Here is a 70,818-nt window from a genome sequence, read left to right as displayed (position 1 = left end):
CTTGGTTATTTTAAAAGGGCAACATTAAGTAAAGTGGTCAAAAAGCATTTTAGCAAAGGCAACATTTAGTGTCTTGCAGATGTATTTGCTCAATGATTCAATTTAGAGAGAATGAACTTGGTATCAAGTGTCATCCGAGTGTGTGACATATGACACATAATGTATATATACCCTATGTTTGTAATGGCTAAAAAGTTAAGGTAATATCCTGTATTATGATTCCTATTTAGTAAGTACTCCGGAAAAGGTTGGTGGATAGATTAAGGCATTGCTATTCACATTTAGAATTCTATGTGAGGTCTTCTTGCAAGTCAGGTGCTTAGTAGAGGAAAGTATACCATTATATCGGAAAATAGAATAAAGATGGTAGTTGAATCCATTGTTACTCGCCACTCTTTTCTGAATATTGGTTTCATATGGACTAGAAACCTTATTCTAGAAAACGTGATTATTTCGACTATCAATCAAAATTTGGAAGTATGATGGATTGGCTCAGTTTTTCATTTCCATTTAGTGACTTTGGTTCTCTTCAGGGCAATCCTTATTGACTTGGATTGTACTTCTCTCAAGGTCAGACTTAGCTCACCTTGCATTAGAATGAGATAATCAGTAATGTTACAAATAAACGAAGTCGAGTGGACAAGAATTCATCTAATCAGTGGGTTAAGTTTTGAACCACATATCTGAGAATAGTTTGGTAAAAGAAGAATACTAGATTCACTTGATTTTACTGATTCTAGTAATGGTACGGGGTACATTAAAGGAAAATATACATAGATTAATCAGTTTAGGGTGTCACCGTGAGTATCGGTCCATTAAAGGTCATTCACAATGACATCTTGGATCTTTTTGATCTGACAGTTGATGGCGGAAGGTGTTACTCTTTTTGATAAATTTTTTAGCCATAGCTACGTGTGTGTCTCTCTAATCAGAGATAGTTGGCCCTGTCTTTGTTTGTGATCTATAAGGTAAGAGTCAAGAACTAACATGACTTAAAAGATCAAAACAATGAGGATCAATTATACAACTCTTTGTTGCCTAAGATTGTGGGTTAAAGCTTTAAAACACCTGTGCATGTTGTGATCCAAGTAATGCTGTATCTAAGACCCCTTAAGATTTATGGGTCATAAGGAAACTGAAATTGGGAAACATGCAACTTTGGGTTGTTTGTATGAGGCAAAAGTTTATAACCCGCAAATAAAAGGATTGAGCCCTATGACCACAAGTTGCAACTTCATAGATTATCTTAAAGTATTTAAGGGTTTTAGGTTCTGTTGGTTGACCCATAGTACGTATATTGTAGGGATAAAATGTGCCACACATTATACATGTTTTGGTGGTGACGACTACTGAACAATCATTAATATGGTCACATTAAGTGAGAATGTCAACTTTTGCTGATGACTATATGTCTTTTTGAGTGGGTGAGAAATGACTAAGTAATTTCATTTCTTTCAGTCAAGCACTAATGAGCAATCAAGAAACTCAATGGCTCGAAGCCATGAAAGAAGAGTTTCTTTCAATGAAACCTTGTCGAAGACTTAAGAGTCAAGCCATTTGGCTGTATATGGGTCTTTACGACTAGGAGAGACTCCATAGGTGGAATTAAGAGATACAAAGAAAATTTGATTGCCAAGGCTTCACTCGGAAAGAAACAATAAGAGTACTTTCTCTCATGTTTTAAGAAATATTCTTTTGGAATGGTCATGAAGTTTGTAACTCGTTGTGATCTAGAATTACAATAAATGATTGTAAAAGTGACTTTCTTAAAAGGTGACCCATTTGAGGTTATCTATAACCTGAAGGTTTTGAGGCTAAGGAAAGAGGCACATAGTCTGTAGACTTAGAGATTCTGCTTAAGGTTTAGAGCAGACTTCTTGACAATAGCACATAAAGTTTTATTTAGTACTCTATATTAGATTGTAAGGAATTGTCACAGAATAATGGATATATCTTAAAGTCAGTGGGAGTAATATTATCTTCCTCGTGTTATGTGTTGATGTTATACTACTTGCTAGTAGTACTTGGCCATGTTCAGTGATATTCATACAAAAGAATTCAGGTGAAGCATCCTGCATGATAGGAGTTTAGGTTCACCTAGTTGGGACCGAGGATTCCTGAGATTGCAGAAAGCCTATATTGGTATAGTCCTTTAAGTATTGATCATGGATAAATTACTCCATTTGTAGTGTTCCTATAGTTAAGGGTGATATATTCAGTCAATTCCAAGGTCCTAGGATCGATTCATTATAGGAGCAGATAAAGAGGTTCCCTAATAGTTCCGCAATTGGGGGTCTATTGAATGTTTAAATCTGCACCTATCTGTGTATGACCTATATGGTGAGCAAATTTAGAAAGTACCAATGTTATTTATGTATGGATCATTGAAAATTTGCCAAAATATTATACATTGTCTGTAAGGGACTAAAGGTTTAATGCTCACATAAAGTAAATGAGATAACCATAGTGTGATTGGTTAATCTAATTCCGACTGTTGTCGGAACACCTAGAGTTCTGCTCTAATATATTTTGCAGAAAGTCCTAAATCGTGGAAGAATGTCAGATTGACACTCAGTTGTTTCCACCATGGGTACGGAGTTTATTGTGTACTTCAAGCCTTGTACTATGCCTTGAAGTCGAGGAATTTTGTCTCAGGATTTTATCTTGTTGATAGTCGACAAGTTACTGAGAATGTATTGTGATAATTCCGCTGTGGTTTTACAATTCCAAGAACGACAAATCAAGTAATGGGGTCAATGTATTGACATATTGTCGTGAGGAAGTTCAAAATCAGTGTGTATCTGAAGATTACATAAGCACCGCACTTATGTTGGCGGATCCTTTGACTGAGGGCTTGTCACCAAAGCTCTTCAGAGAGCATGTAGCGCGCAGAAGGTTGGTTGACACTTTTGATAGCCTGTGACAGTGGGAGTCTGCATTAGGTATTGAGATACACTGTTGTGATCACATTTTATTTTATGATTCTGATATATATTATTTTCTACCGCTTCATTTTGTGCACATTACGTAAATGGATTGTGAGTAAGAGGTAGAATGTCTGTAGACTGTTTTGGACCATATTTGCATCTTATGCATGTATGCATTTACATTCATGTTGGTAAGTATTACTAATGATATAATCGTGGGGTAGGCTATTGGGTAGAGTTTGTGACCCAATGGTTACATTGTTTATTGTTAGTAGTTTTTGCTTAACGGAATATTTTATTTATTACTTAACTGACTTAAAGGTATGATTCTTATGTATGGAACAAAGATCTTGCTGGCCAAGTGGGAGAATGTTAGGATTTAATCCTAACGGTGGATGTAGCCTAAGCAAGATCAACGGCTGAGATCATTTTAGTTAGTTAAGTGTTTAAAGAATAAGATGTATCCCTTTATTGTGAAAGGGTATATTTGGAACGGGTGTAAACAAAGAGACGTTTGAGAGAAGGGTCAACGTGATCAGGAGTTGCATCCCTTCCCTCAAACGTCTATAAGAGAAGTCTTCGGTCCCTGCTTGTACACAACCAATCTTTTCCATTCTCTGTGAATCCAAGTCTAAGAGAAGAAAAAAACTGTCCCCATCACTGTCTGTTGTGGAACAAGGAGATATACCGGAGTGGAACCATTTCAAGAGACAACAAGACAATATCCATGGCTTCTAGTATGTTCTTTTACTATTTCAATTTCAATCCATATTGTTAACTGTGATTTTCTCAAAGTTGGACCGCCAAAGATCCATTGCCCATGTTCCTTTTATGATAAACACTCACACATCTCTCCACCAACTCTCTTTTGACCCTATCTATTACAGTTTTACAAACTTAATAGTGGGAAACGTGTGTGGGCCAAAAGGGTGTGAATTCCTATTTCTTCTCCGTTGAAGAACCCACGAACTTGTAACTCGAAAAATAGGTTTTTGTCTAAACACTTTTGTGAGAGTAATTGTGGGATCCTTGTCTGAGAGAGAGAGAGAGAGAGAACAGTTTTTCTCTTAAAGGGGTGGGTTCTTCTTTTGTAAAGGGTTGTTCTTGGGTTGTTTTCTATTTGAGAGGGTGAGTGTGTACTCTGTAATTTTCTCTCTGATTAGTGAAGAAGAAGTCTACGTTGCAGCCCCATGGACTAGGCATATTGCCGAATCACGTAAAATCCCGGTGTGTTCTTGTCTGTGGCTTTATTTCTGCTTTTACTTTCTATTTGTGTTATCGATCTTGTGGCCGCTGCGTTCTCTATCACTAATAAACAAAAAAAAATTCCAATTCTTTTATTTAAAAAACCTTACCTAAAACCAACTAATCCCAAAAAAAAGTCAAAAAAGAGAAATCTGACATCTAAATCCATTGGCAACTAGTTAAAATCCTAGCTAGGGTTTCTAATAAACAAAACAAATACCAATTCCTATATAAAAAAACCTGAACTAAACCCAAATAACCTCAAAAAATACCTAAAACAAGAAAAATTCACCATCTAAATCCACTGGAAACTAGTTAAAATCCTAGCTAGGGTTTCTAATAAACAAAACAAAAACACCAATCAAACAAAAGTAACCACAACAAGAGATTACAGATATTAAAAAAAAAACCACCATGAGAGTTACAAAAAAAAACAGAAAAACAAGAAACGACAAGCTAAAAACCCTAATCTCCACGAAAAATCATGAGCTTGATTACTTACCAGAAAGCCTTCTTTTTCACTCAAAACTTTCTATAAACCAAAATCAAACGGACTGAAGAAGCAGAGACCGAAAGCTTAACATAGAAGAGAAGCAAAGAAGAGTTTTGGGTTTTTTATTTAGAAACTGATATCATATTTAGTAGTCCTATGGGCAACCTAAATATTCCTGCTCAATCATTAGTGGGTCCCCATAATGTTCAACCCCCACTAGATAATAATATTGGGCCAGAGATCCAACATATTTTAAGATAGACGGTCCTGATCAATCATCTGTGGGGCCAACAAGTTTAATGGTAGGCGTCCAGGTGTCAATCCCACTAAAAATCAAAGTAAAATCCCCAGGAGGAATGTGAATGGCGCTGACCCTCGACGTAGTGGGTCCCACTTTCTTTGATTCAAACCGTACAATTGATCGGATTCACAGCAAAGACTTATCAAGTGGATGGTTCAGATCTACAAAGAGTAGGGCCCACTGTGTCATTATGGCCCGGTTGTAGTGCAAGGATACTTGAAGGTGGGTCCCACCTTCCTTCAATTGATCTGAACCGTACATTTGTTTAGCTTTCCCTTTGGATCTCCGATATAAAGCCAATAAAATCCCAAAATCCAACAATTTTAATTCAAATAGGGATGGGTTTAAAGAAAAAAACCCAGCTCAATCTTGGGTAGGGACGGGTTAAAAGAAAATAACACCTCAAAACCATAACCCGACTGGATTCATATGAGCGTACTCTGACTTTCTTATATATCTCTTGAGTAATATTAATATCTCTTGAATAACATAGCAAATTATTTTACAATATATTGATACTATTGTTTTCGGGCGATGATATCCCTCCCCCCCCTTTTAATGTGATTTGACATTAAAAAGCATTGAAGTTGCCCACTGCTTACAGCTTACTCTTTGAATTCCGTTCCGTTTGGTTGCCAGGTTTTTTTTTTCCTGGGATTTATGTGGGTAAAGGTAAGAGACAAAAGAGAGGACAAGCATTAATTAGAGAAAAATATTATGATGAGTGGAGAGAGAGGGTAGAGAGAGAAAGAGAGACCACAATTTTCAAGATAAGATTTTGCTAATGTCACCAAGAAAAAGCTGATGTGACCACTAAATATTCTCCCACATAAATCCTAGGAAAAAAAAAAAAACCAGCAACCAAACGGAGCTGGCCTCTCTCTATGAAGCTTCTTCATTGGCTTACCGCTTGATCACAAGGAGTTTATTTTGAAGGAGAGCGAATGCGTACTGCAGGGGGGGGGATATCATCTCTCTTATTTTCATTAAGGTGATCATGTCAGTTATTTGAAAATATAATGTCCTCTTTAAATTTATACACTTGATGACATAAATTTAGAGATTTTTGGTGTGAAGATTTTTTTTCTACAATCTTGAAAATTAGTCAGTATCCTACGCTAAAAAAAATGAAAACCCGACCTGAGAATCTATATTGGGTAGGGTCGGGTTTACGAATCTCGGGTTTTCCAGTAAAAAAATTAGACCCGACCAGACCCAAGATAATTCTCAGGTAGGGGGTAGGGTTTTGGAAAACCTAGTTGCAACCCCCAGTTTGAACGACCCAAAAATATGTGAGCCCCACCCTATTTTGAGCCGCACGTGCACAAACGGCCGTCCACCATATAAATCAGTGTTCGGTTGAGATGAAACTTCTGAAATCAACAACAACCGTCAGATCTAGGTCACACAACATTTTCATTTCTCTCATTCTCTTCTCCCCATCTCGCTATAAAAACCCCTCCCCCTTAACTTCTGAGTCTTTACAAAACCTCAGTCTAGGGTTAGGGTTAGGGTTTTACACTCCATTATTCACCGATCTTGAAGCGCATAGGTTAAAGAGACGGTACGCTGCTGTCCGCCTTGACAAAGCTCAGCTTCGTCTTGGCCCTCGATCGAAAGAAAATAAAAAAAACCATTTCCATTTAGGGTTTTTTTAGGGTTTTTTTTTCTGTTTAGGGTTTGGTTTTTTTCTGTTCTTGAATAGAAATGGCGGTGAAAACATCCAAAGCAGAGAAGAAAATAGCTTACGATAAGAAGTTATGCCAGCTTCTTGATCAGTACAGTCAGGTTTTGATTGCGGCGGCCGATAATGTTGGATCGAATCAGCTTCAGGGAATTCGACAAGGACTTAGAGGGGATTCTGTTGTTTTGATGGGGAAGAACACGATGATGAAGAGATCTATTAGGTTACATGCTGAGAAGACTGGGAATAATGCGTATCTCAATCTCATTCCTTTGCTTGTTGTATGTTTAATGGCTTTTCTCTTTGATTTGTTTTGTTTTGATTGGTTCTTGAATCTTGATTGGTTTTATTTGAATTTTGTATATTTTGTTTATTTGATATTTTTGTTGTGAAAGGGAAATGTTGGATTGATTTTTACCAAGGGCGATCTGAAGGAAGTGAGCGAAGAGGTTGCGAAATATAAGGTATGTTTTAATTTTTTTTTTCTAAGGGTTGTTGTCTGGTTTTGATTTTGTTTATGTTTTGGGGGTTTGTGGTGTTGTTATTTTTTTCAAGGATTTTTATATTGGGATTTTTGCTGTCCCATCTTTAAATTTGCTTGGGGAAGATTTTTTATTTCTCATTAGAAGTGTATACCTGCTGCCCTTAATTGATAATGAATGTTGAATGCTGATAGATTTATAAACTCAATTGATAATGTGAGGGATTGGTAGATTTGTGTTTGTCATGGGTGAAAATTTTCTGTAGATTGTTCTCTTGCAGTGAATTTCATGTGATTAAATTTGCTTAGAAATTACAAACAAAAGCCCCTCCAGTCGAGTATAGCTGAAATTTAGATGAGGTCTTGGAGAGGATTAATAGTCTAGATGCCCTTTATGCATGTTTTGAGAGGAGCCAATGCTGTGGGGTGTTTTTTTTGAATGGCAAGCGGAGGCTTTGTTAGTAATAAAAAGAAGTAGAAAATCTTTCATCGGTCAATTCTGAATCATTGAATTTTTCTCATTTGCCTAGTAGCAAGTTCTTTGAAAGACCCCCATGTCAAAATTACATGTTTAAGTATCAAACTTCTTTCTTGTGAGTAGTTGTGTGGCTGGTTAATACTGTTTTTCTACCATTCAATAAATAAATAAATACTGTTTTTTTCTCAAGTGATAAATATATTGCATTTTCTGTGGGGTGTCTGTGATGTAGAGATAAACCAGTTCAACGCTTCTTCACCTTACTGTTTATATACATCACAATGATTTCCCAACATTAAATGACTGCACAATTCTTTTGTAATTTAAAGGCATACTGGCCCATGTTTCTTGTGTGTGTACAGTATGTTTCTATACTCACGCCTCTGAAGCATCCGAAAATAGTGTTAGAACCTATTTTTAGGGGCAGTCGGAGATTATAAACTTTGATCAAATACTTGAAAGGCTCCCAAGTTGACTTGACTAAATGAAAATCCAGTTCACGTTAAGGGAAAACTCGATTGAGTTCCTTACATAATACCAAGTTGACTTCCCTTCTACCCTATCGTCGATATTGAATTTTTACTTTTACATCTCTATGGAGGGTAAGGTCTAGAGTAATCTGTATGGCTGGAATGCTTGCATCTTGAATCCAATGACTCTTAGTGGCTGTTTCGATACACAAATTTTAGAAGCTTGGATTGCCTCAAAATCCTGGATCGGAGACGAGAGAAGGAGACCATCCCTCCTTTTCTGATTTCTCGCCCTTCTTTCTGTCAAGGGAGAGAGTAGGAGATTGTCCCATGTTTCCGGGTTTTAGAAATCTCAGAATTGGGGAGAGATTTCTAAAACCTGGATTTCTTACAATTCAGGATAATGGATTGTAAAATCCAGATTTTACACCGCTTTCAAACTAAAACCAGGATTCTAAAATCCACGTATCCAAACAGCCCCTTATAGTTCTGTGCCTTTGTTGGTTTTCAGCAGATATGTCATATGTCACTTAATAATTCTCTCTCAGCATTAGATTACTATTGTGAATTGTGATTGAGCTTAACCCATCAGTTTTGTTTTATATATTTTTTTGTACTTATGTGGACATCGAGATTTTATATCGTGAGTGGGTGTCGTGCATGCATTGTCAGGGACAGCTGGATCAAGAGGATTATTGACTTGTATACTCTTGATACTTGGATCAAATATCCAGGGCGGCTGCCCCTTATACTTGCATGCACGCCCGCTCACTGAATAATTTCTGATGGACATGATACAATGAATCTTGGTGCCTCATTAGTCTTTATCGATTTGTTGACTTTGTGCACAATTTCTTGGTTCATGAGTTTGGATGGGGAGTAATGGAAGTGTCCGCCCTTATTTAGGGGCCATGTGTTGCATATTTAAAGATCTAACCATCTTTTTGTATTGCATGTAATCAGGTTGGAGCTCCTGCTCGTGTTGGACTTGTTGCCCCGATTGATGTCATTGTTCCACCAGGCAACACGGGATTGGACCCTTCACAGACTTCCTTCTTTCAGGTTTTGTTTTCCTAAACGCCTACTATCTCCCCTTCCTTTCCCATTCCATTCTGTCCATTTCTAACACCCAAGTCTCTATATTCAGGTCCTTAATATCCCAACCAAAATTAACAAGGGAACTGTTGAAATCATCACCCCAGTAGAGCTCATTAGGAAAGGAGACAAAGTGGGATCCTCCGAAGCTGCCTTGCTTGCAAAGCTTGGCGTAAGGCCCTTCTCATATGGTCTTGTTGTCTTGTCTGTGTATGATAATGGCTCTGTCTTTAGCCCGGAAGTATTGGACCTCACAGAGGAAGATCTGATCACAAGGTTTGCAACCGGTGTGTCCCAGCTTACCGCAGTATCACTGGCCCTTTCCTACCCTACTCTGGCAGCAGCACCCCACATGTTCATCAATGCCTATAAGAATGTTGTGGCTGTTGCCCTTGCCACTGAGTACTCCTTCCCACAGGCCGAAAAAGTGAAAGAGTATTTGAAGGTCAGTCGAAATTCTTTCGAAAATGTTTTAATTGTGGGATGACTAGTTTTTTATTTGCTTTGGGTCGATTGTTTGGCAATGCAGGATCCAAGCAAGTTCGCTGTTGCTGCTGCTGCTGCTGCTCCAGTTGCAGCCGCAGGTGCATCCACTGCAGCTGCCGCCGCCCCTGTGGAGGAAGAGAAGAAAGAAGAACCTGCCGAAGAGTCGGATGACGATATGGGTTTCGGTTTGTTTGATTAGATTTTATTTGATCTTTAGGGTGGCATGCTAGACAATTTTGGGTTTTGCAATATTTTATTTACTTTATGTTGGATTTTCTCTGTTGATTGGGTGGATTTATGATCCCCAAACACTTGGTTGCCCGTTTTCTGTTTATTGCTTTTGTTATTTTCATCAGAATATTTCTCCAAGTATAACTGATTATGTTAAGATGATTTTTTCTTTACAAGAAACTATATGTACTCTACAATTATGACTCCCAAGACATGAGCTGGGCAAAAGTCCATCTAACCAGGACTCGTTGGGCCTTGAATTGTGTGAGATTTTAGAAGATACATTAAGGTATTGCAGGAACCAACCTTGAAAACTGGAGGTATTGGAATTGGGAAGAACCAATCGTCTCAGAAGGGGAATCATGATACATTTGGGTAAAGTAGCACAGAATATGCTAAAGCCTAGAGTTATGGAGCTAAAAGAAAATTTGCAGAGGGATCGTACTAGATTTTGGGATGATAGGGAAAAAAGGCTGTCAAAGATCGGGAAAAGGGGTCAAAATTTAGGCATGGAGAGGAATAAATGGGAGTTTATTCGACTCTCTTAGATATCCACATGAGAAAACTAACGGGGCAAGAACTATAACAAGAATGACAAAGTGGGGATAGTACTAGATTTTGGGATGATCTTTGTCCCGAACCCTATATACCGTAGCTACCATTAGATGAGCAAGAGTTTATGACTATCACGAGAGAAGGGGGGGTGGGTCTATATCTTGGAACATTAGGCTTAAACCTTAAGCAAAATGAAATAGTGACCTTTCAAACCTTCTTGGTAGCCTTGGTAACCTCTACCTGCCTCCGAAAATTTGGAAGCAAGAGGCTAAACTGTAGAGGATTCAGGCCTTCAAATAGAAGTGTATTATGCTAAGGAAGAAAGCCTTGATCACATTTTCGTTTACTGTGACTTTGATTGCTGAGTTCTGTACTTAAGTGAGATTCTTTGAACTTATGGGTATTTTAGGACTTTAAAAGAAGTGGTTCTCAAATGGAACATAAAACCTATTTAGAGCAGGGAAACACTTTGAAGGATGATGATGATGCTGTATGCTCTCGTTTTAAATCTTTGGAAGGAGAGGAAGGAAAAACAAACTTTTTACAACAAAATTAAGCTCCGGACGGCTTCCACCATTGGGGTGGATAAAATTGAATTTTGATGGAAGCTCACTGGGAAAACGAGAGTGCTGTTATGAGACCGTAATAGGAACATTTTCGGGCATGGCGGCGTTTGTGATTCGAACAAAGTGGAAGCCAGAGCATTATTAAGGGCCTAAAACCTCTTCATTTCTAATGCTATTTCGTGGGCTAAATCGCTGTTAACCGGGCCATGGAGGCTAGAGGAGACTTATCTTGGAGGTTCAAGATCGGTATCGTTCAGCTAAAGACTGAGTTAACATAGGCGAAACTGTATTTTCTGTATTGTTGAGTCCAGAACTGGTTCGGTTGAAAATTAAAGCGCTCTTTGTTTTGGATTTTGATTGTCCAATAATCAGTTTTGGGCTCTCGCAGTCGGTTCTCAAAATCCAAAATGTAATTTTGAGTCAAATAATCAGTTTTGGACTCTGGCCTACAATCGGTTCTCAAAATCCAAAACACACAGGCCTAAGAGGACTTGAATTTCCAAATTTTAAGTCCAACAACTTGTGTTTTCTGTATTGCGAATCCAACACTGAATGGGCCGAACATTAAGGGCCTCTTTGTTTTGGATTTTGAGATTCCAATAATTAGTTCGGGATTCACAATTGGTTCTCAAAATCCAAAACAAACATAGCCCAAATGTAAATGCAGGGGTTGAGCCTCTAGCTCATTGGTAAAAGGCTTTGTTCTTGACCACGAGCTCGGAGGTTCAACCCCAGTATAGCACCCCCTTTCGGAATGGTGTTTCCCACCTCAAAAGGTTCATCTAGTTAACCAGAATAAGGGCCTTCCAAAGAAGATATGTCTCTTTAGGTGTAAAAATATTAGAATTCAGAATGGGTCTTCTTGCTAGGTGCTGGGGGAGATAATTTAATTTAAAAAGAAGAAGGAAAGTGATACATTCACACCCCTTTTCTTCCCCAAACCACCCCACTCTAGTGTATTCATGACTACTCTCTTTATACTAAAGGGCGTGGGGTCCGGCAAATAAAATGGGCGAATATATCATTTCCCTAAAAAATGGTCTTTGGGCAAGCATAACAAATCAAAATGCTGGAAATCATGTACGCATTTGCATCTTAGGATTTGTCATGTTCCCACATTTCTGGTGTAAATTCAATGTTTAACAGCAAGTTAGGACTGTCCGATTGGCATTATTTTTTGGGCCACGGGAGATCTAACATATGGGGCCCAATAACAGAATAAGGTTAAGATCAATACAGAATAAGGTTAATGACTCATTGTCTTACAACGAGGGAGATTTTTCAGGCATGGCTCATCCAGTATGGGCCCCAACAGAAGAGCCAATCACTCGACAGTTTCAACTTCCACTTTACACAATAGTCACTACTTGTTCAATCTAATTTGGCAGTCTGTCCAATTCTCTACCATTCGTTTGTAGGAAAAATGTAGATGGAAAACATTGAAGATAGAAATCTCCATTGATGGTGTAATTTAAGGGGCATACAATACAGCAAAGCTCACCAGTTGCAACTGAAACTTAAGCACACTAATATAGAGAAGCTCAGCATGCAATGGCATACTAAATGGGAATTTGAAATGTAAATATCCAATTCCTGGCAATTCATGAAAGAGTAAATCATTGAAATGTACATTAAATGAAGCACCCTACAATTTAAATTTATGTATAACAGTGAAGACATTGTGCTAGAGAAAAACACAGCATCCATCTATGCCTTCAATCATAAATCACACATGATAAATAAGAAGAAAAGATAAATGAAGGTTTCTGATGCCTAACCAATTTTAAGAGATTTTATAACAGTTGGGTGTTCCTTCTCCTACGACATTAGCGTCTCCCTATATCTTCTTTCTTGCAGGATGAGCATATAAATTGCTGGCATTGGATGAATCTGCAGAAGTCATGAGCATTCTGGAGAATTATTTACGATACAGAGAAAGAACATGGCAAGCTAATAACATATTCTATGTGAAGGCTATGGAATAATCAACTTATACAGAGCAGTTTAATTGGATAAGGAATGAATTGGGAAGAAAAGCGATGCGCTGATGAGACTTTTTATGCAGGAGTCAGATGCATAGACCCTGTTCGTTTAAGATTCTGACAACTGATTGTCATTTCAATACGGGTTATGGGACTCAATATTATGTTTAATTTTGAGTCCAATAATCAGTATTGGAGTTACAATCGGTTCTCATAATCTAAAACAAACAGGGCTTTAGTTCTCTACCACAACAGATCATGGATTGTGCATCAATATAATCTCCCATAATCATGCACTTACCAATTTTTGATGTCCTCATCACTGTCCAAATCATGAACACTGCCATTGGTACGTGTTGAAGCAGAGACAGAGCCGTCATGGGCGCCCGTGTGTAGAAGTTGGGAGAAGCCTTGCCCAATTGACTTCCACAGTCGTGTAGGTAGAGATGATTGTAAACTTTCTGCATTTTCATCAGAAGGCTTCTCAATTGACCTTGCAGAGGCAGGGCTCAACCCTGAGAACCTTATTGCTCCAAGGATTCGCTCGGGAAGTTCCAACTCGGTCTGGCCCTCAATAAGAAATGCTAGATCAACTGTTAGTGTTGTAATGTAGCCAAATGCCACATGAACAATAGCATTGGCAACCATTGAAGACCCAATATCCACATCAACTTCTATGTAATTCTCTGTTATAAAGTACTTGCAAGAAATAGCTCGTCCAAGAATGCAGATGGCCTGCTCCCCAACGGCCTTTCTCACAAACCAAGGCCCCTTGACAATGTTGGATATCAATTTAAGCCTTGAATTCCGAAATGCATCATCACCCTTCAAAAACCGGTCCATGAGAGAACCCTCAGGTATAGGTTCAAGAGCTACATAATATGAAACAGCACTGTAGTTGTCCTTACTTGGAACTTGCAGATTGAAAGCCCAGACAAAAGGCTTATTACCCCTCGCCAATTCATCATCCAGAGCCTTCCTCACACGGCTGTTAGGGTGGTTTAAAACCTCACTAATTTTTGTAGCACCTTTGATCCAATCGAATCCAAGAGGCTTTAGAAGGTACTCACCTCCGGGAATTTTAACCCTGGTAGAAAAATAATCAGGGCCTCTAACCATAAACGTATCTGCAGGAGGGGAAGCCCAACCATTTAGACAGTTATCTGGTTCCAGAAGTGGAATAGGTCCTTTCGATTTCACTGTCTCTATCCACTCATGTTCATTCTCAACATCACAACCAGCCATATTTAAAAGAAGCAACCTGGAAACAACAAACTGATAACGTAACCAAAAAATAGAGAACTATGACTTGAAAGATCATGAAATATCCATAACATTTTTGCACCTTTCAAAACAATTTAAAATTATATCATCAAAGTGTGCAAATCAGATTGTTGGTTTTAGACTTTCAGTAACAACCGGTTGAGTTGAAGAAACCCATACTTCAACCCAACTTTTCTCTTCCCATTTCTCATATAAGGATGAAATGAAATAAATGTCATCTTTGAAATGATATAAAAAAATTGTCAATAAATGTCAATACTTAGCCAGATTCTACTTTTTCTTTTCCTAAAGCTTTTATTAAATATAGAAAAATTGAAAAGGAAAATAGTCAGAAGACCTTTACTTATAAAACATGGCCAAAGCAAATCCTAGTCGACTCGGTGTGATGCGGCTGAGTACTTAGTTGACACAGGTGAGTAATCTGATAACGTGACCAAGTACTTGGTTGACACAGTGAGTGCTCAAGAGAGTCAAAGGAGTTTCGATTGACTTTTGATGTAGTGCCAACATGGCAGCCATGTCAAGCCTAGGTGTTTTTGGTGGAGTTCCAAGGTGCATTCCTGCAGTAATGTTGCTGGCCCGTTTTTTAATCTCTTTTTTGGACCTCTAAATGCTAGAATTATGGAAAGTGGTAAACTACAAAGTTGTAGGTCTCTTTGAGATCTTTCCAACAAGTATTTGTGCTCGAAAATTGGGGAAGAGGGTAGAAAGTTATGGCAGTTTTTGTGGACTGTGTCTGTGGGTTCCCAAAACAGTCAAAGTTAGTGAGTTCCAATGCAATTAATGTTATGTTAGTCCCTAAGCTAGCTAGTGGAGGAGCTTGAACGAATTTACTTTGGTTTTCTTTTATTTAAAGAGTTAGAAACCATATTTTGAGGGGATTTTGGATGTTGATTAACTTAGTAATTGATGGAATATCAATTGGGTTGAGCTTTCCTCCCATTTTCTTCTTCTTTTTTAAGTTGTGTTCTTGATTTCTAATTTCTCTTCCTCTTCCCTCTTAAGCACCCGCATTAACTTTGTAGGACACAATGCAGACTGAGACAAGAACGCGGCCAAAAAAAAAAAGTCAACCTGGGCAAGTCAACGATGATGCGGGGAAGTTCTGAAACTATGATAATAATACTTTTCATTATATACGTGCATGAACCTTGGAAATGGTTTTCTTTCTACTAAAAGGATTCAACCATAATTAAACTACACTTGCTACTTTGAGATCATTAATCCGCAATTCAAATATGGAAAAGGTTAAAACAATCAATATCTTCCATTGAAGCTGAATGTGAAAAATATTTGTAACTGTGATTAGGCCTTGGTTATAACTCACTAATATTTAAATATCATTACCGAGTTCAAACTCAATTATTTTTTAATGGCGGAAATCTTAGTGCAGTTGATGAAGAGAAAATGCTCAACTGAGCTGGCCAAGGACACCATCATAAAGCACCAAAATGGATTCAAAGTCAAATTTTATGAATGCTAAACCAGTGCATGTTCGACTCAAGCAATCCTTTAATAAGTTCAATCTCAAATTCTTAATGTGTTATCAACTCTCTTGAGTCGAATGTGTAAAGATAGAATCAAAGACAATCCAAGTGTTGACCAAAGTACCAAACCTCCCTATAACATTAAAATTCCCCACCACCTGAAGACTTATAAGTTAAATCTCAATTCTCAATGATTTTCCATTGACCAAGACGAGTCGAACTAGGAAACTGGAAGACAGAATTCCAGACAAGTTCCCAGTGTCAACCAAAATTCCCTCTACCTTGAAAACCACCCACCAAATGAAATTAATAATCTCATTTGGGAGATCGAAGTAACACAACCGGTGGTTACTTCAAATAAAAAAGGAATACAAGTCGGTCAAGTGGCAATTTGGTTCCAATATAAAAGTTCAAGGAAACAGAAAAAGAAACCAATGCCCACAACTAAAAGACGAGAATTTCATATAATCTCAGTCAGGAATTGCAAGATGAGATATATGATCAGATCACTACAATAACATTCAACAATTCATCCAAAGTTCTAATCCTGACAAGTACAGCGAGATGTGATTGAAAATGAGGTGGACTACCTTCAGTTGCACCACAATCAGCTGTTCTTTTTTTTTCTTTTTTTTTTGGTGCGTGACTAACATGAGAGCAACATTATTTGCATAGGTCTTTGCAAATTCTACAAAGATAATAAATTAAACTCAGATTTGTGACAATTCTCTGAACCCAAATTTCAAATTAATCATCCTGACAAGATTTTCTTATTCGTTTCAGCTGTAAAATAATCCACGAATCATCCAGATTAAGCTTCTAAAACTCAAATACGAAAATATAGATAGGAATACTAATTAAAAGCACCCATATACCCAAAATCTGAAATCGAATTAAAACCCCTAAAAGTCATACCATAAATCCATAATAACCTGATGAAAACACTAAATATGCAAAAATGCATTTCATTTCATCTGCAATTAGCAGAAAGGAAAAGAACAGAAGGATAACGTTTTGCAAATTTCAGCCTAAAATAATGAAAAACAGCACCTGATTGACAAATTCCGATTCTGATATAAAACATTTTGATCTAAACCCAAATAACCCCCAAAAAAATTACCAAAAAGAGAAATCTAGCATCTAAATCCACTGGAAACTAGTCAAAATCCTTGCTAGGGTTTCTAATAAACAAAACAAATACCAATTCCTTTTTTAAAAAACCCAACTAATCCCAAAAAAGACCTCAAAAAAGAGAAATCTGTCATCTAAATCCACTGGCAACTAGTTAAAATCCTAGCTAGGGTTTCTAATAAACAAAACAAATACCAATTCCTATATAAAAAAACCTAACCTAAACCCAAATAACCTAAAAAAAAAACATAAAATAAGAAAAATTCACCATCTAAATCCACTGGAAACTAGTCAAAACCCTAGCTAGGGTTTCTCATAAACAAAACAAAAACACCAATCAAACAAACGTAACCACAACAAGAGATTACAGATATTTAAAAAAAAAAACACACACACACACACACACCATAAGAGATATTAAAAAAAAAAAACAGAAAAACAAGAAAAGGCAAGCTAAAAACCCTAATCTCCATGAAAAATTATGAGCTTGATTACTTACCAGAAGCTTCTTTTTCTCACTCAAAACTTTCTATAAACCAAAATCAAACGGACTGAAGAAGCGGAGACCGAATCCAGACCGAGAAAAGTCCGGATCCGGAGATTACAGTGGAGAATTTAGAGAAATCAAGAGAAATTTTCAGAGATTCTTCAACTCAGACTCTAAAACACAAAAGAAGGTACTCTTTGCTTCTTTTCTTAGAAAAATAGAAAGCTTAACATAGAAGAGAAGCAAAGAAGAGTTTTTGGTTTTTGATTTAGAAAAACTGATATGATATGATAACATCCTATCTAGTAGTCTTATGGCCTACGTAAGTACCTGCTCAATCATTAGTGGGTCCCCACAATGTTCAAATACCACTACTTATTGGGCCAAAGATCCAACATACTATAAGATAGACGGTCCTGATTATTCATCGGTGGGCCCACAATTTCAGGTCAGCCCCACAACACTAAAAATCAAAATAAAATATCTATGTTTAGGGCGCTGACCTCATTGTAATCAAGGTTTTAAAACAAAATTTTGGGTTTCGGTGAAGACCGAAACCGAAATCGGTCGAAATTTTAAAATTTTCGGCAAAACTTGTGATAAATATTAATTTTTTATTACTTTACAGAATTTCAGCCAAAATTTATGAAACTTCGGCCAAAAAAACCGAGTGCCTTTACCGACTTTTAGGATGTCAGCCAAAATTTCGGTTTCGGTGAGGACGGAAATGACCCCCAAAAGCAAAATTTAAAACCTTGATTGTAATACAATGTGACATACCACATATGATCTAATCCACAGCAGAGGCCTATCAAGTGGATGGTTCAGATCTATAAAGAGTAGGGACCCACTGCGTCGATACCCCAGCTCACATTGTAGTACAATGAGGTCAGGATACATGAATGTGGGTCCCACCATCAATTGATATGAACCGTACATTTGGTTAGCCTTCCCTTCGGATCTCCCATATTAAGCCAATGAAAAAAATCCCCCAAATGGACGGTTCAGATCAACCAAAGGGTGGGACCCACTGTGCCGTAAAGAGCAGGGACACAGTGTATGACAACGAGGTCTCGCTCCTCTATTCAACCATTCGTCAAAACTAGAGCAGCCAAAACGGCACCATTGTTCTTTTCACCCAATTTATTTCTTTATTTTTGGTAAAATAATGGGATTTGCTACAAATTTTCGCGGAAAGCCATTTTACGGCTGAATTTTCCATTCACAATATCTGCTAAATCACGTTAGCCGAGAAATGGCTTTCCGCGAAATTACCTAGAAAATTCCGTAAAATAAAAGTTAGAGGTATATATGACGTGAACCTTACCTTGGATCCCCGTGACAGATATGTCCAACCGTTTTTTTTCTTTTTCTTTTTCTTTTTATGGGAAAGGATGTTTTCGCCCCACCGTAAGATAATGCGCCTCACAGTTTACTTGAATTGTGGGCAGACTTTAACGCTTTTTTGACGTCAAATCACTTTAAGGGGCGCATTATTCTTCGAGGGGGGCGAAAAAAATAAACTCCCCTTTTTTTTGGATTATAAAGGCAGAACGAGAAACGCGTGGAAGACATTTCTAGGATTTCAGGGATTAGGATTTTGCAGGAAACGTTTTCTGATAATCAAGGTGTTTGGATTTATGGAATTGTTTTTCCGTGGAAATAAATTTTTTGCGTTTGAAAAATTGATTTTCCTGGAAATGTTTATTAACATAAAAAAATTTCTCTGTTTTACAGGAAAAGTACAAGCCTAACTTGTCGAGGGAGAAATTCCTGAGCCCTGTTTTGATTGCAACATGGAAAATTTTTCTTGGAAAAGCATTTTCTTTCCACAAATTAGAAGAAAATGAAATAATTATGGTTAATTTAGAGAGATATTATCATAAATTGAAGGTCCGTAGAAGTAAGAACTGGACATGCATGGTTGATGCAAATTATTATTTTTTATGTGTGTGTAAAAACAGTTGAAAATTTAGAAATGTTTTTCCGTTAAAATCTTTTTAAAGAAAATTCCTACAATCCAAACGGAGCTCCAATTTCCTCAATATATGACGGCTTTTGATTCCTCAATGTTCAGCCTTTTCTTTCCAAAGACAAATCCATGCTAACTCGACTTAGTTATTGTCGAGAGAGAGACCTAAACCAGATCCCTATCAAGAAAACCAAACGGCACATGGAAGGGAAAATTTTCTGATTCCAAGTATTCCCTTTCATGAGTTTTTATACGGTGTAAGTCATTATAGTCCCTCATTTTTCAAAAAGTACTGTATGGACCACATCATAGGATGATCCAAACCGTCCATGCGATGGGCCACTGCGTAAATAGGTTGTGCCGAAAAAAATTATTTCTATAGGATGATCTCAACCTTCCGATCTATAGAGAACTGCATATTATGGAAACCTCTATAGATCAGAGGGCTAATAACATCCGAAATGATTTATGGGGAACAACCTATTTACGTCGTCTTCATTCCTTTTTTCTGTCGGCCACGTCACCATTTTCTTTTCCCATTGGTATCCTAGTGTCCAAAGTGATCGTGAATGTTAATGATCCATCGCAGAAGGCATTTCGCAGGCCGGCTGTTGTATGAGAGAGCAGCCACATCAGATGAATTAAATAATACAAAATGAGTTGAAAAGTTAGCCTATGATCCATCGCAGAAGGCATTTCGCAGGCCGGCTGTTGCATGAGAAAGCAGCCACATCAGATGAATTAAATAATACAAAATATGTTGAAAAGTTAGCCTATGCGGCTGCTCTCTCATGCAACAGCCGGTTCACAAAATGCATTTCTGGGATTGTTCCTAGCAAATCCCTTTTAGGGAAATGATATCAGCACAACCATGCTTTAATAAGTGCACAAACTCAGCTTATCTTTTCATTTTAAATTGGCTTTTGAGAGCCTTTTGGGAACGGTAATTACTAATTACCTTTGACGTCTCTTTAAATAATAAAAGGCAAGAAGTGTTAGTGCAAATAACCGAATATGGTTGTGCTGATATCATACTCCCTTTATTATTAATGTATTAAAACACAGGCAAATAAAATTAAATAATAACATAGGGGAAATCCCAAGTTTGTTGATTTTCTATTACCATAGAGGTTATTGACTTATCCAATTAACAACGTATAAGCAAAGGGATTGATCGAGAAAGATCTCTTGTTCTTATCTTGTTCTTATTATAAGATCGTGATTTGATCCGCATATTTTGGTAAAAAGAATAATCTTCTCCTTTGATCATAATAAAAAAATGGAAAGTGTTTAATTGGAACAAGAAAACGTGACTGAATTGGTCATAGTTACTCTTCGGGACGGAGTGGAAGAAGGGAGGAGATTCTCGAACGAGGAAAATGATCCAATTACTTCGAAAGAATTGAACGAGGAGCCGTATGAGGTGAAAATCTCATGTACGGTTCTGTAGAGTGACAGTCGACGGTTAGAAAGCCTACGGTAGAAAGCCTAGTATACTGCGATGTGTGATTTGATCGAAATTATGAGTTTACAGATTTGGAATGAGAAACTGTCATCCCATTTAATCCGATTGGGATCAGACCTACGTCAAGGTAACCCTTCTTTGAAACACTTTGGTATTGCTCCTGGATCAGAATACAAATAATGATCCAGAGCACATGGAGCCATCTCGTTATCTTCCTGTCAAGAAAACCTTGCGGAGGAACCCTTAGGTTTTCGGGGCATTGGATTCTCACCAATGTTTGCGTTACTCAAGCCGACATTCTCGCTTCCACTTCGTCCACACCTGCTCGCGCGGGAGCTTCCATCTAACCCACTCAATGTTCATCACTGAGTGGGTGGGATACTTTTAAGAAGAGATTTTATACAGGGAAGAAGAGATTTTATACAGGGAAGTGATATATATCCGCCCCTTTTGATTACTTGGGACACTCACAGCAATGTATCAATGACTGCGGAGGGGCTGGTGTACTTCTCGTTATAAGGATTCAATGGGGCTAGGCCTTGTACATGGCCGCTGGGTGTCTAAAGTAATCAAAAGGGGCAGATATATCACTTCCCTTTTATATAGAGAAATGTTATCAGCACTACTGTATTTTGATGATGGCACTCCTCACTTTATTAAAAGTACGATATGGCCCGCACCAAAGGGTAATCCAAAACCGTCCAAAAGATGGGCCACACCCTAAACCAAAAATTATTTCTATAGGTTGATACTAACCCTCCGATCTATAGAGGGTTAGGATCATTCAATCTCTCTATAAATCTGGCTAGGAACAACTTATGGAAATGATTTTTGGGGCAATACCTATTTAGGGTGTGGCCCATCTAATGGACAGTTTTGGATCATCCTATGGTGCGGCCCAATACTGTACTTTTAACAAAGTGAGGAGTGGGATCATCAAAATACAGTAGTGCTGATAACATTTCCCTTTTATAATGTGTGGACTGAAAGTACAGCGGGCCCACTTCTCATGATAAATCAAACCGTTTATTTGATGAGCCCCATCCAATGAACGATTTGGATGGAAGTGATATATCTGCTCACTTTTCTTATTATGGACAGCCCCTTCTAGTGTATTTTTAACTACTGTTTTACACTTGAAGGAGCTGTCCTACTAAGAAGAAAGAAGCCAATATATCACTTCCCTTTGGATCATGCTAAGAAGTGGGGCCCACTGTACTTTCTGAAAAGGCAATTACCGTACTTCACTCACACACATCATATAAAATCCACTTTTAAGACTGCTGATGTCACGTAATACAATCCTAACCGTTCGATTAGATAGATATGAACTGTACAAATCCCTCTTAAAGGGGTTTTGGCCTCATAAAAAACCCTTCTTACTTCTTAGTTCTTCCCTGCAGAAACAAAAAATCCCATCAAAAGATGCTCAAATTCCTCTCCTCCTCCAAATCAAACCCTTACAAAAATCTCAGATCAAAACTCTATTCTCAGATCCAATGCCTTTCCTCTTATTCAACCAATCCAACCATTCCTCCATCAACTCAACACCATTTCAATCTCGCCCCCTCTCCAAATCGATTTTCATCATCTGGGTTTCTCCCAAACAGCAAAAACTGGAATCGTTTTTCTTGGATTTCTTGTTCTATCAGAGAATCGAGAGGTTTTTCTAGCGAATCGTGTAGGGAGTCTTTAGATTATGACGTGGTCATTGTTGGAGCTGGGCCTGCTGGATTATCTGCAGCTATAAGATTGAAGCAGATATGTAAAGAACGAGATCTTGATTTGTCAGTATGTGTTGTTGAGAAAGGAGCTGAAGTTGGTAAGCATAATTTTTTGAAGTATAAATGATTAGATAACACCAACTCTAATAGCTTAAGCTTTTTGGAGTAATGTGTTGTTTCACATGGTATTATAGCCATTGCTTCACCCAACACAAACTCAAAAGCTTAGGCTTTGCTTGTTTGAGATTATGCCATCCGATTGTGAGTCCAAAACCAATTATTGGACTGAAGATTACCCATAAATTTGAGTCCAATAATTGGTTTGGACTCACAATCGGTTGGCATAATCTTAAACGATGAGCGCCTTAAGCTTTTGGAGTAATTGGTTGTTTCACATGGTATCAGAGCAATTGCCACACGGCAGGTCCTGGGTTCAAAACCCAACAACTCCTTGACATTAAAAATCTGCGTGTACGGGTATAATGATTAAATAACACCAACTCTAACAACTTAAGCTTTTGGAGTAATTGGTTGTTTCACAGAAATGCCTATCTGTTACGTCAAATATATGTTACGGAAGACTCTAACAGCTTATGCTTCATTGATAGGTTGTCATAGGAACCATGTATAAATTAGAAAGGGCCATTTTTGTATGTTTTTAAGTGAATTTTGATTTGTCTGATTCGTCTGCCAATAGTTTTTTTTTTTTTTCATTGGAGTTCTTAGGAATGCTTTGTGGTATGAGAAATTAAATTAAAATATAGATGTTGGAGACAAGCTAAAACAGGCCCATTTAGTTTCATGGAGAATTTGGATGCATTTGTGCTTTTTTTTTGTTTGAGATTGTTCGACGATGTGTACGTGTCATGCATGGAGGATGGGTAGATACTGTGGATATGTTTTGTTTATATGTGTCCAATAGGGAGGAGTTTGTTGACTGGAGATATATCCCTAAAAATTGAGTTTTTTTGGGAGAAGTATGTGAGTAGAAGTAAGAATCGTAGGAGTCTTATGTAGAGTGCTTGTTTGAGTGGAAGTAGAAGCTTTTTATAAGAATAATTAGTTTGGTTGAATGGAGTCATACCATGTGGCATAATGATTGTATTTAAGATATTTATTAATTTATTCTTCAATGAATTGGCATGAGATTTGAATCTGAATTTTGACTCGTGGAGGATTGGGCTTTCTCTCGAAGCAAGCCTAAATGTCACCATAGCTCGAAACCGGAAAAAGCACGTATCGTGCAACTACATTCTATTATTTTATTTATCGTGCCAATATATTTCCATTGAATTTCCACTGTAACTTCTCGGAAGCTTCCAGTGTGGGAAGATCAAATTTTATATAGATATAATTGGTGCAAATTAGAAAAGACCCATTTGTTTTCCTCTAGATGGGTTTGGCTCTTATCTATGCTTTTTATGTTTCATATGGTTTAGTTTGCAAATGATGTTTTGTGTGCAGTTTGGTTAGCCTCAGTAAATTTTCAGAAGCTTTTGATGCATAGAGAGATTAAATGTTAGATTGATATTGTTGGCTTTTTTTAAAAGGGTTCTTTTGGTGTTATTCAGATGGTTTGGATGGGATCATTAGTGCTTCTTATGTTTCATTTAGTTTGGAAATGGTTCTGGGCTATTTTTTTTTTTAAATTGTTCTGGCAAGAAATTTTCAATATAATTTCAGTGGAATTTCGCAGAATTTTTTGTGTGGAGATATTAAATTATTCGATAGGCATTTTCTGCCCTTTAAAAAGAACCCTATTGGTGTTTCTTAGTTGGCATTGGATGCTTTTTCTGTTTTATGTTTCTCATTGTTTGAAATGATTTTGGGGTGAATTTTGCCTATTTTCTCATGGTAAGAAATCATCCTGGATTTTCATTATAAGTTCTTGTAAAATTTTGATGTATGGAGCAACTAAGTTATCAGTAGCATCATATGGAGGTTTAAATGTTTCTTCTGAATCTAGTCAAATTGGTTGGAGGCATTATGCCTTTTTGTTTCACCTTGATTGGAAACTATTTAGGTGCAAGTTTTGGTTTGTTAGATTTTCTGGCAGCAAAATGTTGGTATTTTTAGCTTTCTATTTTTGATAGCATAGCCATTGAAAGCTTAAATTGATGTCAATGGCAGAATAAGAATTTCTTTTTTCATGATTGATTCATTATAACAAAACATCAAGAGGATATGTCCAATGGCATTGATATCATAGAGTGAGTAGATCTAAAATTTCTTGTAGCAGGCAAATTGGGGGTTTGACAATAGTGATCCAAACTGGCTCGCTCGATTCGGGTCAACAAAGATGAGCTTTTGACTTTCGATCATAGTTTCAAAACTCTCCCCGCTTCATCGTGGACGTGGACTCCCCCGGGTCGACTCCCTTTTACCTTGGCCGCGTTCTTGTTCAAGGCTATGTTTTTCCTTACAAAGTTAATCAAAATTCCTTTGACTCCTGAGTTGTGGCTGCATCCACCGAGTACTTAGCCGCGTCAATTGTGTACTCCACCGAACTGTGCCCGAGTCGCTAGGATTTTCTTTGGCCGCATTTTAACCTGCATCCGCTTTTTGAAACACTGCTTTTGATTACCCTCCCCCTTCAGGATTGTTGTCTTTTTTTTTGGTTTGGTTTGGTTTCAGCTTGCTTTTTTTATTTTGCTTTATTTTTTTCTTTTAGTTTGTTTGTTTCTTGTTTTGTTTTTTCTGTGTGGGCTGAGATCTTCTCGGCCTTGTAATTCCCTTGCTCTTTTATATATTTTATTTCCATTAAAAGGACAAATTATGATTTCTCTAGCTTCAATCTCTAAAATGAATACACTTTCTCTGTATATTTTGAATGCATTTATGCTTCTATTTGTACAGTTGTCCATAAAAAAATTTTAGTAGTGATTTTGAGCCACAATAATATTATTTATTGGTAGTCAATCACCTTTCATCTATGGAGAAGTTAAATTACCTGCTTGATTTTTCATGGCATGGTGAAATTGTCAAGCAGTTCGACATGTGGCTCCTTTATTATTCCTTTGCTCCCAGATGGAGAAAGCCATATCACAGTAAAATATGTGAATAAAAATCTTATTTGAGTCAGTGTTCTAATAATAGAATCAGATTGTAAAACCAAAAGATGGCTGTGAAAATATAAATCATAAAATTGGATCAGCGGTTTAAGATCTCTCTCTCTCTCTCTCTCTCTCTCTCTCTCTCAATATCTAAAAATATAAAAATCTATTCAAAGATATTTCCAACTGAATGATATTTTAACATTTCACATCAAGTTGTAGTCAATTCAATGTGTTTCTTCTTCTTCTTCACTTTTAATTAATAAATGAAACTTAGTCTAAAAAAAATTAATAAATGAAACTAGTAAATTAACATTAAAATAGTTAAAAGTCATTAAATACTTCACAATTTCATTTTGATGTGAATTGTACTATTCTGCATGGATTTTGTTAAATAAGATATTCAAGTTAAATCATGAGTCATTTTGCATGGGGTCGAATGTTAGGATTTGAGATGTAAACATGGGTTTATAATAGCACTGAATCAAATGAAATAGCCATACAAGAGTTCTTCGCCTTTCTTCAGGTGGATGTGTACCTTCCACAGGACTTAAAGTTTTGCATTGATGTCTGTGTCTTTTTTACACTATTATCTTGTAATTTGTTGTGATGGACTAGCACTTTGTTCATCTGAAGCTTATAATTTGCAAAGCTATGTATTGATTGGTAAATGGTCATTTTTGTTCTGGTTTACCATATGGTTGCAGGTGCCCATATCATATCAGGGAATGTTTTTGAGCCTCGGGCATTGGATGAACTACTTCCACAGTGGAGACAGGAGGGAGTATGTTTTTCAAACTAGACTAATTATGTCCTTTATCTATGAAGCTGTGCAGCTTCCAGATATATCAGCAGCCTATATTCCTATTTATATGATCTACGATGTTCAAGGCTTTGCAATTTGCATCTGGTTCTCATCATTTCAGTTTAAGTTTATAGATGGTGGAGAATTAAAGAGGGAAACTGATTGATGCTATTCTTTTATTAGAAGAAATTGAATGATGATTTTTTTAATATTTTACTTCAAATCTATCAGTTTTATGAAGGTACAAGGATACATCTTTCTTTGCTTATCCTTTCTTTCTCCCAATATGTTTTGCAGGCTCCAATTGAAGTTTCTGTCTCTTCTGACAAGTTTTGGTTGCTCACAAAGGATTGGGCATTTTCCCTTCCATCCCCATTTGATAATAAAGGGAATTATGTGATAAGGTAGATACCTTTTTTGGTAGATGATAAGGTAGATACCTTATTTACATCAAAACGTACAGCAAACAAGAAAAGAGAGAAGAATAATTATCTCATGGTCTTTTGGTCTCCTATCTTGGTTCACGTTCCATGAGCATTCCTTTTTCTGTGTCACCTCCATTGTTTATATATTGTCACAGTTGTGTACTTAATTTGGCTAAATCTCTTTGAAGATAGTGGTAGAGGATGCTCTACCTACTTGGATGGTTGGTATTTTGTACAAAATGATTGGACTTTCTTCTTTCTTGGTTCACAATATGTTCATTTTCTGTGTGATAATATCACCTGAGTTGTTTTTTATATTTTCATAGTTAGGCACTTAATTGGCTAAATCTCTTTAATGGTAGTGGTAGAGGATGCTCTACCAAATTGGATGGTTGGTATTTTTATGGTATTTTGTACAAAATTATTGGACTTTCTTCTTTCTAGGAATTTAATTCTGCACCTTATTGTCAGATACTCAGATCTACTATCGCCCACCCCCAAATAAACTATTCCACCTGGTTTGTAGGCACAGGAAAAGCTTTAAGTTTTTCATTACGAGCATTATTATATTCTCCATAGGTTCTTCATAGCCACAAACAGCTAGGCACAATTCATGTATCATATGCATCTTCTTCTCCATCTTTTCTTTTTCTGCTTTAGTGTAATCATGGTCTTCTATTTTCCCTTTTGGCAGCACTTCCTCTATTCTTCGAAAAGCTTACAGCCTTGATCGTATGCTTGCTGCAGTTTGAGTCAGCTAGTGCGTTGGATGGGAACAAAAGCTGAAGAGTTGGGTGTCGAAATATACCCAGGCTTTGCTGCAAGTGAGGTACAAGATTGGTGTGGTTTATTGTAAACCATTTATTAAAGACTGGCTTTTGTTCATATTTAAGTTTGATAATTGGACAGATTTTATATGATGCAAATCACAAGGTTGTTGGCATTGGAACTAATGATATGGGTGTTGCTAAAGATGGTTCGAAAAAGGAAACTTTTCAGCATGGAGTGGAACTGAAAGGCAGGCATTCTCGACATTATATTTTTTAGATCAATTGTGTCGATATTTTAAAATCTATTTTCTCAACCCTTTTTAGTTTTATATGTAATAGGGCTCTTTATTTTATTTTCTTTTTTTTGAAATTTAAGTAATTTTTCTTAACCAATAAATATAACAAAACTTTATTAGAAGAAAACGAAAGAATCACAATTTAAGAGGGGAAGAGATTGTCCTATGGCTAATACAGTCCCATCTGCACTTTCCTTAGACAACGAGCCCCTTCATTTTTGGCCACTTGGCCTCTCTAAGTGAACGAATCCCCTACATTGTTGGCCTCTTTGAGACATCGAATGTGTTTTTCTTCTCCAGAGTTGTGGTCTAACAAAAGCCTTAAACTCTAGGGACGATAGGAACCTGCCAAAGGATTCACTATGGAAAATTAGGGCTACCATTTGTAACAAGAATCTTGCAAAATGATTTTACTAAAACACTCCATGAGCATTTGAAGCCCAAATTCTTCAGTCCTCCTCAATAAGTGACTTAAAGCCTCTTTTAACATACCTAGGAGTTCAAGACAGCAATCAAATCATCCTCTTTGAGATTGTGACAAAACCCACATCCGACTGTTCTGCCTCAGTCTCTCAATGCAATTGACAGTCCACTTACCTGTACCACTAACAGTCATAATGATAAATACAAGCATGAATAAACAGTAACTACCTAATGGAAGGTCTTCCCAAAACCTTATCACCTCGTCCCACCCTAAGGCTATTACTCGGCCAGAAATACGACGTAGATTTACAAATAAACCATGTGCTCGAGTCCTTATCTCTAAAAAACTTTACAGTCATACTTTCCTTCACATTTTCCCAATCTGTGATAATATCCCTTCAAAGGGTCCTTTTCTTGAGTCTCCAAAACCACTTCACTTTGTTCCTTGGGCACATGTTTCATAGGCGAATGCCTCCACATTTCTTAGATTTCTGCACCTCCCACCTCACAAGATGTTAATGCTTCTTGCGCCCTTTGCCTTCCCATCAGAAATTTCTTTGAAACCTTTCAGTCTTCTTGGCAACTTCCACTAGAATTTTGAAAAGGGACATGATACAGGTTGAAACATTCGATAAAGATGCCTTGATGAGTGTAATATTCCCCCTTAACAATAGATAGCTTTTCTTTTACTAGGGCAACTAACTCTCTCTCTCTCTCTCTCCACAATGGGAGCACAAAACCTTCGAGATGCCCACCACAGGAGGTAATCGAGATCATCAAATAGTATATCCACTCTACAGTTGAAAGCGCCACAGGATCAACCAACTCATCCACAACATTTATTCCAACATTTGTACATTAGGATTCTTTTTGCATGTAGTTTGGCTTTGAAACAACCAAGTTTAAGGAAAAAGCCATGCTCATGATGTGCCCATGTTCTACGATTCTGTAGGTGTGTACCATTGGTGTTTGAATAGTTAAGTGTGTTTATTCTAGTACATAAAGACATCTGTGCATCATGTATGTGACTGTTAAGTGTTAACTATAAAGCGGGCCTTTTTTAAGTTCGTATTTTTATTTTCATTTTTCCTGTTCATTTTCTCCATTTATGTGCCCTGTGTCATTTATGTTGGTTTTTTATTTTCATTTTCTCTGTAGTTTTTCTCCATTTATGTGTCCTTGTCATATATGTTGGTTTTTAACCATATTACTCCATTTTCAGCATCTGTGTGGTTTGCTAATGTTTGCACGTTATCCGCTCTACCCCCAAAAAAAAAAACAACAATAACAACTAATGTTTGCATATTAGAGCCATGTTACTTGGATCTTTATGTTTTCTTTTTGAGCGATAATAACGAGAGAATTTATTCGAACCGAAGAAAATTGGTAGAAGAGAGGTGATGAAGAGCTGTTCCTCAAAAAAAAAAAAAAAGGGCGGCCCAGTGCACGAGGCTCCCGCCATTCCAGGGTCTGGAGAGGGCTAGATGTATGCAGCCTTACCCCTGCTTTTTTTTTAAGAAAAGAAAAAAAAGGCAAACACTGAGAAAAACAGATTTATCCAACCTCACATTATGGACGAAACATTGCTACAACAAAAATCGCTATATCTGCCACTCCTCCTCTGGCTATACCATCCACCATGACTCATTAGTGCTGCTGGGACGTTTTTAAATTTGGTTCCATCTCTCTACTAAAGTCAAGCACTTATAGCCAAGGTTTTAAATCTCGGTTTCGGTTTCGGTTTTGGTCATCACCGAAACCGAAACGTTGTAAAAATTTCAGTTTCGGTACGAAATTTTGTACTTCACCGAAATTTCCGAAACGTTTCACTGAAATTTAACGTTTCGGCGAAGTTTGGTACTTTTCCGACTGACTGTGAATTTCGTTTCGTTTTCCACTGAATCGTTTCGGCCGAAATTTAAAATCATGCTTATAGCACATGATGGCTCTTTTTAGTTATAGCATTGGCTCCAAGAACCCCTTGGCTTTATGTCCTTAGACACTCACTTTATTTCCTTTTGACAGTCACTGTCACTGTCTCTTTGTTGTCCAATCATATTAGGTTTGTTATTTCTCAGAAGATTCGTTGAAGGAGCCGATCTTTTTCTTTCTTTCTGGAAGTAAACTGAGATCAGACTCCGAACCTCGAGGTTGAGACATAATTACACAAGGAACCATACAATTGAACTACAAGCTTAACCCCAATAAAACCAGCAGATTTGGAAACTGTTTATTGGGTTCAGTCTTTTCTATGAACTTACTGTAAGGATCAAATGGCTATATTGTCATGTGGGCTTTTCCCCATTTTCCAAAAAGGGAGGTGATCCTCAGAAACAAGCCTTCCTTGCAGCTTATATGTGGGTGTATAAAATACATTACACACACACAAACATATATATATATATATATATATATATATATAGAGAGAGAGAGAGAGAGAGAGAGAGAGAGAGAGAGAGAGAGAGAGAGAGATAAATAACAATCCTTTGCTAAGCATCATCCTGTTCTTTTGGACTGATTTCTTCAATTAAAAGCATCATTTTAGTGGTCAGTTAAAAAGGAGTAAATTTTCTTGTGAAATAATGATGCAGGGCGCATTACACTCTTTGCTGAAGGATGTCGAGGTTCATTATCAGAGGTTTGTCCACAACTGATCTTGGTTGTAGAGTAGCCATATTTTTTGAATTCTCATTTTCAACTTTGCATGTCACTCTTGCCGTGCTCGTTAACCAAACGGCATCTCCATTTTCTATTGTATCCGCAGAAAATAATCAAAGATCACAAACTGAGAGAGAAGGGGCATGCACAACATCAAACATATGCATTGGGCATTAAGGAGGTAATGGATTCTCTTTCTATGATTATGTACTCTTTTACTTTTTGAAGTCATCACAATGCTACAACCATTTATAACGGTGAAATAACTGCCTTGAGTTTGCCTTGTGCAATGTCAGAGTTAGCAACTCCACAAAATCTAAAAACTGACAGATTTGCATAGTGATACATATTACACCCATACCTATATATGGGTTTTTCTTCTGTTTTTTTTTGTTTTTGAACTGGCATATATATATGGGTTTGTATATGTTTTTCTTTTTTTATCGGTAAGCTGGGGTTAGGCGGACCCTGACCATAGATTCATTAAAATAAATATAAAACAGAGATACACGGGTTTGTATATGCTGTGCATACGAAGGACAATATTTTTCAGAAAGTACAGTGGGGTCCACACCATAGGATGATTCAAACCGTTCATTTGCTGAGCCACAACGAAATATGTTGCACCCCATAGGTCATCTCCATAGGATGATCCTAACCCTCCGATTTATAGAGGTCTCTATGATGTCCGGTCCCTCCCCGGATCGGAGGGTTAGGATCATCCTATGGAAATGATCTACGAGGTACATCCTATTTATATTTTGGCCGAGCAAATGAACGGTTGGATCATCATATGGTGTGGGCCCCACTTTACTTTCTGAAAAATGCTGGACGTCATGCCCACACACCATATAAATCTCGCTATATAATGAGTTTTTATACACATTTTTTTATAAAAGAAATGCAATGGGCCCCACATTATTCGACAATCCAAACCATTCATTTGTTGGACCCGGACGTAAATAGGTCATGCCTTGAAAGTAGATTTTTCTTTCAAGTGGTTATTTTTCCCACTTAATAATTCACACTAACATGTTTAATTCTTGAACGTGATTAATTCTTGAGGATTTTGACAAGTAAAACTATATACTCTCTTTCAGCTATTGTTCAACTCATGTTGAAATAATTCTATCTCGTGCCTAACACCATTGGTTGCACAGGTGTGGGAAGTTGATGAAAAAAAGCATAAACCTGGCTTCGTACTTCACACATTGGGTTGGCCATTGGATAGTAAGACGTATGGGGGTTCCTTTCTATACCACATGAAAGATAGGCAGGTAATTCTTTTTATTATTCTTATTATTATCTTCTTTCTTGAAGTAATGCAGATTTGGACAGTTAGATTCTTTTGTTAGAGTTTCTTAATTTTACAATATGTAGATCCATTGGTTGGAGTTGAATGCAAAAATATTGAAATTGGGATCAAATTAGATTATACATGCTTGAAACCTTCCCGTAGACTATGTGCACTATGTCTTGCATTCTTGACAACAGGGACAACATGTGATTTGTACTTCGGTATGCAAACATGCCTGAAAGGGGAAAAATTCTGTAACTGTTCAATTTTTTTATTGATGGTTGGTTTGGCTAAAATATGTAGGACAGAAGACCTTAGCAACAACAATGTGAATTGCAGCTATGTGAATTACACTTCTGTATACTTAATTTTTTGATGTTCAAATGGTGGTCTGGGCATAGTTGCAGGGAACTAACTTCAAGGTGAGCAATGTATTTCTTGGGAAATGTGAGTCCAAATGAACTCAATGTTGATATGGAGGAAAAGTGTGGGAACTTTTGGAAAAATGCGTGGGAATAAGTCTGGGAAATGAACTTTGTCAAATCCTCCAGATTATTTTTTGGGCCTCTTATGCATTTCTCCTTATGTTTTTTGCTCCTTTCTGCTTGGTGCCACTCATCCGTAAGGCCTGCATTTTTCACTTCCCGCATGCTTTATCTTCTTACCGTAGATGTCATGTTATGTGATTGATCGATTATTAATTTGAGCAAACTGGTATTACCTATTAATTTTCTTCCATTTTCTTCGCCACATGGTCTATAATTTTAAAGGATTCTATCAGATTGCCTAGGAAGCAACGTATTATTGAATAGGAAACAGAAACAGAAACTTAGTTTAACGAAGAAATCTTAGTTGCTATGTAGCTCAATGTCGGTCAAGTCCCAATTCTATAGAGCTTAACAGATGCCCTAGCTTAAGAGTGAACTAATGAATTTCCTATTGGGCCTGATATTGCCAACCATGAATTTAGGTGTTTCCTCCTATTTTAGTATGCCCTATTTGATATACTTTTACTTTTTTATATACTGAACAACTGATATGGGGGGAAGTTGCCTAATGTTTAGTGTGTCAATCCCCGCCCCCCTTTTTTATAACCTTGGGAAAACGATGACAGCCTAGTAGTTAGGGATCAAAAGAACCGAGTGTTTAGAGGTTTATGCATTTACCGAGGTGTTTAATTTGCAAGTTTTAATTGCATTAGGTATTATACTTACTTTCACCAGGCATTTTAGCATTGAGGCATGTTGACTATCTTGCATTCCTTTTGAGTTTTTTTTTCCTATCAAGTATACATGTTAAAACTTATGTTGTGAAATATTTGTCTACTATAATAATATCAATAATTGTTTTATGGGTGAAATGGAGTTGTATTTGTGTCTCACCGATGCTCTGCAGACTTTGAGTAAATGTTTGGTTCGTTCATTATTTTCATGACTTGATTTGCTGATAGCTAGATAATCCCTCTTAATTGGGCGTGCAGGTGTCCATTGGGCTGGTGGTTGCTTTGGATTATCACAACCCTTTCTTGAGTCCATATGAGGAATTCCAGGTAATTAAATTCTATTATGCTATTTTTTTCCCTTTACATTCATATGTACTTTTTCAGGTTAGAGTACCAGCTAATGTGACCGAGTCCAGTTATAGACTTGCAGTATTGAACTCGTATGAGAGTGTTACCTAGTATTGTCTTCATTGTGCTTACCATTGGGACTTTTAAATCGGAGCTTCTTTGTTGTACAGTCTATAATATTGTACATGAAGGTTGGAGAACAGGTGTTCTTCCTAACTGCTCCTCTATGCTCTTCAGAGGTCTTGAAGAGTTCTAAGATGGAGAGCAGGTGTTCTTCCTAACTTCTCCTCTATGCTGTATAGATGGTTGAGGCGGATGTGGGAGTAGTTGGGTGCAGGACCTTATCTAAGTGGGGGTGGTGGTACAATATGGTGGGATATGTTTACTTTATTGACCCCCAAGTTGATTTCGGATGGTTGAGGGAAGTTTGAGGGAGGGGTCACTGAAAAAACGCCGGGCTTTTGGGTTTTCGGGTTTTTTTCCGTTAAACCCGGCCCTACCCGAGAATACACCGGTTTTTTTAATCTTAAACCTGACCCTACCCGAGACCCATCATCCTTGAACCCGGCCCATGGATTTTTTGGGTCGGGTTGATGTGGGCCGGGTAAAACCCGACCCAAGTTGCAACCCTAGTTCTTAGGGACGATAGAGGAAGGATTAAGTGAGCTTTCTCTGGCCCCATTGGAATTCAAGACTCCAGTGAAGAGGACTGAGAGTTGTTCTATAAGGCATTAGAATCACTGAGGAGAGGGATTTAACTAGGTTGAGATTGTAGAGGGAGATTCGCTCAATGTAATCAGGTGGATGGATGACAGTCATCTCCATCCTCGGATATTTGATGCCTTAGTAGATGAGATCCAGGAGCGTGTGACAAATTTCCATGTACGGTTTCAGAATGTGCATAGATCAGCGAACAATGATGCAGATAGTCTTGTCTGAGTGGGAGTAGGGAAAGAGGCTCTTCAGATTTTTTTATTACTTCCCCCCTCGGGGGCCTAGTTTATTTTCACGTGACAAATTCAACAGTCCAGATCGTCGATCCGTTAGAAATTCTTGTGAATGAATGCATCTCGAAAGCCAATCATCAGAGGGCAAGGAGAACACATCGGCATCTAGATCAATGGCCGACGTGATTACTACACTTAAAGAAATTAGCTAGAGTTTTAGTTTTTGTAGGATTTTTTTTGTGATCTTTTTGGGATTAGTTTTAGAGAAGTTTTAGGAAATGGTAGAGATACATTAGGATTTTAAAATTGATTTTTAGTGTGGACGAAATTCTCACCTTAGTAGTTCGTCCAAGGAGATAAGTTGGAGAAATTTTATGAATTTTATTTATTTCCTAGTTCTAGTTGGATTAGCATAGTGGTTTAGTTTGATTAGGATTTTTATTTTCAGAAGTTTATAAATAGCTATTGCTGTAAACAATTTCATTATCTTTTATTGGAAATAAAATTTGAGTTGCTTTGTTACAGACCGAAAACAACTTGGGTAGAAACAGTAAGGAAAGACTTGATAGCTAGGAACATAACAGAGAACATGACCTTTGATAGGATAGAATGGAAGAAAATGATCTACGTAGAAGAACCCAACTAGAACCACGATTAGAGCTGGGTAGTTCCTTTTATCTTCTTCAGGAATTTTTTTTCTAAAGGATTCATTTACCCGACCCAAACTAGTTTGGGACAAAGGCTTTGTTGAGTTGAGTTGAGTTGAGTTTGTTGCCTTTCGAGAGTTGCCTAAAGGAGCCATCTACTGCTCGTTTTGCCGCATCAAGAAGAGCCATCTGCTGCTCTTTTCTTTCATTAAATTCAGCCCACGTATCCAGTGGTGGAACCACATATAGCCCCCCCCCCAATTTTTAGTGTAAATTCCAAAGTGATATGGCCCTAAAAATCGTAAAAAATTGATTATGTCTTATCCCATAATTGAGTTTTCCGGAATTGCCCTTTTACCCCCCTTTAATTTTCCATTTTTTTGGAAGAGGGCAATGCCCTTATTGGTATTTCTCTAATAACTCTCTCTGTGCAAGTCCAAATTTTTTGGGATTTCCTTCCAACGATATGCTCTGCTTCTCCCACCGTATCAGAATATCTCTCTTTTTTTCCCACTCTCCCTCAATCTTTATCTCTATCTCTCTCTCTCACACTACCAACCTCTACCTCTAATCCCATAGAGACCTCATCTACTCTTAACTCTTCTCTATTCATCTTTTTTCTAAGGTTCCTTTTTTTACTTTCTGGCTGTAAAACAGGGTATCTAAATTGTGGAAACAAATTTTTTTTTCCAGAGAAGCCACGGTGCCACCATCAAAATAATAATGCATATACTTGCACCCTATTTAAATCCCCTTCTTTTGGTATAATGCGCGTATCTTAAATTAAAGTCCTTCATAGGCTACTAGCCTACTAAAATGGCTCATCAAGTCATCTTGCAGAGTCCAACGACCAATGAGCTATAGTAGAATACTAGAATGAAGAGGTACACGGTATAAAAAACAAGGGGGGTGTAAATATCGGTCACTAGATGTGGATATACAAACAAACAAGGGAAAACTAAATATTAGTGGCAAGTTTCTGCATCTCTGTTGTGATCTTCAATTAATATTTATATTTATTTCTAAAATTTGTGCATGATGCAAACAGACTTATAGAGAACATTTTGATATTATCTTGTGATCAGCTTTATCAAAGACTTCATCTAATTTTTTTCATGGTCTTTATCTAATGAGGAATGCTAGACTCACAGGAGCCCTTGCAAAAAATCAGGGAAGGGCGCTCTCATTGGTCAAAATCAATTTAGGATGCGCAAAAAATCACGGTCATAACTGCCGTAAAGGAGTTTTGACAAATGAGGGTGCCCTTTCCCTGATTTTTTGCAAGGGCTCTTGTGAGTCTAGCATTCCTGTTATCTATTTTTTAATCATTTGGTAAAGTTATTTTTCATGAAAAAAAATTCCAAAATAAAAAAATTGCAGAGAAAATTACAATTTTTAGACAATTAATGTTTAGTTAACTAACTATTTTATTAATTTAGTGTGTATCAATTGTAATTTGAGAGCCAAGTTGTATATTATCAATTTAATAACACCATTCAAATAAGATTCAAATAAAACATGACATTAATTTCAGCAACAGAAGTCCATTTCAAAAAAAAAAAAAAAACAAATCAACACAAGTCAAAACTAATGCATAAAAGAATCACAATTCAAAATCATTAAATTCCGGGTACTGTAAATATAAAATTTTTTGCCCCCCTCCAACACCAATGGCCAATGCAGGCAAAGTGTAAATTAGTCCCCCCAAGTGTAAATTCTTGGCTCCGCCCCCTACCCCTGATCACCACCTTCTAATTGCAAGCCCAAGCCCTTTAAGACCACCCTTGTACCCCAAGCTGCTCCCTTTATGACCTTTAAGACCACCATTATCGTCAACCTTAATAAATCATAATTAACCATAATATCTCTCTCTCTCTCTCTCTCATGAGCTCAACAATCAAAGCTAACTCAACTTCCTAGATTGAACACTTACCAACATGCTCTACTCATGAGATGAGGTGATCTAAGCTTTGTTGCCCGGGATGCTACTTTACACCAAAATCAGCCATCCTCTTTTTGTGGAAGGCTAAAATTAATGGCGGAAGGTATCATAAGTTGTGAATGAGACACAATATTCCTTTCTTGATTTATATATTTGAAACTTTCTTATGAACTGATGGCAAGTTTGTACTTTGATTCCAAGAGTGAGGCAGAGAAAAAAGTGGGGTAGGCTTTAAGTAGTAAAGCTACAATTTGTACTCATCACGCAAGTTCTAAGAGTGATTTATGGATTAAGTATTTACAATATGTAGCCCCCATCCCCTGGGCTAATTCCTGTATTCCTTGACTCAACATTGGCTTAAGCATAGTACCATGGCTAAATTTTTCCCTCCTCTCATTAGAGGGCAAGCTGGGAAGCTCATCTCTGAAATCGAAGAATATGAGAAGACACGCCCTCTTGCTACCCATATGCTCCCTGAGCACCCTCCTGCCGAAATCGAAGAACATGAGAAAACTGACAATCTCCCTCACTGCTTGGTTAATATATGTGAGAAGAGAGACCTGGCGGCGAAGATTACCATAGGGAGGGTAACAGAGATCCTGCGAAAAATAAAATCGAACGAGGCGTGTTTCGATCCAGAGGTGGTCTCATTAGGTCCCTACCACTACGGAAAAACCCATTTCAAGCGACTTGAAGAATACAAGGTCACGGCAGTGCATCTATATACTGAATCCAATGGCAATGTGAAATTGGTAGAGCCATTCTACAAGGAATTTTTAAGGGTGGTGGATCAAGTTAGGGAGTGTTACGATGAGAGTGTCAAGATATCATCGGATGAGGAATTCGCGTGCATGATGTTGAAGGATGGTTGCTTTCTTCTAGAGTTCGTCGCAGAAACTGTCGAAAACAAAAACAAGTTATTGTTGAGCAAACATGACCAGTCTTTAGTCGTGAGGGTCATGATGCTATTGGAAAACCAGCTCCCATTTGTGCTTCTTACAACACTGACGTCAGTAAAGGAGAAGGTCTGGAAAGAAGGAAGAAGAGAACTGATGTAGGACCGTTTGATCGGATCGTCGAAGCGAACACTGCGTGGTTGGACCATCCCAAGAGGGCCCACAACTAGTGCTTACCATGCTGCATGGACGTTCTATGTGTTTCTAATATTTGGAGCATCATTTAGATACAAATTGATTCCTACAAGGCCATCGGCTGTGCTTGCTAATATTAGAACCTTTACCACTACGAAGGTGCATGGGAGAAAAGCAAGTGCCTGCACGTGAAAAGGCAAGTGCATGTGAAGGGGCAAGATTTCTACACGACACTATTATTAGCCTTCGTGTCATCAGCAGCATTCTATATTAGTTTTGTCAACTTTACAAAACGAATTAGTGTAATGGTCTTATAGGATAGCTTCTAAATTATTGTTTTGGTATTTTAGGATAGCTTCTAAATTATTATTTCTTGTTTTTCTTTACTTGGCTAAAGAATTTATGCATTGTAAGCCCTGGTTAGGGTTTGAGGGAGGTTCTAGGCGGTGTCAGCCTCTTGGTTTCGTTGGGAGGACTGGGCATGGGTCTGGTTAGACCTGGGCAATTGGATCTGGACTGGTTGGGACTGCACTGCCGGAGGAGCGGTAGAATTGTGTATAGGAAGGGATATTCTCTTCTTTCATATCCTTTTTGTTAACTTACCAACTTCTCCAAAAGCTTAAGCTGTTGGAGAAAGGCGTTATTATCTTTTATACTTTAACACTCCCCTGCACGTGTGGCCCACTTGGCAAACACGTGGCACATGTGGTCCCACTTTGGGCCGACCATTGCATGTGGATTTTTCTATCCGGGAGGTTTGAACTCGAGACCTTTGGCTCTGATACCATGTTAACTTACCAACTTCTCCAAAAGCTTAAGCTGTTGGAGAAAGGCATTATTTATGTTTTATACTTTAACACTTTTAATAGACCAATGATGTAATGGATTCTTTGACAAAAGAGAGTGTCCGCTGTACATATAATCGTTTTACCTATAGGGCAATATCTGACCTTCTGTAACTTTCTTTTCTTTTTAGTAAAGATTCAGCAATTTTATTCAAAAAAATGAATTAAAGCTTCCATTATCTTTCAAAAAACGAGAACCTGATCCTTGGACCAGCCAACGTTGTTGGTGCTCTGTCCACCCCACGGGTGCAATTGATGGACCTCGTCAATGGGAACAATAAGAAGGTGGATCAGCAATGTTGGTCTGATATCCTCTTGGAATTTATCCTATAAATGAATTGAAGAAGGATAAAACAGCCATGGCTTTCCTTGGACTTTACATACTAGATCCTATGTATCAAAACTTGATCTTGTACCTAAAAAACTACTTGAATTTGATCAAGACTTTGAGTTAGTTAAAGGGCAGCTTGGTTTTGTAAAACTATGAAAATACTTGATTAGATTTTTTATAAGCTTTCTAAAGCTTGAAAAACATAAACTAGTTCTCAGCCGAGTTTTGAGTCGACACAAACTGAGGCCCTTATAAAAAGATTCTATATTCGGAATCATGCAGAAACCTTGTAGTTGTGAAAATATATTGTTGAGATGATGTACTCATGCATCTGTTTGACGGACTAAACTGTCAATGTACTACATTCTAATTGTCTCGTCATTTATGTAGAAACTTAAGCAACATCCTTCCATCAAACCACTTTTGGAAGGTGGAACTGTTCTCCAATATGGTGCTCGTACTTTAAATGAAGGTGGATTCCAGGTGAACTAAATAAATGTCTCTCATGCCAATAAGCGTATCTTGTCACTATTTTTTTTTAAAAATATTTTCCATATTACATGATATTCATATGTGGATATGATACTAGTTAAATTTCAGTCTATCCCAAATCCTGTTTTTCCCGGAGGAGCGATTATTGGATGTTCTGCTGGGTTCTTGAACGTGCCTAAAATAAAAGGAACACACACTGCCATGAAATCAGGTACTAATCTTTATATCTATCTCACTGAGCTCCATCGTACCTTCATTTATTGTTGTAGTTTCTGTTGAAGTTTAAATGATTAAATAACCCAACTCTAACAGCTTAAGCTTTTGGTGTAATTGTTTGTTTCACATGGTATCAAGCGATTGCCACACGGCGGGCCCTGGTTTCAAAACCCAACAACTCCTTGATATTAAAAATTCACGTGCATGGCCAACCCAGAAAAGAGGGGCCACACGTGAGGAGTGTTTAAGCATAAATGATTAAATAACACCAACTCTACAGCTTAAGCTTTTGGAGTAATTGGTTGTTTCACAGGCTACTTTTTCTTTAAGTCTCCAAAGAACCAGTGCGGAAATAATCTCTTAAGCGATCTATATCTTCATGCTTCATTATTCTTGTACGAAAGCACTTCTCATTGTGATTAAACATATTGAGGTTTATCAACTTTCCATAAATGTGAATTTATCATTTCTACTATGTTTTTCTTAAAAGTGGGGGCCATTTCCTGCAGGAATGCTTGCTGCAGAAGCAGCATTTAGTGCACTGCATGAAGGGGCAGAAATGGAAATGTACTGGGACAATATAAAGAAGTCGTGGATTTGGGAAGAACTCCATAAAGCTCGGAACTACCGCCCAGTTTGTAACACATTCACTATCAATCTTCCATCACTTTTGACTTTTCTTTTCTAGAATTTGCCTGTCGAGAATTGCTCTGTAAATTCGGGCTAGGGTTTGTTGAGGAAAAAATTTAGATTCCGTAGACCAAGTGAAGATATTAGTTACTTTTTACTGATGTGCCCATCACTTCTTTTTTCTCCTTCTAGGCATTCAAGTATGGGTTGTTCCCTGGTTTGGCTTTCTCTGCATTTGAACAGTAAGATTTTACCCTTCGTTGGAATATATAGATTATAAACTTCCCTGAGGTATTTAGTTTGTAGTTTTTCCTACACCATGTTTTTACTTATTGAGTCTTATATCGTTTTTCCCTTCCATCAGCTACATCTTGAAGGGAAAATCTCCATTGACACTGAAGCACGGAAAACCTGACCATGAAGCCACAGATGTGAAGACTGATTTCTCTACAAGCCATGAAGTTGATAGATGCTTTTAACTTTGTAGTATGATTGGACCTTTGCTTCACTCAACAGGTCACTCGCGTTTGCAGGTTGCAAGGTTTCATACTCCACTTCAGTACCCAAAACCAGATGGGTCGGTGTCCTTCGATGTGCCCACCTCTCTATACAGGTTGGTTAAACCAGGATGGATAGTCTTCCTTTATATCCATATCATAACTTGGATGCATTTCTCTTTGTTTCTTCTTCATCTTTTTTTCTTTTACTGTCACTCTGTCCCAACTACCTATCCAAGATGAGATTTCTTGTATTCAGAAATAACCGGATCAATATGAGATCATCACCAGATATTGGTTTTTATTTTTATTAAAAATCTTGATGTATTCTCCAGGTATTTTAAAATGTAAGAGATATTTGTTAAATTAGTAAATTGCTCATCTGATTGCAGTATGAATTTTAAGGAGCCATGTTTATATAGAAGTGACTTTTGTCAGATGCTTACAGGTCTTTCTGCTTTCCGAGATGAGATCATCATATTTTATTAGGCTGCTTTTTCTTAATGCTTACGAACATAATAAGTTCCATTTATATTAAAAAAACATTAGTCAATCGTACCCTGTTTTTGCTATCTTTGCTCCAGTTATATGTAATTTTGATTCGTTTTTTGTAGGAGCAACACAAATCATGACCATGACCAGCCCGCTCACCTTCGTCTAAGGGACCCTAAGATTCCTGAACTTGTAAACTTGCCACTATATGCTGCACCTGAGTCACGTTACTGTCCGGCCCGCGTATACGAGTAATAAGAGCTTTCACGTTACTATTTGAATGATATCTTATTGACAACTTCATCTTATAATTCTTTCATTTCTTTCATTTTGGCCTGAATTAGGTATGTCCCAGATGAGAAAGGCTTCCAGAAGCTTCAAATTAATGCTCAGAACTGCCTCCACTGCAAGGTAACTGTGCCAAATTCATCTTCAACATAATTCCATAGAACCATCTTTTGATAAATTATTGTGCAATTCATGGAGGAATTCAACCATGAATCCGCCAAACCATTAGAATATATTTCTTCGCCGTTTTGGCTATGGAATCAAGGGTAATCCTGTAGCAATACTTCAGGATTACCAATACTTCATCATGCATCTACAGACCACCTAAAATATGGTTTCATACATGCTATTGATTGCTATGTCATCGACCCTATGGGCATGTTCTTGATTAAACTTTTGTGTTTGTCTGGATCACATTGTTGTTGAATCTCGCCCTCATGCATTTGCATGGTATCTATTTTATTTCCTTTCTTATTTTCTTTTTCTTTTTCTAATTATGGAAACTGTGAAAAAGAAAGTCACTCTTACCCTCATTCCTAAAAGACACTTACTGGCCCCACTTTTGTCTCATTTACATCATCATATCCATTGATTCGAATGGAAACCATAAGTCCATCCAAATGCCATTCAGAACACCTTTGATTGGATGATCGTAGGCTCTTGATCTATCAAGTCTTGTTTAGGGTTCCACCAAGAGAAGTTAAGCTGTTGATTTTTCTAGTCCTTTATCTTACACATTGGATATCCCTTCGGGCTGGGACCAAGACCATGTGGGCCGCCTCATGATGTCCTACAAGATCAGCGGTCATGATTTTGTAGGGCCCAAACATTACCATTTACCAACATTGCAAAAGTGACTTTCCGCGGTTTTTCCTTTTTATTATGTATGCATATTAAGTAATTGCTCTCTTAAGTAGGGTTGCAACTTGGGTTGGGTAAAACCCGACCCAAAACGATCCAACCTGAAAGTGACATGGGTCGGGTTTCATGTTGAAAAACTCGACCCAATCTCGAGTTGGATCGGGTTTAAAGCAAAAAAAAACTGAAACCCGACCCGAGTCTTATAGATGTGCTTAATTTTCTTAAATAACATGCCAAATTGTTTTCAAGTATATTGATATAATTGTTTTCACTAAGGTGATCATGTTTGTGATGTGAAAAGGTAGTTTCCTTCTTAAATTGACAACATAAATTTAGAGATTTTTGGCGTGAAGATTTGTTGTTTTGTACAGGCTTTGAAATTAATCACTATGGTATACTAAATATTAAAAACCCGACCCGACCCAATCCAACCCAAGAAACTATCTCGGGTAGGGTCGGGTTTATGAATCTCGGTTTTTCCCATAATGACCCGACCCGACCCGACCTGACCCGTGATAATTTCTCGGGTAGGGTTATGGAAAACCCAACCTGCCCGACCCGAGTTGCAACCCTACTCTTAAGTGTGTAATTTTAAATTTTTGGCAGTCATTCTTTTTAATTATATACTCATATTAAGTAATTGCTCTCTCAAGTATGTAATTTAAATTTTAACACCGTTCTTGAAAATTTCCCAGGCTTGCGACATTAAAGACCCGAAGCAGAACATAGAGTGGACAGTGCCGGAAGGAGGAGGCGGCCCAGGATATTCAGTTGTGTAGATTTTTTTTCCCACCATTTCCCCTTCCTCTCTTTGTGCAGTGTACATATTTTTATTTGTTATTTGCATACAATAAAGGACCATTTTCCATAATTGGTGGGACTGAATCACAGAGGCCGATGAGGTGATTCTAAGCCCATGTTTGACAGCCATGAAAGCTTTTGCATGTAATTTTAGTCTATTAGGTGGTGAGAGGGGGCTAGGAAGGGTAGAAGAAGATTAGGCTACAGAGGGGTCATGAGTGAGGCGAGGGAGAGAAGGCTGAAAAACAAGAAAAATAAAAACTCTAATCAAGTTACAATTTATTTATACCCTACTTTTTCAGCCGCTTCTTATGTTCTCCTCAGTCATAAGATCCTAAATCACTTCATGTCCCACCCCCTCCCTGACCTCCCTCTCTCTCTCTCTCTCTCCACTTGATAAACTATATTACATGTTTTACATATCTAATTTTATATTTATCCTTTCAAAAAAAAAAAAAAAAAACTAATATTACATGAAAAAAATTCATGGTTGACAAACATGGGCTGAATGTATATTTTACTGGCCGGTGCTAATCAGCATCCTTGTCTTGGTCCAGCAACAATCTACTCCATTGAATTTGAAGGAGAGTTTGGATACACGGATTTTAGAATCCAGGTTTTAGTTTGAAAACAGCAACAATCAAGCTGTTGTATGCTGTTGTATGCTGTCATGACAATGTTTCTTGGATTTTAAGTAAGAAGTCCAGGTTTTAGAAATCTCTTCTCCGTCCTTAGATTTCTAAAACCTGGAAACATGGGACGGTCACCTGCTCTCTTGCTGTCAGAAAGAAAGGCGAGAAATAAAAAAAACAATGGCTGGTCTCCTTTTTCTCGTCTCCCATTCATGATCTGATGAAATACAAGATACTAAAACCCTCGTATCCAAACTGAACTATTCGGCTAAGGCAAAAGTAAAAAAACCACCGACGGCTGTGGTGATAAAAGGCTTCCTGTTTTTAAAAGAACAGGAAATAAAAACAGTGAAGATTTCAAGCATGGTTTGTTGGTAGTAGGCATTTGCTATGGACAGTGGAAGAAGGCATTTTGCGGATGGTCTGTTGCATGAGAGAGCAGCCACATCATGAATAAAGACAAAATCTATTGAAAGGTGAGCCTATGTGGCTGCTCTCTCATGCAGCAGACCATCCGCGAAATGCTTTCTGCGATGGTTCATAGCAAATCCCTTGATAGTATTTATGATATCCCATTAATCAATTAGGCCCTTTATTGATTGATTTTGTTACAAAAAGTCTTCCAAAATGAAATTCTTTCCTAAAGGCCTTGTTTGGGTTGCAAGAAAAACATTTCCGACGGATAATATTTTCTTAAATTTTTTTTTTCTTTTCATGATTTGTAGGTAAATAGTATGATTATTGCTAGTTTAAAGGGATATTATCCTAAATTGAGGACCTCTACGTAAAAATTAAATAGGATTGGTTCAACTCATCTATTTGCAAGTAAAAACAGTAGGAACTTTTAAAAATATATTTCCTTCCCAAACTTCTCCACAAAATTCTTGCAATCCAAAGTGAGAACCCAAGTATGTTATTTGGCTTCATATCATAACCATGTTGGTAGGCCCAACACATTCACTCATAGGAAGTATTAAGCAGCCAGCAGAGAAGCCCAAAAATCAAGCTGCACTGAATCCAGAAAACATCTATAAAACACCAATAAAACCAAGTGTTCATATAACTTCTAATTTCTAATTCAAGTGTACTGTGTCCCATAGAAAATTCTAAGCACCCCAAATTAAACCCCCACACTACAAAGACAGTGAACATACCAGCTTGTATAACCTCTGAGAATGCGGACGTTCATTACATCTTTTTCAGCAGAAGAGAGATCGAATATGCAGACATTTCCTTCTTCTAAGCTATTAGCTTTTGCAAACTGCAACCAACCAGTCATAATCCGAATTGGACCTTTCTTAGAACCGTCTTTTCCCATCTCTGGTGTAATCACCACTGGCCATGACCTCCCTTTTGGATCTCTAAGGGTCATTTTGGTACTGCCTTCAAGGCCATTCTTCAATTGGAACTCCCTCGGAATATTCTGCAATCCAAAACTCAAAAGATAAGACATGAGGGTTGAGATGATACACAAAGTTTTTAACCTTTCATGGGTTGTGCAACTCAGGTTGATTTTTGGGAATTTTGGTTGAGCTTTTACCATAAAATTGGGTCGGGTTCGGATTGGGGTGATTCGAATTCATTTTCTTAGCAAAAGCTCACCTTACCCTACCCGAATTGAACCTTAGTTGCAATAAATTGGGCTTTGAAAGGTCCATATGAACCTCTATTTTTCAAAAAGTATGGTACGGTCCACATCATAGGATGATCCAAACCATCCATTTGTTGGGCTACAACATTAATAGGTTGTGCCCCAAGAATCATTTCCATAGGATGATCCTAACCCTCCAATCTATTGAAGTTTCCATAATGTGCAGTCCTTCCATAGATCGTAGGGTTAGAATCCACCTCGTTTTATTGCCACTGAAAATGGTACCACCTCGGCCAACATGGAATCCACCTGCATTCTTGGAAATAGCTTCAGACCCAAAATATTCTCTTCATCGGCTGAGGTGGATTCCGTGTTGGCTGAGGTGGATTCCGTGTTGGCCGAGGTGGCACCTTAAACTCCCATTTTCCATCCAAATCGAGTAGAAAATAGAATTCCCAATGGTGAAGATAAAGAATAGCATCCACGTTTGATTTATGTGGTTCTATGTCTATATGATGATATATTTGCTTGGCATGGGACCAAGGTTACTTGTGTCGATAACATGTAAATAAGTGTGAATTGATAATGACTTAAAACTAAGGGTAGAACTGTCATTTTTAAAATATTAACAAGAAAAAAGTGACCTTGAGGACCTTGGGCAATTATTTTAAAAAATAATACTTTCTGTTTCGCCCTCGGTTAACTTGAACCCAACCCGACCTGAATTGGAAAAAATAGGTTGGACGGGTTGTGTTAGGGTTGACAATCATTGACCTGAGGATTGAGTTGGATCTGGTTAGGGTTGACGGAATGCTATCTCGGGTTGGGCTTGGGTTGGCTTCAATTCGATCCAACCTGACCCGAGTTGCACCCTTTTACATTTGTTTCTTTGTCGGCAGTGTCATTTCCAAGGGAAAGTCTGATTTCGGTTGCAACCAAATGGGCCATTAAAGCATAGGGATAGGATTGTTCGCAAAAAAAGATTCCTGAAGTTTCATGCCAAAAGTTAAATAACAGAAGATAAGAACACTCACCATGAAATTTTGAGTCAGGTGAGAGCCCTTTACTGTCACCCTGAAGTGATTTTCCATGCCTAAGAATCAAATTACAAGCAGACTTGTCAAAAAACAAAAGAACAGGAATCATATGATAAACAAATAAATAAATGAAATTGATATTTCCAACCCCTTTTCTCAGCATGTTCATCTATTTTTGTCTTCTCCTGATTTTCCATGCCTAAGAATCAAATTACAAGCAGACTTGTCAAAAAACAAAATAACAGGAATCATATGATAAACAAATAAATAAATGAAATTGATATTTCCAACCTCTTTTCTCAGCATTTCACCCATTTTTGTCTTCTTCTGAAAATGAAGCCAAGAAAAGACAAACAAAAGGAATGAATAAAAAGGGTGGAAATATCATTTCCCATAAGTACATCACAAGTGCTCACCCTCAAACTCTTCCACCTGCACCTCAGTTTGGTCTTTCTCAACAACTGGAGGAAACTCCTTCAAACATGAACTGTTATCATATATAAGGACATCAAACACCATATTTCCATGGTATTGGAATGTCAGAGCCTCTCCAATACATAGACCATGGTCTTGAACAAACTCGCACCAACCCTTCTCAAACCAAATGCCTTCTCCCCCTCTTTTAACCTCCACACTCCATGACTTCCCAAGTGGGCTTTTAAGGATTGCCATTTCATGTCCCTCTCTCGTGAGGTATTTGTGAAAAGCCCCTGGTATTGACTGCAAAACATGGTGAGTATCACTTCAAAATAATACATTGTTCAAACAGGAATCATATTTTTACCCTCACACAAAGTTGGGCAGTTTTCAAAAATGAAAATTTTTACATCTCCATTCAAAAAAATGACATTACACTAGGTCCTCACAAGTTTTTCAGAGAAACCAGGCATCATAAACTTGAAGAAACGAGGATGGTGGTCTGCCATTGTAGAATCAGTGTTTTGTGCAAAGAAAAACAAGTGTATATCTCACTCTTAAGTACTGCTTCCTTAGTTATGGCTCTTCTTGAGGAATTGATTTTTTCACTTCCTTTTCCAGTTTCACCCCCCTTTTTTTTAAAATTGAGTCATTTTCAGGAAAATGTTAGACTATAGGGGGTGGAAATGCTGAGAAAGTTAGTGGAATATCATTACCCACCTTGTTGATAATTACTTTTTGAGGGTGGGGATATCACAATATGGCCACATCATTACTACAGCACATGATTTTCTATAAGGAAAGTTACGTACTTACGTATGCAACCATATGTTTCTATAATTAAGCTATGTCATTATTAAATCTTATTAACTGCACTTCCATGTTATTTTTTATTTTTTTTGGTTAGTAAGGTTACTTAATTAAAAGCTGGAGTGGAATATGTCTTGACGGTCAATTTTGAGGTCCCACACGGTACTTGAATGTGATATCGTGGCCGTTGATCTCATAGATCATCATGAGGTGTCCCGGCGCACATGATCCTGGTTTCATGCCAAACGGAAGTCCCATCTATAAGATAAAGACCTGCATATATAAATCAACGGTTTAGATTTATTCCCTTCTCAGATCACTAAACAAGGTTTGATAGATCGAGGTGCTACGATCATCCAATCAAGGTGGGATTAATGGTTTTGGGAACGGAACAAAAATCTTATTTTTAAGATAAAGGCCTACATAAATCAACGGTTTAGATAATTCCTTGGCGTATCACTAGATAATATTTTATGGATTGAGGGTCTACAATCATCCGATCAAGGCGGGGTCAACTCCTTTGGAAACCGAACGGAAATCCCATCTTCAAGATAAAGGCCTATGTAAATCAACGGCTTAGATTTCCCAGTTATATCACTAAACAAAGTTTGATGGATTGAGGGGCTACGATTAATTATCGGATCAAGGTGGGGCCGGGTCAACACCATTGGGCCAAGGTTTATGGTCACAACCTTCAAGATAGCATTTATATAACTTACATTCGAACATATATATAAAAATTTCAAATCACTTACCCAAAGAAAGAAGCTTCCTAACTCTCTTTTGCTTTTCAACCGTCTTATTGCATCACTCCACTGATCAAAGCTACCCAAATAGGCTCTCTATTGCTGAAATTAATGAGGTCTAGCATGCACAGTTACTAGTTTTAGTGCATTCCAAACCAGTCCTTGTCACACTTTTCTGCAACCTCATGACAGTTTTGGAGGATTTCAACTACATCACTATCACTTTGTTTTTTTCTTCCATTTATATGCACTAAGACAAAAACTGTGACCCGTTTTTCCTCCCCGGGCCATCCCTAGTTTAAAAAGGTAGTCATAAATAGGCACAGATTTTGTCTTATTCATTTGAATTTATCTGAGGTGGCTGCGCTCATGCAACAGCCGACCCGAGAAATGCCTTCTGCGATGGTCACTAGCAAATCCCATCTAAAAAATCATTCATTTGGTGGTCCCTGCCATCGACCCAAAAACCTTTCATAACATCAAAATGAATATTTCAGTGGTATCAGATAGGGGTGTAAACGGATCGAATTCGGAGCGGATATGGCTATATCCGAATTCGATTACAGTATATACTATCCGAATTCGGATTCGGATTCGGATTCGGATTCGATGGATATTTAATATCTATCACCGAATTCGTATCCGCCGGATATTGTTCGAATTCGGATATTATCCGTATCCGTTTATTCGGTAAATTCGAATATTTTATTGCAGCACTTTATCTTTTTTCTCCTTCTTACTCGAATGAATTTTTCAAACCCTAAAACTAGACTTCTACATTCTCTTCACAAAATTAACTCTTAAACCCTAAAATATATGAGATCATCTTCTTCCTTTTAAAACAAAGGCAGAGAGAGAGAGGGAGGCGGTGGCCGGTGGGGATGGATGATGGTGTTGGTAGTGGTTTTTGGGTTGTTTTTTTTTTTTGTATATGATGGAATGGGTTTGGACTATTTTGATGGAATGGGTTTGGGCCATTTTTGTTTTTGTTTTTTTTTTTTAAAAATAAAATTCACTTTTCTTTTAGAAACAAAAGATAGTGTGTTATTACTAAAAGTAAATATTAATGATATTATTAATAATAAATAAAAAGGATTTACTTCTCGGATTCGGATGTTAAACGGATCGGATATACCATTTACCAGATTCGCATCCGCTAAGAGCCGGATATCTCATAAACGGATTCGGATAATATCCGCTTAAGACGGATTCGGATAATATTCACTTTAAAAGGATTCGGATGCGGATGGTAATCGAATTTCCGAATATCTATTTACACCCCTAGTATCAGAAGTTGTTAACACTAGGAGCATGTTTGACAACATTGAAAAATAATATAGAGTGGTTCCCACCCACAACACAAACCATGCATATAGAATCAGTGTTTTGTGCAAAGAAAAACAAGTGCATATCTCACTCTTAACTGTTAAGTAATGCTTCCTTAGTTATGGCTCTTCTTGAGGAATTGATTTTTTCTCTTCCTTTTTCAGTTTCACCCCCTTTTTAAAATTGAGTCATTTTCAGGAAAATGTTAAACTGTAGGGGGTGGAAATTCTAAGAAAGGGAGTGAAATATCATTACCCTTCTTCTTTATAATTACTTTGTAAGGGTGGGGATATCATATCACAATATCGCCATCATTACTTGAGCACATGATTTCTATAAAGAATGTTATGTATACAACCATATGTTTCTATAATTAAGCTATATCATGATTAACTTCCATTTTCTTTTTTATTTATTTTGGTTGGTAATTAAGGTTACTTAATTAAAAAGGTTGGAATATGTCGTCAGTCATGGTTAATCTCGACGGTCAATTTTGAGGTCCCACATGGTACTTGAATGTATTATCCTGGCCGTTGATCTCATAGATCATCATGAGGTGACCTGGCCCCGCCCCCACGATCATGGTTTCATGCCAAATGGAAATCCCATCGACAAGATAAAGACCTACATATATAAATCAACGGTTTAGATTTACTCCCTTAGTAGATCACTAAAAAAGGTTTGATGGATTGAGGTGCTACGATCATCCAATCAATGGTTTTGGGAACGGAACAAAAATCTTATCTTTTAAGATAAAGGCCTATATAAATCAACGGTTTAGATAACTCCTTGGTGTATCACTAAATAATGTACTTTTGTGGATTAAGGGTCTACAATCATCCAATCAAGGTGGGGTCAACTGCTTTGGAAACCGAATGGAAATCCCATCATCAAGATAAATGCCTATATAAATCAAATTAAGGTTAAGATTTCCCTGTTATATCACTAAACAAAGTTTGATGGATTGAGGGGCTACGATTAATTATCGGATCAAGGTGGGGCCGGGTCAACACCATTGGGCCAAAGTCTAAGGTTATGTTCAAATCACCCAAAGAAAGAAACAACCTCTGGCTTCTAACTCTCTTTAGCTTTTCGATCAACCATCTTCTTGCATCACTCCACTGATCAAAGTTACCCAAATATGCTCTTTGTTGCTGAAATGAGGTCTAACATGCACAGTGACTAGTTTTAGTGCATTTCAAACCGGTCCTTCTCACACTTCTCTGCAATCCCATAATAGTTTTGGAGGATTTCAAGTGTTTTTTTCTTCCATTAATATGCATGCACTAGAGTCTATTACTCACTACCCTATTTTGATTTCATGATCATAACCCATATATCTATATATATTTTATGGGATTTGCTAGGGACCATCGCAGAAGGCATTTCACATGCGGGTTGTTGCATGAGAGAGCACACACCCACGCCAGATAAATTAGATGAAGAAGACAAAAACTGTGCCCCTTTTTCCTCCCTGGGCCACCCCTTTTAGTGTAAAATGGTAGTCATAAATAGGCACATTTTTTGTCTTATTCATTTAATTTAACTGAGGTAGCTGCTCGATCTCTCATGCAACAGCCGACCCAAGAAATGCCTTCTGTGATGGTCCCTAGCAAATCCCATATTTTATATGTCAAAAAAGTATAATGGGCCAACCTATTTTGATTATATCTAAAGGGAGATGATATATTCGCCCCCTTTTTTCCTCCCCGGGCAACCCGTTTTAGTGTTAAAAAAAAGGTAGTTATAAATACAAAAGAAGGGGTGGAAGAAATGAAAGTGAATATATCACTTCCCATATCTAAAAAATCATTCATTTGGAGGTTGGAGGTTCATTCCCAGCTTACCTTTAAAAAAAAGTTGCAAAATGGTCTTCGCATTTGAATGAATTTTGCAAATCTGGCCATGCCATAATCAGGGCTGCAACTCGGGTCGGATTGGGTCGGGTTGAGGCCAACCCTAACCCAACTCAACCCAAGATTGCATTCTCTCAACCCTAACCCAACCCAACCCAAGATTGCATTCTCTCAACCCTAACCCAACCCAAGCCTCGGGTTGAGGGTGGTCAACCCTAACCCTGCCCGCCACCAAATCAGGTCGGGCTGGGTTCGGGTTGGGTCGGGTTCATCTCGGGCCAAATAGAAAAATACAAGAAAAAAAGTGTAATCATAGAGAAACATGAGAAAACTAGAGGACAGAGGTTGGGTTCGGGCTAGGGTTGCTAAGGCCTCAACCCTAACCCAACTCTAAATTAAATCGGGTTGGCTTTTCCCAACCCTAACACAGCCCAACCCAAGCAAAAATCGGGTTGAGCCCGACCCAAGTTGCACCCCTAGCCATAATATTGTGACCAAAATACGGTACGTCTTTTTCACTCTCAAAATTACCAAAATGTCCATGCATGTGAAAAGGATATAACCTTGTAAAAAGACCAAAATACCTGACACTCAACGGTATGTTTTGATAGAGTGGTTCCATATGGTGGAGCCCACCATTTTATGTAACGCCCCGGATTTTTGAAAATACCAACTCGGTGCGTAGAAGAATATTACATCATCTTTCTCAAAAACTTTCATTATTCCCAAGATCTCAAATACAACAACTACGTTTAGAGGGTTTACAGAAATTAGGTCTAACTTATTACATCTTAATTCAAGACATAGTTGATACATATTTAAAACATATTTGTCTTTTAAAACAGTTCTGCATTTAACTCTAGCATTCCTCATCTTTCATCTATACTTCACCTGGGGTTGGAACAATAAAACAAGAAAAAAAAGGGGGGGTGAGCTCAAATAGCCCAGTAGGGTATAAACAACAAGTGATGTAGAATTGTCAAGCTCATAAGAACATGATATTTTGCAGATAGGACATCTCACATTATAAACATGGAAAGAAAGAATAAGCACAACATACTTTCCAAACGTATAGAGAAAACTTACAGAACTTGATATCAAGAATTATATATATATAGACTTCATTAAGCATAGATGCTTTCATTCATAGCCATATCTCGGCCCATTCATAGCCATACTTCGGCTCATAATCCTCTAGATTTACACTCTCTAGAGTCGTCTTTACCCACGTGCACATGGAGGACTATAACGCGTCCACCCGTCATCATATCATAACTCAGTCCATATTCAGAATTAGGGTATCACAAGATAAACTCTAAACATAAACATATCTCACGGAAACAAGTTTCGAGGATACAAAATAGAATTATAGCTTTATCAGTAAAATCATTTATCTGAAAGGAATGGGGTCTGAAAGAAAGGATCCCAATGGAAGAAAATCAATGGAAGAAAACCCTTACATATAGCAAAAGAGAATCAATGGAAGAAAACCCTTACATATAGCAAACGAGAATCAATGGAAGAAAACCCTTACATATAGCAAAAGAGAATCAATGGAAGAAAACCCTTATATATAGCAAAAGAGAATCAATGGAAGAAAACCCTTACATATAATTTTCCGGTCACAGGTTTGTTTGAGCTTACACCTTGGAGTGGATAACCTGTAAATATATTCTAATTTTATCAAGTTCATGTTTTAAGGCAGTGTCCTTTCTGTCAAGGTAATGTCCATCTATGTCCAAAATAATGTTCAATGTGTTCAGTGTTCTTTCTATTAAATTTTTAAGATCATGGGGCCCAGCATGTACTATTCATATGGACCCCACATGTTACTATTCATGTGGACCCCACAGGTTACTATGCTCAGCAGTTCACCATTCTTTGATTTAGTTTATTTTTTGGCTACTATGCTCAGCAGTTCGCCTTTCTTTGATTTAAGTTTACTTTACGGTTACTATGCTAGCATTTCACCGTTCAAATAAGATGGGCTACTATGCTCAGCAGTTCGCCTTTCTTTGATTAAAGTTTACTTTACGGTTACTATGCTAGCATTTCACCGTTCAAATAAGATGGGCTACTATGCTCAGCAGTTCGCCTTTCTTTAATTAAAGTTTACTTTACGGTTACTATGCTAGCATTTCACCGTTCAAATAAGATGATAAAACTTGCATAATCTATAGCGAGTTATCGCCTCTTATACATGCTTTATCCTAATATTTACATAGGTGGTAGAACCAACCATATTACCCATGATAAATACTTTAACTATCTATATGAAAGACTTACATTGGTAGTGATGAAGTGGATTTCCTTTTCCTTCTCCTCTCTCTCTTTTTCCCTCTCTCTCTTACTCTTTCTTCTCTCTCGTTCTCTTTTCTTCTTCTTCTCTTCCTCTATTTATAGGTATTTTTTTTTTCAACTACAGTCTTAAATTCACAACTATTCTCTTAAATGCTTTTACAAAAATATAGGAATAGTAAATGTATAAATAAATGAATAGTAAAGGCTGCTTGAATAGTAACAGGATGATTAATATTATTTAATTATTATTTTCGTCGGTGAAGCGCAACTACTTATTAATGATAGTGGTTGTGGAGTGACCCGCTTAACCAATGAGTTAATGAAAGTGGTTGCGGTGTTCCTTCTGGTAGTGGTTCCCACTAGTGATGGGTCCCGCTGGTTGTAGGACCCGCTTGTGTGGGGCCTGCTGATGTGGGACCCATTGTTGGTGGGACCCGCTTGTGAATAGTACTCGGTAGGTCCTACTGTGAATAGTAATTTTGAATAGTTTATCTCAATAGTGAACTTGCATAGTATTTCTGCATAGTAATCTTATGTAGTATTTCTGCATAGTAATCTTGCATAGTGACTATTGTGAATAGTAATTATGAATAGTGACTATTGATAATTTTTAATATGTGTAAGTATCTACTCATTTTTAGTTGACATCTGGGGCGGTGGTTTAGTGGTAGGAAGCCGTTCAATCCTCGCTCAGCGTTGGATTCGAATCGCGTACGCCCCATTATGCCAGATGTCCTCATGCCCGATTAACTCGGGGAAAAATGAGTAATGGCCGATGATTACCCACCTATGAGGCCATTTTTATTTATTTGTATATATATATATATATATTTTACCGGTTATTACATTTTACACCTCATGTTTTGATGGGGCGGGGCCTTTAATGTTTTGATAGGGTGGCTCATGCATCGGGTGGGCCCACCACGCAAGCCCAGGAGTGGGGCTACATGTAGCATAAGAGGGGCAGCTGCCCCCGTTGAGTTAGGCCAAACCCCTTAATATGCACAACTCAATTGGGTCAGACTTATGTATAACCTGCCCCCTTGTGTATAACCTACCCCCTTTATGTATAAATCCCAGCTCTGCCACTGTGCCGAGCATATGCATAGGGTGGGGCCCACTATTTTACACCTTTAACAATATGTTTGATATGGTGGGTCCCACTAACTCAACTCAAAACTTGCATAGGGCGGGGCCATCTTTTAACACCTCATATTTTGATGAGATGGGTCCTTTTAATGTTTTGATAGGTTGGGTCCCACCAACTCAACTTAAACCCATGCATTGGGTGAGGCCCACCATTTTACCTCATGTTTTGATGGGTAGGCCCCACAATAGATGAATCACCTATCTACTATCTTCTACTATAATAAGCTGGATGGAAAAGAAGAGAATTTTTTGATTTTTTTGAAAATTCTATGAGAATTACACATCACTTTTTTGACTTTTTTTAACAAATGCACCCATTCAACTCACATATTTTCAATCCTACGCCCTCCTTTATGCTTTTAACAAAGGAACCCATTAAAGCCATATAATTTCAATCTTACCCCCTCCTTTATGGTTTTTTAATATCTACTACTATAAGCTGAGAGGAAAATAAGTGAATTTTTTTAAAAATTATATGAGAATTACACATAACTTTTTTTGACTTTTTTAACAAATGCACCCATTCAACTCACATATTTTCAATCATACCCCGCCTTTATGCTTTTAACAAAGGCACCCATTAAAGCCATATAATTTCAATCTTACCCCCTCCTTTATGGTTTTTTAATAAAAAATCTATAGGGTGATCTTAACCATCCGATTTAAGAGGAATTATGGAAACATCTATAGATTGGAGGGCTAGGATCAACCTATGGAAATGATTTTCGGGACACAACTTATTTATGTTGTGTTCCATCACATGGACGGTTTGGATCAACCTATGACGTGGTCCGTACAGTTCTTTGTCGGCCCGTGCATCGCATGTGTTTTTTACTAGTATATATATATATATATATATATAATAGAGAAAATAAGAGAATTTTTTGTAGAATTACACATCACTCTTTTTGACTTTTTTTAACGAAGGCACCCATTCAACACACATATTTTCAATCATACCCCTTCCTTTATGCTTTTTAACAAAGGCACTCATTAAAGCCAAATAATTTCAATCCTACCCCCCTCCTTTATGCTTTTTTAATAAAAAATCTGTAGGGTGATCTTAATCATCCGATTTAAGAGGAACAACATATTATGGAAACCTCTATAGATTGGAGGGCTAGGATCAGCCTATGGAAATGATTTTTGGGGCACAACCTATTTATGTTGTGTTCCATCACATGGATGGTTTGGATCAACCCGTGATGTGGTCCGTACAGTTCTTTGTCGGCCCGTGCATCGCACGGGGTTTTTTACCAGTACTATAATAAGCTAGATGGAAAAGAAGAGAATTTTTTTTATTTTTTTGAAAATTCTATGAAAATTACACATCACTTTTTTTAACTTTTTTTAACAAATACACCCATTCAACTCACATATTTTCAATCCTACCCCTCCTTTATGGTTTTTTAATAAAAGATCTATAGGGTGATCTTAACCATCCGATTTAAGAGGAATTATGGAAACATCTATAAATTGGAGGGCTAGGATCAGCCTATGGAAATGATTTTTTGGGCACAACCTATTTATGTTGTGTACCATCACATGGACAGTTTGGATCAACCTATGACGTGGTCTGTACAGTTCTTTGTCGGCCCGTGCATCGCACGGGGTTTTTTACTAGTAAGAGTAATAGGGCTGGTGAGAGAGATTTGAAAAGACGACGACACGATGCTAGAAATTAGAGAGAAAAAATCGTCTTTAGAATAGTTTTTTTATTTTCCTAGTTTTTTTGGCCCAATCACATGCTCCTCCTCACTCACTCTCTCTCTCTAGGTAAATCAAAATTTCATGAATTTCTTTTTCAGAGTTGCCAAACATAAAAATAAATTAAAATAAATATTTTGAGAGGACGACGACAAAGGAGCATGAGATGAGCCTAGAAATTAGAGAGAGAAATTAAAACTTCTTTAGAATAGTTTTTGGGAAATGTTATCAGCACTACTGTATTTTGATGACGGCCCCGCGCCATAGGATGATCCAAACCGTCCATTAGATGGGCCACAGCCTAAATAGGTTGTGCCCCAAAATTTATTTACATAGGTTGATCCCAACCCTCCGATCTATAGAGGGTTAGGATCAACACTCTAACATTCAAATCGGAGGGTTAGGATCAACCTATGGAAATGATTTTTGGGGCACAACCTATTTCAGCCGTGGTCCATCTAATGAACGGTTTGGATCATCCTACGGTGCAGGCAATACCGTACTTTTAATAAAGTGAGGAGTGCCCTAATCAAAATACAGTAGTGCTGATAACATTTCCATAGTTTTTTATTTTCCTTGTTTTTTGGCCCCGTCATATGCTCCTCCTCACTCCCACCTCAAAAATATGTCTCTCGTGCCTACATCACTCTCTATTGCTTCTCTCTCTCACACTGGATAAATCAAGATTTCACGGATTTCTTTTTCATAGTTGCCAAACATGAAAAGAAATAAAAATTTCATCATTGCCTAAGGATGTGCTAGGTAGGAACTGAAATAAGGATGGCATCATCTATTTTATATCCATTTGTATTATACAACTTTAGAGAATGAGTCACATGCATTTGAATTGTCGGAATCAAGCACCGGAATCTGGATATGATTTCATTTCCGAGGCGGAATTGAAACCGGGGTGGAATCAGTGCCAAATCCCGGTATTCTAATTCTGCCCTAGTCGGGATGTATAACAATATTTTGAATTAATGATTTCGACAATATAAACCAACTCTAGGGGAAGGGTTAGTCACGTTGGACTTTGGGGAACTCTGGGAGACTTAAGAAATAGCATGTCAGTCCCAAGAGGATTTTAACTTCCACTCCGAGAATCTGAGTTAGTTGGGAGGTACCGTCTAGGATTTAGCCTAAAGACTGCATCAAAATCCTATTCTCTTGCTAAAACGCTCACTAGAGTATTCTTCTCAAACGGTTAGAACTTCGAAATTCTAACCGGCAGCTCTTAACCCTCTCATGAAAAATAACCAATATACACTCGTCTCGTGAAAAATGAGAAAAACAAAAAATTTCTAAAAAGGAAAAACAATAAAATACACATAAAATGTTCAAATTACCCTTATCTCATGGAAAATGATAAAAAACATAGATATTTAGAAAAATCCTAACAAAAGGAAACAATCATAAAATATTATTATGTGATAAAATGACCAAAATACCCTTATCTTATTGAAATGACAAAATGGAAAATATTAGAAAATTTCTAAAAATGCTAAATTGCCCATATATCATGGAAAATGACCACAATGCCGTTATCTTGTGGAGAATAGGAAAATTGAAAAAACAATTATAAAAAGGCAAAAAATCCTTAAATATGCATAGGAAAATGACCAAATTGCCCTTATCTCATGAAAATAACCAAAATACTCATATCTAACTGACAAGTGAAAAAAGAAGAAGTTATTCTCTATTGATGAACTGGTAGGGGTCTACCTAACCATAGCTTACATACCAAAAACAAAAAATAGAAAAATTCCTAAAATTAGAAAAAAAATTCTAAAATATTGTCACGGAAAATGACCAAAATATTCGGAACATGATATTCAACACCCCCCGCCCCCCCCCCCACTTTTAACGTTATTCGTTAAGTTTTAAAGGCAAAGAAAAACATTAAAGGGGGTGAATTTATCCTCAAGCATTGAACCATTCTCACAGAAACGGTTAAAGGAGGGGGGGGGGAGGGGATTATATCCGTTTTGGCGGGAGAAAATATCATCTCTCAAATATTCTTATGTTATGAAAAATGACAAAAATACCCTTATCTCATGGTAAAATGAGTAAATAGAAAATCTTACAAAGAAAAAATCTTGTAATAAAAAATGACAAGATTTTAGTGGGGTGCTCAACATTTATTTATAAATATAATTGCTTGAGGTTTTTGAATCATAACTCATTCACACTTGATCCCAATAATAAATAAATATAATTCTTTGTTGCTAATCTTGATTAATTGAATATATGCCTAAATTGGACATTCGATATGTCAAAAAATGCTAATCGAATGAAATGGTGTAGAAATATGTGGATATGTAGACACCCCATTTCTCAAGATTGGACTAATGATAGGTTGCCACGAATCACGATGATGACTCCTATGATGATCCCCAAAGTTTCGTCTTTTTGAGTGAATCGGTCATTTGCCACTTTTACGGCACGGAAAACAAGCGATCTACCAACGAACGTTGTGAACTTAAAGTGCATTTCAATCGAACCTAGACTTGTTAGAACCTGGATGCAAACCAAGCCCCGAGCTTACCAAACCGAGATCGCGGAGATCCAACCTAGAAACCGAAAAACAACCAAACAAATACCCATTTTTCTACCGCTAGCGTTGCCCTACAATTATACTTAATCGCAAGACCCCCCTTAATCGAAACTCACAATTAACTTAATTGTGACTTGTGACTAACTTAATCGCAACTAACAATTAACTTAATTATGACTTGCGATTAATGCACATGAGCTTAATCGCAACAATGCGGAAAATTTAGTTCCACATCGGAAGTTGTGCTTTTCCCCTTGTTTTCCGTGCCTATAAGTAATAGGTGGACGGGGCATTAAAGAAGAAGCTTCTTGGGCTCCCATGAATACTTGTGTGGGCCACCCTTGGGCCACTTTAGTGCCTTTGGAGCTTTTAGCAAGCTTTGGGATGCCGGCACTGTGTCAGAATCTCGTCGGAACGCTGAGGAGTCGGAGCAGCGCCCACCTTTAGTGGAAGAGAGGTTGAGGGATTTCTCAATCCCTAGGTACTACTTATTTATTTATTTCCTTTATTGAGTCTTCAATTAGGTCTTTAATTAGTGCTTTAATTAAGTGTACTAGGGGATAGCTATGGGATTTGGGGATCCTTTGGCTCCAAATTCCATAGCCAGAATCCCCATTGCATGTAAAGATTAGTATAGAAGTGGCTTAACTCAGGTTCTCCTCTTCCTCATTCTTCCCCTCCTCTATCCCAGGTCCCACCATAGGCCGTGGGGGATAGAGTTTGTGGCTTTGGTGCCATCATGGCGAAGGGAAGGGAGGGGTGAACCCAGCTATTTTGATTCGCTTCATTTCAGTCCTAGTTGTAACTTCATCTCTTCTCTGGTTCTCAGAAACTAACTTGCAGACAATTTGTGATTAACATTGTTAATTGCAACTCATAATTAACTGAATTGTGGCTCGTGATTAACTCAATCGCAACTCACAATTAACTTAATTATGGCTTGCGATAAACTTAATCGCAAGGGCTAGTTGTGGGATTTGGGGATACTTTGGCCCCAAATTCTATAGCCAGAATCCCCATTACATGTAAAGATTAGCATAGAAATAGTTTAACTTGGGTTCTCCTTCTCCCTCATTCTTCCCCTCCTCTATCCCGGGTCCCACCATAGGCCGTGGGGGATAGAGTTTGTGGCTTTGATGCCCATCAGGGCGAAGGGAAGGGAGGGGTGAACCCAGCCTTTTCGATTGGCTTCATTTCAGTCCTAATTGTAACTTTATCTCTTCTCGCATTCTCAGAAAGTAAGTTGCACACAAACCTGCGATTAACATTGTTAATCTCAACTCACAATTAACTTAATTGTGACTCGCGATTTACTTAGTTGCAACTCACAATTAACTTAATTATGACTTGCGGTTAACTCAATCGCAATTCACAATTAACTTAATTGTGACTTGAGATTAACTTAATTGCAACTCACGATTAACACCATTAATTATGACTTACAATTAACATCCCTAATCAGAACAAAGAGCAAATTCACAGGTTTTCAAGTTTTCCCGCGTACCAGCCAGTTTGGACCGGGTTATCCCGGGCATGGGTAGTGCTTAACCACTTCCACCTATGTAACCACACCCTTACCTAGATCTATGTGTAGACCCCACCTAAATGCAGTCAACATGGGTCCTAGGCCCTATCCTAATTAGCGACTCCATTTTGACCCCATCGATCCTTGGTTCATGTGGGAGAAAAGTGTAATTTACTCTTTGGTTTGTTAAAATTAGGGGTAAAATACACAATCAAGCCTAACACCTCGACATAAAATCCAGAAAGAGAACTGCCAAAGCACACCACCACCACCCCTACCCCGAAGTGGAGGCCCCATCCGGTCCCAAAAGCCGCACCTCCACAGGATCCATTTTAGTGGGGCCCACAACATTTATTGTTTCGACCCACAATTGGGGCACACAAACTTCCTATGATAATGGTGAAAAAAATAGAATGTAAAATTTTTGGGACTTAACAGTCCCCCATTTCTTCACGACTAATACAAAACTTCAAAGCCATGATCACTCTAAAATCCCCAACCAAAGTCCCTGCTTGGAGAGTCTCACACCTTCCCAAAAGGGTATGTTTGGATGTGCGGCATAGACTCGGAGAGTATTGGAATAAGAGGTCAATAGGGAGGAGACAAGCATTGGATTTGCCTAGAATCACCTCTGATAATAGTGATAAGCAATGTTTGGTTGCGCGGCATAGACTTGGATAAAAGGGAAATACGCAGGGGGTTTTATTGCCAATATAAAGAGAAGAGAGAGGGTCGAGAAAGAAAGAGCATCATTCCTAAGATTTTCAAGCAAAATTCCAACTTTTTAGAGAAACTAGTAAAAATGCACGTGCGTTGCACGTGGGACCCAAATATGAGTTCAAATAGTGCAACATGAAGTGGCAATCTGGATTAAAAGGAACAATTGCGTAGGATCTATTGATATATAATAGGGAAAACAGTATTACTTTATCCAGCTATCACTTCAAATAGTGTAAAATGAGGTGGTAATCTAATATTGTACTAAAATTTCAAAATGGCTTAATTGGAGCTTTGTGTTTGTCGTGCGTGCAATCAATTTCCCGTCAGAACAATCACAAATTAAGTTCTATAAGGCTCGTTTGGATGGCAAAAGGTTTGTTTTTAGCATGAAATGGCCCACATAATGTGATTATTGAACTTCATAAAAGCAATTCAAGGAGAATGGAAATATAATCCGCGAAAGGTTTGTTTTTGGCTTGAAATGGCCCACATAATGTGATTATTGAACTTCATAAAAGCAATTCAATGAGAATGGAAATATAATCCAAAGGAATTCTCAGATCATACATTGCATGTTTCAGACTAAGAATATAACAAACAATGCTTTAAGAAATGAAAAAAAAAACAGATTTTCAATCAATCAAAATAGGAATAAAAGTAGCCAAGCATTCATCTATACAATTAGATGGACATTTACTCTGGATGGTTAGCCAAAACCTAAATCAATGAAAGCCAACAAAAAGAGAACACTATATCTAAAGATACCAGAAAAGAGAAAAAAAAAACATGGGTTGCAGGCATATCTATGATTGCTCACCATCCTTGAATCTTGAAATGATGTCCCTCGAATAGTGATCTGACATATGATTGTTGAAGAAACTCTTCTTGGGGAATACTGGCCTGACATATGATTGTTGAAAAAACTCTTCTTGTAGAGATCTGAAATATGAAAAATCATATAAAAGAAATTCTGAGAATGATAGAGCTAAAAAAAATCATAAGAACACCAGCAAGATATTTGGAGGAATTACATATAGAAAACTCAAAGTACCATTAAGCATGGTCAAAATATAACTTTTAGACTAAATAAGCAATAGTTTCAAAGAGAAAATGAAAGTCGATTTTTAAAAAGGGGCAAAAGCTATAATACATGAATAATAGAGCGAGGTGGCGGTGAAAGTAAATAGGCTAAATATATCAGTAATTGCTCTCAAAAGCTCTAAACATTTGTCAATCAAACATAATATTGCATTAAAAAATAATAATTGCATTAATCCTTGAAAGACATCCTCTTAAGAAAGTAATATGGAATACATCCCATAGCCTATATACCCCATAGCCTAAAGGTAAAAGAAAAATTATTAGTACATGAACATTGATAAAGAAGCGCTAAAACAGCGAAGCTTTTGTAATAACACTACTCACCGTATTTTGTTGATCGCACTCCTCACTTTATTAAAATGTACGGTATGGCCCGTACCATAGGATGATCCAAACCGTCCATTAGATGGGCCACTGCCTACATAGGTGGTGCCCCAAAAATAATTTTCATAGGTTGATCCTAACCTTCCGATCTATGGAGGGTTATAGGTTGATCCAAACCGTCCATGTGATGGAACACAACATCAATCAGTTGTGCCCATAAAATCATTTCCATAGGTTGTATTTTGTAATAGCACTACTCACCGTATTTTGATGATCGCACTCCTCACTTTATTAAAATGTACGGTATGGCCCGTACCATAGGATGATCCAAACTGTCTATTAGATGCGCCACTGCCTACATAGGTGGTGCCCCAAAAATAATTTTCATAGGTTGATCCGAACCCTCCGATCTATAGAGGGTTATAGGTTGATCCAAAGTGTCCATGTGATGGAACACAACATCAATCAATTGTGCCCATAAAATCATTTCCATAGGTTGATCTTAGCCCTCTACTCGATAGAGGTTTCCATAATTGTTGTTCCGCTTAAGGTGCCTGGAATCCGTCAATATTTTGCAAGTGTCCTGCATGAGTAATATCAAGTAATTCTTTTGTCATTGTCATGTCTTTACCTTTTCTTGGTACTTTTTTTCGTAATTGTCATAGACAAGTACCCGTGTCGGTACTTTTCGTATGTAGATTACGATTTTATCCTAAAGAAAGTAGGTAATATCATAACGTCTTATGCACGAGAATAAGCATAATACACTTGGGATATAGATGGAATTTTTGCCATAGGGTGGAAGAAAATAACCCAAGATTTTGCCTTTATATATGTAGATGTAGATTACGATTTTACCCAAAAGAAAGTAAGTAATATCATAACGTCTTGTTAGACCAAAAATCGGTAACAGGTACAGCAGTGGCGTAAGAGCTGAGAGCGAGCGACGAGGGAGGTTGAGTATGAGTCCTGCGGTGAGTGCTTAGTCCTGCACAAGGCAAGCGAGGTCAGAAGACCAGACCGGGTTTTACTCCGGACAGGCCCTTCGACACTCAAGTCAGTATGAGCAGGAGTGAAGGGGAGATATCTTAAGAGTTTAGGGAGAGAAGGGATTTTCGCATTACCCATCAGTCTGAGCTTTAGTCCCCTATTTATAGGGAAAATCTGTTGAGGTGTCCTGGACAGGTGTCCAGGACAGGTGGCGGCCTGTGAGAGGCTGGATCTCACCTACTCTGAACAGGTGGCAGCCTGTGAGAGGCTGAGTCTCACCTACTCTGGGACAGGTGGCAGCCTGTGAGAGGCTGGGTCTCACCTACTTTGGGACAGGTGGCAGCCTGTGAGAGGCTGGATCTCACCTACTCTGAACAGGTGGCAGCCTGTGAGAGGCTGAGTCTCACCTACTCTGGGACAGGTGGCAGCCTGTGAGAGGCTGAGTCTCACCTACTCTGGGACAGGTGGCAGCCTGTGAGAGGCTGGTGTTTTCACACCCCATCAGTTGCCCCCCAGTTTTCCAAGTCATTGAAGGACTTGGGAAAGTGTGATCACTCGTTTTTCTGGATGGGGAGACGTTGTTCGGGGGTAAATCGAAGAATTTAGCACGGAGTCCGGAGTTCGCAGTCCGGATTTCGGAGTTCGGAGTTCGGAGTTCGCAGTCCGGCGTCCGGAGTACGGCTTCAACCGGACTGGCTTCTGGCGCATCACAGAGTCAAATATCCAGTCCGGAGTTCGCAGTCCGGAGTCCGGAGTTGGGAGTTCGCAGTCCGGAGTACGGCTTCAACCGGACTGGCTCCAAGCGCAACACAGAGTCAAATATCCAGTCCGGAGTTCGCAGTCCGGAGTCCGGAGTTGCGAGTTCGCAGTTCGCAGTCCGGTGTCCGGAGTACGGCTTCAACCGGACTGGCTTCTGGCGCATCACAGAGTCAAATATCCAGTCCGGAGTTCGCAGTCCGGAGTCCGGAGTTGGGAGTTCGCAGTCCGGAGTACGGCTTCAACCGGACTGGCTCCTAGCGCAACACAGAGTCAAATATCCAGTCCGGAGTTCGCAGTCCGGAGTCCGGAGTTGGGAGTTCGCAGTTCGCAGTCCGGTGTCCGGAGTACGGCTTCAACCGGACTGGCTCCTGGCGCAACACAGAGTCAAATCCAGTCCGGAGTTCGCAGTCCGGAGTCCGGAGTTGGGAGTTCGCAGTCCGGAGTACGGCTTCAACCGGACTGGCTCCTAATGCTTCGCAGAACGCGTTATATTCAGTACGGTTTTTTCCGGACTGAATTTTGTCTTCTAGCGGCCAGTCCGGTGCGGACCGGACTGATTTTTGTCGTCTTGTGAGAACGCGTTATATCCAGTACGGTTTTTTCCGGACTGAATTTTGTCCTCTAGCGGCCAGTCCGGTGCGGACCGGACTGATTTTTGTCGTCTTGTGAGAACGCGTTATATCCAGTACGGTTTTTTCCGGACTGAATTTTGTCTTCTAGCGGCCAGTTCGGTGCGGACCGGACTGATTTTTGTCGTCTTGTGAGAACGCGTTATATCCAGTACGGTTTTTTCCGGACTGAATTTTGTCTTCTAGCGGCCAGTCCGGTGCGGACCGGACTGATTTTTGTCGTCTTGTGAGAACGCGTTATATCCAGTACGGTTTTTTCCGGACTGAATGCCGAGTGCGGAGTGCGGAGTGCGGAGATCCACCTTTGGGACGTGAATGTTTACGCGCGTGCTTGATCGTATTGATGGTGGGAGAATGTGTCCGTCATAAATAGGGGACACGTGGCGCAATCCGGATGGCCTCGAGATGCGTGCATCGCATTTATTACCCCACCGCCTCCGAAAAACTATATAAGGAGGTTTACCCCCCTTCACTTTTTACTTTTTACCTTTCATCTTTTTTCTCTTCTTGCTCTGGGAGTCTCCACTTCTCAGTTCGCAGCTCGCAGTCCGCAGATCGCAGATCGCAGTTCGCAGCCCGTAGCTCGCAGTCGCGTTCCAAGATCTTTTAAGAGCTCCACTCACCGGTATTCCTCTCAGCCCTTCCTTTTACTATGTCTGATAGTACTTCCGATTCCGAGTCCGGTACGGGGTCCTCCACTAGCAGTATTTCGGAGTTTAGGATGCCTCAGGAGCCTTTTTTGGCTAGTCCGTCTGATAGGATAGACCTTGTAGATAGTGACGACGGAGGGGATAGGGATGAAGTGATCTTAGATCTGAATGCCACTCCACCCTTGACTGGCAGTCTCCCGCGAGCAGGAGGGAGTGTTGAGAGCGACGTTGCTGAAGCGTCCACAACATTCCTTCCTGGCCGGGCCGTGGAGGTGATCGCTAGAGCGCGGATGGATGCCGATCCAAAATACAACTTGCGAGCTCTAGTCGAGGAGAACTACCTCACCAGATCTATGCTGGGAGACATCAGGGATAAATACTGTGTGCCCCCGAGATTTGAGCTGAGGGCAGCTATAGAGGGAGACAGAGCCTGCAACGAGAGCCAGGATCTCTGTATTTATGAGGAGTCACTGAGGGCAGGACTCCGATTTCCGTTGCACCCCTTTTTCTCAGCGGTGCTGCGATACTACGGACTAGCCCCGGCCCAGGTAGCTCCGAACTCATGGAGATTATTAGTTGGGTTTTTATACCTCGTCCACGGTCGGTTAGAGAGGAGCGTGACTTTGTCACTGTTCCGTGCTTGTGCACACCTGAAGAAGCATAAAGAAGGGGGCTGGATCTACATTAGCCAGCGCCCTGAACGGAAGATAATCACTGGCATTCCTTCGTCGATTCACTCGTGGAAGAACAGATTCTTCTATGTTGTGGATCAGGAGGCCAGTGAGCCCTGGTCTGTCCCTCTAGTGTGGGACACTCCAGATACCTCAAAACTGAGTCGAAAGCCGCTCCTCGAAGGTGAGGACAGTATAACATTCGCCTTGATGCGGAAGGAGATTGAGCAATCGGGCCTCATCCGTTGTAAGGAGTTTTCTGAAGAGGCGATTCTGGTCGGGCTGGGCGTGAGTGCCGCGACTCCAGAACGTATGTAGCTAGACTTGTCTATGCAATCTGTTTATTTTTTTTTTATATACTTGCTTCTGACCGTTGGCTGCTCATTTGTCTTGCAGAGATGAAGAAACAATCAACCGTCGAGAAAATCAGGCAGGGAGCTCAACCGCGGGCACAAGAAGGTGCTCAACAGGCGCAGCAGGAGCGCCAGAAGAGAAAAGCGACTGTGCTGGGGAGTCCGGCCCCGTCACAGGGCATTCCTCCCCCATCCCAGAGGCCCAAGACTAAGGTGAAGCTAGTAGGCCCCTTTGCTCAGGGCGGTGGCTCTTCTAAGTCCGGTGGTGCTTCTACCGGAGCCGGTTCTGGGGCTCGCCCTCCTGCGGGGATTAGTGAGCAAGTCTTTCGACCCAATTGGGCCGTTCTGAAGGATGACACTGCCTTAGGCGAGAGCCGGGTAGCAGCAGAGCTTATGAGCAAGTGTTTGCTGCAGAAGGACAAGCAACAGGTCCTTTACGAGCCGCCAGCTACAGGAGAGGAGGCTGTGTTGTCCTCCGCTTACCAGGTAAGGAAGTAGTGCTTCGATTTGCTAACTTTCTGCCCATTTCTTCCTTTCACCATACTGATGCCTGTTTCTTTCTGTTCTTTCTTCAGATCTTGCTATACTATAATGACCTCAAGGAGAAGAGTAAGAGCTTCTCCCAAGCCATTACTTCATCTGAAGAGGTGAACGGAAAGTTGGCCGCTGAGGTGCAGGAGCTTCAAACGAGCATTGGGCGAATAGAGGAGGAGAAGAAGTTGTTAAAAGAAGATCTGGCCGCAGAGAAGAGGAAACTGGCCAAGGCTGCTGAAGCCATGGAGGCTCAAAGAGGAAGGGCCACTGACAGGCAGGAGAAGGCAGTAAAAGAGGCCACAGAGGCAAAGGAGGCTGAACTTTTCAGCCTGTCGAGCGAGGCTTACAGTCTTGGATACTACGACTGCCTTCAGGAGCTCCAGGCCTGCAATCCAAATCTATTGATGCAGAACATGACTCTCCCTGCCAGGCCGAAGATTACTGATGAGGAGCCAGATACTCCTGCTGATACTCCTGCTGACATCACCTCTCTTCCAGATGCTTAGATTTTTATTTTTTTGTTTTGTCTTTGTTTTGACCTCTTTTTGTAATGGTCCTTGAGACCCTACAGCTTTTACCAGCATGTTTAAAGTGAATTTTGTAATGGCCCTCGAGGCCCCACATATTCTGATCAATGAAATTTGTCTGTCTCTGATACTTCTCAGCTGAGTGATTTGCTTGACTTTGTCTTTTTATTTTGATAACCTGTGAGTGAGGCCGTTGATGGTCGAATTGCGACGAACTGGTCTTTTAACAAGTACCCAAGTTTTGTGAACTGGGTTTCCAGTGAGTACCCAAGTTTTGTGAACTGGGTTTCCAGTGCGTACCCAAGTTTAAGAACTGGGTTTCCAGTGCGTACCCAAGTTTAAGAACTGGGTTTCCAATGAGTACCCAAGTTTTGTGAACTGGGTTTCCAGTGCGTACCCAAGTTTAAGAACTGGGCTTCCAATGAGTACCCAAGTTTTGTGAACTGGGTTTCCAGTGCGTACCCAAGTTTTGTGAACTGGGTTTCCAGTGCGTACCCAAGTTTAAGAACCGGGTTTCCAGTGAGTACCCAAGTTTTGTGAACTGGGTTTCCAGTGCGTACCCAAGTTTTGTGAACTGGGTTTCCAGTGCGTACCCAAGTTTAAGAACTGGGTTTCCAGTGCGTACCCAAGTTTAAGAACTGGGTTTCCAGTGCGTACCCAAGTTTAAGAACTGGGTTTCCAATGAGTACCCAAGTTTTGTGAACTGGGTTTCCAGTGCGTACCCAAGTTTTGTGAACTGGGTTTCCAGTGCGTACCCAAGTTTAAGAACCGGGTTTCCAGTGAGTACCCAAGTTTTGTGAACTGGGTTTCCAGTGCGTACCCAAGTTTTGTGAACTGGGTTTCCAGTGCGTACCCAAGTTTAAGAACTGGGTTTCCAGTGCGTACCCAAGTTTAAGAACTGGGTTTCCAGATATAAAAATGACACTGAATTTGCAAGAAGATTATTTATTCATAACAACAAATATACAAATTTACAAGATCACCTTTTCACGCCGGATAATTCGACTACTGATAATATTTCCTGAGGTTTTTGGAGTTCCATGCATGAGGTAATAGGTGCTCCTCCAGTGTCTCTAGCCTGTAGCTTCCTGGCCGGATAACTTCCTTCACTCGATAGGGTCCCTCCCAAGTTGGGGAAAGTTTCCCTACTTTCGTCGGCTGGGAGACGGCTGCCTTTCTCAGGACCAGATCCCCTGTCCTGAATTCTCTGGGGCGGATTTTGGAGTCGTGATAATTCGACACCTTCTGCTTATAAGCGGCGACCCGGATTCGAGATTCCTCCCGGATTTCTTCTAATAAGTCGAGGTTGGCGCGGAGTCCGTCGCTGTTCAGTTGCTCATGGAAACTGATGACTCTGGGAGATGGGGTGCCTATATCAACAGGTATCACGGCTTCAGTTCCAAAAGAGAGGTTGAATGGTGATTCACCAGTCGTCGTGCGAGGAGTGGTGCGGTAAGCCCACAGAACATGGTAGAGCTCATCTGCCCATCGGCCAGCCTTTTCATCCAGCCTTTTCTTTATCCCTTGAAGCAAGATCCTATTGGTTACTTCCGTTTGCCCATTGGTCTGGGGGTGAGCAACCGAAGTGAATCTCTGTTCAATCTTTAGGTCAGAGCAGAACTTCCGAAAGTTCCGGCAGTCGAACTGTTTGCCGTTATCTGTGATTAAGGCACGGGGAATCCCAAATCTGCAGACCACTGCCTTCCAGAAGAAATTCTGTATATTCTGCTCAGTGATCTGGGCTAGAGGTTCTGCCTCCACCCACTTGGTGAAGTAGTCGATTGCCACTACTACGAATATGCGCTTTCCGGAAGCCGGTGGAAAAGGACCAAGAATGTCCATCCCCCATACTGCAAAAGGGAGTGGACTGATAATTGGGGCCATCGCCACAGCAGGCTGGTGGATGGTGGGGGAGAATTTCTGGCACCTCTCGCACTTTTTAACCAGATTCAGCGCGTCTTGTCGTATGGTGGGCCAATACAATCCTC

General features: G+C 38.8%; 6 protein-coding genes across 9 annotated transcripts in view; 3 read left to right on the top strand and 3 right to left on the bottom strand.

Moving 5' to 3' along the window:
- Positions 1–6,436: 6,436 nt before the first annotated feature.
- LOC143860602 (large ribosomal subunit protein uL10-like) lies at positions 6,437–10,071 on the top strand. The gene is made up of 5 exons (XM_077371325.1): positions 6,437–6,931; positions 7,046–7,114; positions 9,043–9,141; positions 9,227–9,619; positions 9,704–10,071. Exons 1-5 carry the CDS (start codon positions 6,674–6,676, stop codon positions 9,857–9,859), a joined length of 975 nt encoding a protein of 324 aa, XP_077227440.1. The 5' UTR covers positions 6,437–6,673; the 3' UTR covers positions 9,860–10,071.
- Positions 10,072–12,544: 2,473 nt separating this feature from the next.
- Positions 12,545–17,664, bottom strand: LOC143862140 (ENHANCED DISEASE RESISTANCE-like protein (DUF1336)). The gene is made up of 3 exons (XM_077373129.1): positions 17,396–17,664; positions 13,296–14,255; positions 12,545–12,902 (listed from the first exon to the last, which is right to left on the bottom strand). Coding segments are annotated over exons 2-3 (945 nt in total). The 5' UTR covers positions 14,240–14,255; positions 17,396–17,664; the 3' UTR covers positions 12,545–12,901.
- A 4,530-nt stretch (positions 17,665–22,194) lies between these two features.
- ETFQO (electron-transfer flavoprotein:ubiquinone oxidoreductase) lies at positions 22,195–43,991 on the top strand. Of its 2 annotated transcripts, XM_077371883.1 has the most exons (18): positions 22,195–22,642; positions 26,305–26,381; positions 26,700–26,806; positions 27,575–27,656; positions 27,737–27,845; positions 30,908–30,954; positions 31,081–31,155; positions 32,135–32,251; positions 33,752–33,820; positions 40,035–40,127; positions 40,245–40,347; positions 40,862–40,986; positions 41,175–41,224; positions 41,347–41,413; positions 41,516–41,595; positions 42,094–42,222; positions 42,316–42,382; positions 43,816–43,991. In XM_077371883.1, the coding sequence occupies exons 1-18, from the start codon at positions 22,246–22,248 to the stop codon at positions 43,897–43,899; spliced, it is 1,878 nt and encodes a 625-aa protein (XP_077227998.1). In that variant the 5' UTR covers positions 22,195–22,245; the 3' UTR covers positions 43,900–43,991. The 2 variants fall into 2 exon arrangements, with proteins under 2 accessions (XP_077227998.1, XP_077227999.1); XM_077371884.1 differs by lacking the exons at positions 22,195–22,642; positions 26,305–26,381 and having other exon boundaries at positions 27,522–27,656.
- A 1,444-nt stretch (positions 43,992–45,435) lies between these two features.
- Positions 45,436–48,141, bottom strand: LOC143862342 (B3 domain-containing protein REM5-like). 3 transcript variants are annotated; one of them, XM_077373370.1, is made up of 6 exons: positions 48,048–48,141; positions 47,598–47,901; positions 47,330–47,380; positions 47,179–47,237; positions 45,708–45,976; positions 45,436–45,564 (listed from the first exon to the last, which is right to left on the bottom strand). In XM_077373370.1, the coding sequence occupies exons 1-6, from the start codon at positions 48,105–48,107 to the stop codon at positions 45,555–45,557; spliced, it is 753 nt and encodes a 250-aa protein (XP_077229485.1). In that variant the 5' UTR covers positions 48,108–48,141; the 3' UTR covers positions 45,436–45,554. The 3 variants fall into 3 exon arrangements, with proteins under 3 accessions (XP_077229485.1, XP_077229484.1, XP_077229486.1); XM_077373369.1 differs by lacking the exon at positions 45,436–45,564 and having other exon boundaries at positions 45,570–45,976; XM_077373371.1 differs by lacking the exons at positions 45,436–45,564; positions 47,330–47,380 and having other exon boundaries at positions 45,570–45,976.
- Positions 48,142–66,673: 18,532 nt separating this feature from the next.
- Positions 66,674–69,070, top strand: LOC143861920 (uncharacterized). The gene is made up of 3 exons (XM_077372892.1): positions 66,674–67,726; positions 67,813–68,255; positions 68,345–69,070. The coding sequence occupies exons 1-3, from the start codon at positions 66,748–66,750 to the stop codon at positions 68,807–68,809; spliced, it is 1,887 nt and encodes a 628-aa protein (XP_077229007.1). The 5' UTR covers positions 66,674–66,747; the 3' UTR covers positions 68,810–69,070.
- A 1,088-nt stretch (positions 69,071–70,158) lies between these two features.
- The window catches only part of LOC143861318 (uncharacterized), a 1,129-nt gene continuing 469 nt past the window's right edge, over positions 70,159–70,818 (bottom strand). Inside the window, exon 2 of the mRNA XM_077372256.1 lies at positions 70,159–70,200. Coding sequence (XP_077228371.1) covers positions 70,159–70,200 — 42 coding nt within the window. The remainder of the gene's footprint in view (positions 70,201–70,818) is intronic.

This window comes from Tasmannia lanceolata, unplaced genomic scaffold (assembly GCF_043159265.1).
Source record: "Tasmannia lanceolata isolate RefF3 unplaced genomic scaffold, GAP_Taslan_0.1 ptg000037l, whole genome shotgun sequence".
In the NCBI taxonomy this organism is placed as follows: domain Eukaryota; kingdom Viridiplantae; phylum Streptophyta; class Magnoliopsida; order Canellales; family Winteraceae; genus Tasmannia; species Tasmannia lanceolata.
The sequence above is the reverse complement of the archived record's forward strand: the minus strand, read 5'-3'. Positions and strand labels throughout refer to the sequence as shown.

Excerpts from the sequence above, each read along its gene's own strand:
- LOC143861920 (XM_077372892.1), top strand. The coding sequence starts at position 66,748 with ATGTCTGATAGTACTTCCGATTCCGAGTCCGGTACGGGGTCCTCCACT. Across the intron at positions 67,727-67,812 it reads GAGTGCCGCGACTCCAGAAC|AGATGAAGAAACAATCAACC; the intron begins GTATGTAGCTAG and ends TTTGTCTTGCAG. Across the intron at positions 68,256-68,344 it reads TGTTGTCCTCCGCTTACCAG|ATCTTGCTATACTATAATGA; the intron begins GTAAGGAAGTAG and ends TTCTTTCTTCAG.
- LOC143860602 (XM_077371325.1), top strand. The coding sequence starts at position 6,674 with ATGGCGGTGAAAACATCCAAAGCAGAGAAGAAAATAGCTTACGATAAG. Across the intron at positions 9,142-9,226 it reads CACAGACTTCCTTCTTTCAG|GTCCTTAATATCCCAACCAA; the intron begins GTTTTGTTTTCC and ends CTCTATATTCAG. Across the intron at positions 9,620-9,703 it reads AAGTGAAAGAGTATTTGAAG|GATCCAAGCAAGTTCGCTGT; the intron begins GTCAGTCGAAAT and ends TTGGCAATGCAG.
- LOC143862342 (XM_077373369.1), bottom strand. The coding sequence starts at position 48,107 with ATGGCAGACCACCATCCTCGTTTCTTCAAGTTTATGATGCCTGGTTTC. Across the intron at positions 47,238-47,329 it reads TGAACATGCTGAGAAAAGGG|GCATGGAAAATCACTTCAGG; the intron begins GTTGGAAATATC and ends TTTGATTCTTAG. Across the intron at positions 45,977-47,178 it reads ACCTGACTCAAAATTTCATG|AATATTCCGAGGGAGTTCCA; the intron begins GTGAGTGTTCTT and ends TTTGGATTGCAG.
- ETFQO (XM_077371883.1), top strand. The coding sequence starts at position 22,246 with ATGCTCAAATTCCTCTCCTCCTCCAAATCAAACCCTTACAAAAATCTC. Across the intron at positions 27,846-30,907 it reads GCATGGAGTGGAACTGAAAG|GGCGCATTACACTCTTTGCT; the intron begins GCAGGCATTCTC and ends ATAATGATGCAG. Across the intron at positions 31,156-32,134 it reads ATGCATTGGGCATTAAGGAG|GTGTGGGAAGTTGATGAAAA; the intron begins GTAATGGATTCT and ends TTGGTTGCACAG.
- LOC143862140 (XM_077373129.1), bottom strand. The coding sequence starts at position 14,239 with ATGGCTGGTTGTGATGTTGAGAATGAACATGAGTGGATAGAGACAGTG.